Raw genomic sequence first — 62,376 nt, 5'->3', positions numbered from 1 at the left:
ACGTAAGATCGGGACCCACAAGAAGCATTCCTGAGGGAGATGACTTAAGGTGGGCCGAGCATGGTAAATAATGATTAAAAGATTTAATCATCTAACTGCGGTTAGTGTTCATATGCATATGGTTAATAATGGAGTAGTGGAGAGGAAATTGACGGTATGACTTAGAGCACCGTGAAGTAAGCAGGGACGGCACTGATTGGACGGTGATTCGCCAACAATGTCTTGAGGGAGAGTCTGGGTGAGACGAGTCCCTTATATTCTTGGGGAGGTACCCTGTTGGATCGAACAGTTCTCACATGCCAAACTAGGAAATCTCTGACAACCCCTGGATTGCATGCGAGATCAATGAGAGGGATGCCCAGAAAGCGTTTGTACGACCTAGGTCCAGGTAGGACTGTTCCTGAGGGAACCGATCGATCTATTTTTAATTCCTTGCGAGGATATGTTATTTCGGGTGCGTACAAAGTGGCTTGGTATGGGACCTGTACTCTTGATTTGTTTCCGACTAGGTTATTGGGAGGATAATGGTGTAAGGTGGATGATCATGACATACCATGCATATATTGCACTTGTGGAAGTGGTTTCCCACATTTGATTTATAAACATCATGCATCATTAACATTATGCACATAATATTACTTGTGGTTATGATATTTGTTTATGAAATGTATGTTGATACATTATGGTTTATGTTGATAAACGGTGAGTTATGATGTCGGTTATAGATAATATATGCGTGTGTTATTATTTGGGGTTATGATCCCCACTTACGTGTTAATTAATTATAATCATGATATTTTGTTGATAAATGATATATGGATAAATGGGAAATATGATATTGTTTGGAAATAAGTGTATTTACGTTACATAGGTTGATTAGTTAATTGTTTATGAGAACAATTGATGAGTTTGGTTATATGACTCATGTGGTTTAGATAATTGTTTATGAGAATAATTGATGAGTTTGGTTATATTACTCGTGTAAATTGGATAATTGTTTACGAGAACAACGGATGAGTTATAATGTAATATGTTATATATATGAACTGTTTTTCATATCTGAGTGTAATATTCTGAGTAAGTCCACGCCGTCAATGAATTTATGTTCATTAGATGTCTTACTCTCTCTATTGATCTTCTTTTCTATTGTTTGCTTTTCGGACGTGTGCTCGTCAGGTAGACAACTTTGCTCAGATTTGGAGCTACCGTCCGTGATGTTCCAGGAGGGAGCATGAGGAATTGAGGAGAGGCAGTACCCTAGCTTTGGAGTTAGCCACTAGGAGTTACTCATCATTTTGTGACTTTTGAAACACTGATGGCTTCAGTTGTTCCTGTCTTTGTTTAGCGTCTGTGGGCGATGATTAATATTTCGCCCTTTCTTTTTGGATTTGGTATATGTTAATGGCGATGTAGTTTCCGCCTTTGTTGATTTAGTTTGTATGAACTAAAGATGACTTAACCATTTATATGTATTGTGTTATTCAGGAAATTGTGAATCAGGTTAAGTTATCATTCGATAACGATAAGTTGATTTTCCGCATTTGAGTTACTTAAAGTGATGTCCCGGAAAAAGGAAGGTTGTAAAAGGAAACAATTTTGTACAATCTCTTTATTCAAAAAAAAAATTTACCCATTTTTCCGCAATGTTTTTGAGAAGTATTTTTCGGGGCGTTACACAATGAACACTTAGTGTGTCGTCTGAATAAGAGTTTATATAGTCTGAAGCAAGCCCCAAGATAGTGGTACAAGAAGTTTGAATCCTTCATGACCAAATACAGTTTCAAGAAGACAAATGGTGATCATTGTATATTTATTAAAAGGTATGAAGATGGAAACTTTATTATCCTCTTCTTATATGTTGATGATATGTTAATCATTGGACGTGACAGGACCAAGATTGTTGCTATGAAGAATTCTTTAAGCAAGTCTTTTGCTATGAAAGACTTGGATCTTACAAAGCAGATCCTTAGAATAAGGATAATCAGATATCGTTCCAAGAAGTTGTTATGGCTATCACAAGAGAATTACATTGAGAAAGTTCTCAAGAAATTCAACATGGATAAAGCAAAGCTTGTCAGTGTTACACTTGCTAGACATTTCAAGTTAACAACAATGCAATGTCCAACTAGTGATGAGGAAAGGAAAGAAATGAGTTGAATGCCTTATTCCTCTGTGATAAGAAGCCTAATGTATGTCATGATCTGTACAAGACCAGATATTTCCCATGCAGTTGAAGTGTGAGTCAGTTCTTGTCCAATTCCGGTAAAGAGTATTAAAATGCAGTAAAGTGAATATTGAGATATTTGAGGGAATATTTATGTTTTGGTAATGAAGATCTATGTTAGTATGATACATACACGCTAGCATGGTTGGAGATGTAGATTCCAGAAAATCTACATCAGTGTTAAGTGCGAAAATTACCTTAAATAATAAGGATAATTAAACACCTTTTAACCTTGAAAGTATACATAAATGTAATCATAATATATATCGAGTCAAATATTTGCACCAAATTCTATGACATGTGTTTTTATGATATTTCACGTGATTAGATGCTAAAAGGAGCAAAAAATGTCAAATAAGATCCTCATGCTAATCAGAATCTTTGAAGATAATTATTCAACTACTTAATTCTAATCATGATATGCGAAGATAATAGTTCAACTACTTAATTCTTATCAAGATCTTTGAAGATATGATTTAACTACCTAAATATAATCACAATCTTTGAAGATAATGGTTCAACAACCTAATTTTAATCATAATCTTTGAATATAACGAAAAGATATGGAAAACTAGTATAAATATGAGAGTAGCTATGAGTTGAAGGCATCGTTGGCATCATTAATCATCAGGAATCATCATTGATCACCAATTAGAGGAGAAAATATTAGGATTGGAGACAACTAGATGGTTATAGCTTCCATGGGAATGGTAGCTAAATCCTTCTATTTGGGATTAGATGTAATTATTTGAACTCGATGTGTCCAATAATATTATTTAATTGCTTAATATTAGTCTCTTGTTTTTCCTTGATTATTCTTATTCTTAATGCTTGTTTTGATTTGATCACCCAATGCATGATATCAAGTTTAAAGATAAGTAATGTGAATTTCCATGTTTAAACTAGATCAAGAATATATCAACTAGTAACATATTGATGCCTAGGAATAGGGTTGATTGAACTAGTCATTCTAACACCTACATTATTATGATTAGATGATTAATTTGTCAAGGAACTGAGATTTAGTTTATTTAGTCATTTGATCAGTTTAGTCAAGGAACTGATAAATAGCTAAGAACTGGTGGTGGGAAAATCATAGGAATAATCATATATGAATGTAATTATTGGATACTAGAGGAAAAATAGTGAAATCTAATCTCAAGTTCTTCATCTTTGAACTTAATATTTTTAAATCGTTTACTTTTACATTGGTTTAATTTTAATACTTTCACTAAATAAAAACTTTTTTCAACCAAACTTTAATTATTTTCTAATTAAAAGAATATCAAGCAAGTCCTTGTGGATTCGACAATCTTATATAGTTGTTTGCGACAACCCGTTTTATTAAAAATAACAACCAATTTGTCGGTTAGCAAAATGGCGCAGCTGCCGAGAACTTGCGTCTAGTTATTTTATTTTTTTAGCAAAATTTATTTTATTTGGTATTTCTAATTTTTTATTACTATTTATTTTTAATTACTTTTTTATTTCATCTAATTTATTTCTCTTGACTAACTAATTTGTGCTAGTAGTGTTTTTTTCTCTCTTCTTTCCTTTTTATCTCCTACAAGGAGAAGCCCAAAACAACAATAATTGAATCCAAGAAATCATGAGGCACAATGATCGAAGGAACCTCACAAGTCTCAATAGACTCCCAAGAAATGCAAAATATGCTGCAATAAATCCAAATCTTATTCAACTTGTATATATTAACCTATTTGTAGGACTAGATCATGAGGATCCATGTTCTCACTTGTTGACATTTTATGAGTTATGTGGAACTATTGGAGTCTCGAAGGAAGAAGAAGAATCATTGTTGTTGAGGTTGTTCACATTCTCCTTGATCGGGAAAGCCAAGTATTGGTTATTGGACCAACCCTCGCAAGTAAAGACCAATTGGAACTGGTTGGAGGAGAAATGATGAGCAATATATTACACACTATTCATAACCTTAATTTAGCATGATTGATGATTCTTGGTGCCTAATTGACTTTGTTTCACATGGTTTATTGTTTTAGACTTTATTGGACTAATATTCCTAAAATGAGTTAATTTGAGATTATTTGACCTGATTCAATTTATTATCATTTTCAGATCATATTTGACACCAATGACATTTTTATTTGTAAATTTGATTTTAGTTTTGGGTCCATGTTTTAAGCCCATTTTCGTTTTATGTGGTTTGGAGTGGTTAAATTCGGATTTCCCACTCTAAATACACACACTTTACATTTTCCTCACTTTGAAAGACTTACATTTTTATTTTCCTTCTTTTGGCTCTGTTAGGATTTCACTTTTTCTTCATTTTTCATTTTCGGTTAGTTCTTCCATTGCCATGGAAGGCTAAATTTCTGGACTAATTTCCTTTCGTAATGTATCACAACTCTTGAAGTTTTGTTATTAATGTGTTTTCGGTTTCTTTACTATTGATTTACATATCCTATTTCTGAATGTGGTTTGCTTAATTCCGTTATTTTGAAACTGGTTTGTGAGTTTATCTTCATTTAGTTGATTTACTCTCTAGTACATGAACGCTTAGTTTGTGCGAATTTGTTAATGTTTCATGCTTATGCTGCTTTCGCTTAGTCAAAGGCTTAGGTTGTAAAATTATGCAAATTAAGAAGATAATGGTTGGAATCTGAAATTAATCTTTTGAAACTGATGATTGAGTTGTGAACAAACGAACCAAAGGAATTTAGCCGTTTTATTACAATGCTTAACTACTGTTTCTGAATTCGATTTATGTTCATATCATCCAACAACAAAAACTCCCTTGTATGTGTGTGAGTAGAAAGTGTTTGAATCTTTGCTTGAAAGATAATCCTTGTGAAACGAACTAAGAGTCACTTCCTAGTACTGCAGTTTTTAATTGTTATATTATTTGCATCCGGTACGACCTCGATCAAGAAGTTTATGAACCGTTTTTCTCACGTACCAAATTCATGTAGAACCCTCCTTGAAAATCCAAAAAAAGTCTATTTACTATTTCTTTCTTATTTTACAAGTTTTATTTTCCAATTGTTTTGATTTTGTTGTGTTTAGTTAAATTAGTTAGGCTTTAAGTTTTGTCTTGAAACTTTTTGTGGATGTTTCATATGGTATTACCATTTTATTGATGCAAAGTTTTGGTTGATCACTGAAATTTAACATGTATTTCACTTACTGTCCTACATGGTTCTTACTGTTCCATTTAGTGCATGACTATGGAAAATCCCGACTCTTTGCATCCAATAAATCCTGAAATTGATAGAACATTTCGTAGGTTGGTTAGACAAGTTAGGAATTTAAATTTAGGTAGTGAGTCTTTTCATAATAGTGTTAATCAAGCTGATAGTGATATTGATTCTGCTGTTTTTGTGCATTCTATTGTTTCTATGCATTCTGCTACATACTCTGAAAATATGACTGAACCACCTACAATCCCACGTGAGAGAACATTAGGGGAGCTGATTACACCTGATTTCACATATGAAAGCTTGTATATCCAGTATCCCAATGAGGATGTGCTATATATGCTCAAAACTGGACTAATACATTTGTTGCCAAAGTTTCATGGACATGCAGATGAATGTCCTCATAAGCATCTTAAGGAGTTCCACATTCTATGTTCCACCATGAAACCTCGTGATGTCCAAAAGGATCACATTTGTCTAAAGGTCTTCCCACATTCACTTGAGGGCCCTGCAAAAGATTGGTGTTTACTTAGCCCTTGGTTCCATTACTAGCTGGGATGACCTGAAGAGAATCTTCTTTGAAATTTTTTTGCCTGCCTCCAGAACCACTACAATCAGAAAAGATATTTCTGGAATCAACAACTACATGCAGAAGGTTTATATGAATATTGGGAGAGATTCAAGATTCAAGAGGGTGTAAGTGTAACTTACTCTAATTTATAACTTCAAATCCTCATTTTAATTAAATAAATTCAACTTTGCATTTATTTTTGAAAATAACAAATTTGGATTAAATATTTATGAGTTTGAGGCCATCACAAAGTATATTTCATGATTAGTAATTTTTTTATAAAGAGTCTAAAAATCTTTATAATACTCCTAGTGAGTAAAAATAATCATTTGACCCAATAATAAAGTTGTTCGAAATCATTTTCCCTAGATAAGATATTTACTCGATTCTAAATCATCTTAATATTAATGAAATACTCAAAGATAGGTGGAAGTAACCTTTTAAAATCTTATACAAATCGCAAAAGATATTTAATACACAATCTCAATATTATTTTTTCTGATACAATTGTAATCCTTACCTTATTCATATGAGGATGCAATTAACTTGATATGATTTGTTGAATATATAAAGATTTATTTTTGTCAAAGTGATCCACACAACTTAATCAAATGGATATGATGTGATTCAAAATGCATATTTTTAAATCTTTAGTTTATTTGATAATACAATCAAATCTTTAATTCATTCATCTTTTATTTATATTTATTATTATTATTATTTTAGAATAACTTTGAAAAAAACATTTTTTTAGAATTTAGTTAGTTTGAATTTTGGTTAACATAATCACTTAGATTTGAGAACCTTATCATAACATGTTTATTATTATTTTTGAATTTTGGTTAACCTAATCACTTAGATTTAGGAACCTTAACAACATTGATTTGACCTTCTTATTTTTACTTTGTTATTTTGGTTAACCTAATCGCTTACATTTAGGAACCTTAACAATTAATTTAGTTTATTATTTTTATAAAATCATCTTCGGAATTCAATTATTTTTTATTTAAATTTTTTTGAGTTTTTCTTGGCCGAATAAAAATGAATGTTCACACTTGTCCCTTGTGAGAATTTGAGCCTTAATTGTGGATGTATTGTTGTATGTCATCTAATATTCTTTCATATATGATTGCACTCTTGATTGCTTGTACTCTAGAACTTGACTTGTTTCTTGTTGATACTTGATATTCACATGCACACATTGAAGTGATTTAGGCCTTTCTTTTTAATAAGTGATTTAGACATTTCTTTTTAATAAGTCACTTAGCCATATAAGTCTACGTTGAATGAATTTATCCTTTGATAGCCCATTTGAGCCTTTTTATCTCTTTCCTTGTTATTTAGCTAATTACAAGCTTATAAGTGAAAAATCATGATTGTCCTAACCTTAGAGAATTTAGGAGCTTTGGAATTGTTTTGGGAATGAGTATTAAGTAAGAAAGGATGCATTGTTCTTCAAATATTGTGGATTCTTGGTTATGTCTTAATGTTGGTTGATACACTTGTGTACATAAGTGTTAAAAAAAAAGAAAATCAACAAAAAGAGAAACAAAAGTGAATAAAAGGTTTAGTAAGGTAAAGATGATTGAAATTAGAGATTTGGTCTTATTTTGTGGTTGATTTTTACTTACTTTTTACTTATTCCATATTGCTCCTTTATTCCATTTGGTTTTAGCTACATATCCCATATTTATCCTACCTTGTCCTTGGCCCAATTACATCCTTGAAAAGTCCTTTTGATCTTTATGTGCATGTGCTTATGATGTTGATGTTAGAGGCTTGTCAAGCCAATGATTGTGTTTGTTTTCATGAAGTGCTTTGAGTATAAACACTTGCAACCGAAGACACATGAGTGTAAACACTTTAGAGAGCATATCTTGTGAGGTTCTATGATTGTTGTGACTCACCTCTTGGTTTGATTGGTTTCTTGGCATACTTGAATTCATTGGATGATGTTCACGGATATCTTGATTTGATTCTTTTACTCTTGTGTGTTTGATTTTGTCCATTTTATTGCATTTTCTAGATTTCATTGTGAAGTATGTGATTTTCATAGGCGTTTCATTTTCTAGTTTTTGTGATCTTCTTGCATGACTCACTTTGGTACATATCGGTTACCATAGCCTTATTTCTTGATTTTGCCCAGGAGTGCAAAAGGTTAAGTATGAGGGTATTTGATGAGCAACATATTACACATTATTCATAACTTTAATCTAGCACGATTGATGATTCTTAAGCCTATGGTTGTGTTTGTTTTCATGAAGTGTTTTGAGTGTAAACACTTGCAACCTAAGACATATGGGTGTAAACACTTTAGAGAGCATATCTTGTGAGGTTCTATGATTGTTGTGACTCACCTCTTGGTTTGATTGGTTTCTTGGCATACTTGAATTCATTGGATGATGTTCACGGATATCTTGATTTGATTCTTTTACTCTTGTGTGTTTGATTTTGTCCATTTTATTGCATTTTCTAGATTTCATTGTGAAGTATGTGATTTTCATAGGCGTTTCATTTTCTAGTTTTTGTGATCTTCTTGCATGACTCACTTTGGTACATATCGGTTACCATAGCCTTATTTCTTGATTTTGCCCAGGAGTGCAAAAGGTTAAGTATGAGGGTATTTGATGAGCAACATATTACACATTATTCATAACTTTAATCTAGCACGATTGATGATTCTTAGTGCCTAATTGAGTTTGTTTCACATGGTTTAGTGTTTTAGACTTTATTGGACTAATATTCCTAAAATAAGTTAATTTGTGATTATTTGGCCTGATTCAATCTGTTATCATTTTCAGGTCATATTTGACATCGATGACATTTTGGGCATTATGGAAGTTGGGGATGTGTTGAATTGAATATTGTATTTTTATTTTTGGAGTTTTTATTTGTAAATTCAGTTTTAGTTTTGGACTTATGTTTTAAGCCCATTTTCGTTTTACGTGTTTGGGAGGGGTTAAATTCAAATTTCTCACTCCAAACACACACTTTACATTTTCCTCACTTTGAAACACTTACATTTCTGTTTTCCTTCTTTTGCCTCTGCTAGGGTTTCACTCCTTCATTTTTTTCATTTTCGGTTTGTTTTTCCATTACCATTGAAGACTAAATTCCTGGACTAATTTCCTTTGGTAATTTATCACAACTTTTGAGGTTTTATTATTAATATGTTTTCGATTACTTTAATATTGATTTCTCTATCATATTTCTGAATGTGATTTGCTTAATCTCATTGTTTAGAAACTGGTTTGTGAGTTTATCTTTATTTAGTTAATTTACTCTCTAGTGCATGAATGCTTAGTTTGTGTGAATTTGTTAATGTTCCATTCTTATGCTGATTTCGCTTAGTCAAAGGCTTAGGTTGTGAAACTGTGCAAATTAGGAAGATAATGGTTGGAATATGAAATTAATCTTTTGAAACTGAGGATTGAGTTGTCAACAAACGAAGGATTTAGCCGTTTTATTACATTGCTTAACTACTGTTTCTGAATTTGATTTATATTCATATCATCTAACAATAAAAACTCTCTTGTGTGTGTGGGTATAAGGTGTTTGAAGCTTTGCTTGAAAGATAATCCTTGGGAAACGACCTATGAGTCACTTCCTTTATTGCAGTTTTTAATTGTTATATTATTTGCATTGGGTACGACCTCGATCAAGAAACTTATGAACCATTTTTTCTCACATACCAAATTCACGGAGGCTAAATTAGCAATCTCTATTTTCTCTCAAGGAGCAAATGAAGCTTTATGTGATGCATGAGACACGTACAAATCACTGCTAATGAAGTGCCACAATCATGGTTTCAATGGGTTAACACAAATCTATATTTTCCGAAATGGACTGCAACAACAATACAAACTAATCTTGGATGCTACAGCAAGCAATTCATTGATAGAAAAGAGTTATGAAGAAGCCATAAAAATCATAGAAGCAATGGCCACTAGTGATCGACAATACCAACATGGGAGAGGACTATTGGAATTGGGCGCTCATGACGAACCTTCCAAACACCTTAGAGGAATGCAAGAATTAACATTCAATCAATAACTTCTGAGATGTGAAGTTTACTTTGGAGACTACTCCACCAATTATTGTGCTCCTCCAATTTCACATGAGGAGGAAGTACAATACATGGGAAATCAACAAATGTGCGATCAACAATACCAAAGCAATTATCTCATGGGAGGCAACCAACTATACACACAATCATGGAGGCAAGTCATAGAACCTTCAAATAGACAAATGTCAGATCAACAACATCAGACTCCATTAGTAGAAAAGCATTCCAAAATAGAAGATACTATGAACCATTCCATTGAACTCACTATCGCAAATCACAATAATACTGATGCATCTATAAAAAAAACATAGAGATTCAACTTGGACAGTTGGCTAAGAAGATTTTAGAAAATCAAATAGGAACAGTCAATGCCAATAATGAACCAAATCTAAAGGAATATTGCAATATTATCACAACAAGAGGTGGCAAGGTGGTTGAATATGATGTTGATAATCATAAAGAGCATGAGAAATGAATTGTTGAAAACGAAAATTTTAGTGAGGAAAAGGAGGAAATGCTAAGAGTGAATAAATCAATGACTTATGATAATAAAAAGAGGGAAAGAGAAACAATGATAGTTAGTGAAAAAAGAAAAACCAAGAAAAAGAAAGAAAATATGAGCCATAATTCGAGGCCAAAGAGAAGAGAAGAAAATGAGAAGATAGCTCATATTGAATCATGTTTGAAAAAGTTAGATACCATACTGGAGCAGTATATGCAACCAAATATTGTGTTGCTCTGGTTGATCCAACTTTTTGATCATTGAGGTCACATAACACGTCAAACTAATGACGTTAAAGAAGCGCTACATGGGAGACAACCCATCTTTCTAAAACTTTAACAAGTTGACAGACAAGGGAGGAACCTGACAACAACTAGACTGCAGTAACAATCACTATGATATCATTTACATTTCAGTCATTAAATTGCCATTGTTTTAATTATTTTATTTCTTTTGAATAAATGAATGCATGCTTATATTCTACTCAATTTGTGTGCTAAAACTTCTTGTGAATTAATCAACTTGTCAACCTTGTTCTTGTTCTATCAACTAGTATAACCAAACATGAAAAAAATTATGATTCTAAATTGTGAACTTTTAGGTTATAGGTGGTTAAACTTGCTAGTTTGTGCAATCTTTTGTTGTGTGTAATTGTTGTGTGGTGTGTGGGTAAATAGCATGAAGTTGTTTGATATCAAGAGATGCATGAAGGTGAGCATGAGTGGAGAGTGAGTGATACACTGCTAAATAAATATTGTGAGTTTGCACTTTGTTAGCACTATTAGATTTGTTTGAGTCTTTAATCATCTTGGTAGATGTGATGCATGGAAGTGATCAATGCAGTTTTATCATGAAAACACCACTGGGCCAAATATATTAAAAATCCCAACATGATTTAACATTTGCTTCCCATTGAGCCTTAGCCTTTCTTTTGAGAATTATAATGAACCCAAGCTTACATATCCCAAAAAAAAAATATCTTTCCTATTGAGTTAAGAGAGCTATTATTGTGCAATATTCAAGTTGGGTAGAAAGAATCAAAATGGATTGTGGTAGTAAAAATGAGGAAGAAAGTATTCATTCCTTCTTCAAAAAAAAAATTCAAAGCTCCAAAAAAATAATAAGGAGAGCAAAAATGAAGAAGGAAAGGAAAATGATGAAAAATGAATGGTACAAAAATGTTGAAAAATGTTTAATGAGTTCAATTATGGAGAGTAAAATAAATAAAAATCTAGTATGATCTCTTAACTTCTTAGGAACTTTGATATCTGAAAAACTATATTCTTTGTAGCTCAACCTCATTACAACCTAGAGAAAGACCTTAGTGATCCATGCTAAGCATCTACCATTGATTTGATAGGAGACAAATACTAAATTTGATTCCATGCTAACTTAGTGCAATAATATAGAGAATCAATTTCCACTTGATGAGAGAAACACATTCCATCTATAATTGCCTTGATTGTCATATTTGGTGAGCTCTAACTTTCTTGATCGACTAACAATGGATTGCATGTTGAGAACACTTCACTATTACACAACTTATTGATCGCATAGATTAGTATTAGGTACCATACATTTCTTTGAATTGTTTACTCTTAAATATTGTTTTATGAATGTTGGGTAATGAAAGTTGATATTCCTTGAACAATGTTGAACATATTAGGAAGTTTACTATTCTAATTTTTTTTTTGCATGCATACTTGTTGAGTCTTGACTTGTACTTTTGTTTGAGGACAAACAAAGTTTTAAGTTGAGGAGAGTTATCTAACTACCTTTGCAGGGGAGCTGTATCTTCCTCCCCTTCACTATATAAGTTGGAGAGAGTTTATATTTATTTAGTGTAAGATTTGTATTCCTAGCAAGGTACTAGATAGAGTTTGTATTTTCATCATTTTTGGGTGAGATTGAGTGTTATCCTCTTAATAAGAGAGTGTCAAATATTGTAATCCTACTTTCTATAGTGGAGATATTTTCTAGACTAGGTCCCGTATTGTTTCCTTCTCACATTGAAGAAATTTTTCCATGTTAAATTTTTTGGTGTTATTATTAGTTTAAGACTGAAATATCTAATAATAGATCTTTATTCCTCTAGTTTTTGTTCCATTGGTGACTCATATATGGGGAAATGTTCAATATCAATAAGGACTCATGACCTATGTTGTGACTTGTGAGAAAACTGTCTAATTTTGTAGCTTTTAAGAACTTTTAATTTGTGAGCAACTGTGTTTTCTTATCATCTAATTTAGCTGTAGTGGGAAAGCTTCACTTGCTTACTAGGAAAGTATTGAGTAGGTGCAAACTCTTCCAAAATATATTACAAGTTGGTTCTTATTAAGGTGTTATATGTGAAGTTGAAAATATATAGTTTGATATTCAACATGAATGTGAGAGGAAAAAAATGAGCAAGATTTCTTAGTGAGAAAGTTGAATTAAACACTTCAACCTTTCAATTACATGCTACTGTTTGGCTACACACTTGCCTAGCTCTGATTTTGACTGATATCTGAGAAATGAATAAACCAAACTCTATATAAGGTTTTTTTTTTCTCATCCAAAAAATTTATTAGAGGGTCTTATACCATTAGATCAATATTTTATTATATTTCATTCCAATCTCACAAAAAAATAATCATTACAAGTGTTTCAACAAATACTCATGTGTTTACCAACAAATTTTTAATTCAATAAATTTATTGTTATAAACTAATACTGACATTAAAAAAAGTTATATATAATAGCGTGTCAATAATCAACCGTACTTGTTGATCCACATTCTTATTTTCTGTTTTAATTTTTATATATTTTATTTTAGAGAATTATATCACACTTTGTATTAAGTATACATAATATTATAATTTTTGTGATAAAAATATGAATATTAATTGTGGTATTATTAAAAATTACATTAGTGGTTTGATATTTTATGACCATATTTTAAATTCAATTATTTCAAAATTATTTACATCATGTATGTTACAAAATTATTTGTAACTTGTAAGTAACAAAAGCAAACAATAAAAACATTGGATATAATACATATAAATTATTTACAACTTGTTTCTTACAAAGACAAATATAAAAACATTTGGTATAGTAATGAGCAAAATTGAAATATAAAAATTATATATGTTCAATTATATATTTGTCCCTTAATCATGTTTTGATTTTATATATTAATAATATAGATATATACATAACTTTTTTAAAAGTTTATTATATATAACTTATTATTAATAGAATATTATATTTAAATTCAGAGATAATGAGAATAAAATACAAAATCTTAGTAAAATTAAGATAAGGGAAGACAAAATTAGATTGTATAAGTTATAACTATTAATTCTCTTTATAATAGTATGTATATATTATTACTATTATTATTATTATTATTATTATTATTATTATTATTATTATTATTATTATTATTATTATTATTATTTAACACCATAATGATAAATCCATGTCAAACTTGACTAAAAATTATAAATTCTGAAAAGAAATTAAATTAAACTAAATAAAATTGTATATAAATTGAAAGATACTTGAAAATTGGATCATCATTATTTATTTTATTTTTTAGTTGGGATGCAAAATTAGAATTATACTAGTTAGAAATTGTATTTCTAATTCAAATTTCATTTATGTTTGAGGACAACCATTATCGACTTAATGCACATGTGATCTACAACAGATTTTGTATTTAATTGAGGTTTTTTTTGCGATTAGCGAAGGTTTTTAACATCGACAATATAACTAGCAGAAGTTTCAAAAACCTCCACAGTTATGACCGCTTGAAGCGTTTTGCGAAGGTTTTAGAAAACTTTTGATACCTGTACATTTGTAGCGGTTTATTTGTGGAGGTTTTTAACCTCCACTATTTGAGGAGGTTATTGTAATGTTTACCATTGAGGCTTCAAACCTCCACTACTTGAGAAGGTTAATTGTGGAGATTTTCAACCTCAATTTAATTCCATAATTTTCACAACTTTAAACTCATTAATTTATAATTATTATTTAAATATACAATACAAAATACAAATATTCTTAACAATGATAAAATTTTATTGCAAATTAGCAAGGTATGATAACATAATTGAAAGAGTTATAATTCATCATTCATTATAAATCCAAATACACCATAAAATCTCAAAAAATTAAAAGTGGTATGATATGACACTTTAAAAACAAAATACATATCAAAAATCCTAAATGTTGTTGGATCCATATGATCATCTTGCACTCAAAGGTGTATTAAACATTTTTGCATCATCATTTGCCTGAAATAATAAAATGAAAACATTTAGTTGGAACAATAAAAAAACATTGATAATGTCACTCATCTCACGCCTTTTATGAGTGATAATGTATAAGTTTCCACGACCTGGTGGCTTTCTATTCACCATCTAAAATATAGAAAACTTGATTCAAAATTAAGCTTTTCTAAATAAATAAAAAGTAATAAGTGCAAAGTCTAAATAAATAAAAAGTAACATGATAATGTCAGTGTCATCTCACGCATTCTTCTTGAATTAGACTTAGAATCACCATTATGCGGAATTACTTGCTTCTTTCGAATAAATTATACATTCACCAGGCTTTTTTCTACAAAGTTCTTATGAAAAAACAATTATACATTCACGCAGTAATCAAATAAATAGCTATAGGTCATGAACTAACTTCCCCAAGGGTGAAGCACGTAGCACTTTCTATTATGCAAGCATAAGAACCATCTGCTTTCTTAAGCATTACCTGCCAATGACCTCAACAAGATTATGATGTAACAATTTAGTGCAACATCCATATTATTGGTAAATTAAAGTATATTAGTTATAGAATATGAGTCAAATAAAATTAATTTGTATCTGGTATAAACTGTTGGCAAAATATATGATGTCACTCCATTACACGAATGGATATCCTACCCTTAATTACCATATCATATGCGTTAGAAAAGAGCATAGACAACAAAGCTAATTTTTTTATCATTCGTCATGCTTTTTCAAAATTAATTTACTATATTTATCACAAATCAACGGCAAGATAGGACCAGTATAACACATGTTTGGTAATTATGTCTACACTCTCAACATCTTTATAATCAGGATCCTAGAAATGAAGAATAAGAAAACTAAACAAATAAGAGCATCAAAACATGTTTCTTATGAAATGGAAGAATGTAACTACCTCCCCAACTCCTATGGTGATAACATGAGGTGAAAATGCTTGTCGTGTAGAATTGTTCATCCATTCACCTAGAAAGAGAGAAACAAAAAAGCTCGGAGTTCAGTGAGATACTATCAAAACAATAAAAAAATGTAATTGCACCACAAGGTGAAGGGGAAGGGAAACTGTGAAAATATGTCTAATTTTGCAAGGTTTCTAAATCAATTTCTTTTAGGTGAATTTAAACAATAACAAGTAACATAAAACACACCAATAGAAAATAACCATATAATATAGGCATTTAACAACTAACTTGGGCTAAGAACCATAAATAACACAAGAAAGGAAACAATGAGCAAACCTGGGCTAAGAATGTGGCGAGTGAACATCTTAAACAACTTAAAACATTGACTCTCTCATTGATATAATCAGATGCAGATTGGTATAGACTCTTCATGGAAGAACCATGAAATATGCTTTCCTAGCATCTTATCCATGAATAAGGGAAACAAATCAACAATATAATTATTTTCAGAACAAATGGTCTTCAAAAAATTAAATAATTTCACTAGTATGTTGGTTCTTGACTTCTTGGGAAAATTTGAACATCTCTATATTCAACACCAACAATCAAGCATAAGCATTTCCCATTATATGAGGTAAGCTAATTGAACCAAATGACAACATAATGTTTTATCCTAAATCATGTGTTTATTAATGAATCCTTCTAAATTGTTTCACATATTATTTTTCATATTCTAGAATTACCTTTAGTAATGTTTGCTCTCGATTTGATCTGCTCTTCTTACTAGCCATCTCCCGATCTCTTCAATATATCCTCAAACCATATGTTATACCATTCTTTCTACCATGGGTACTAAGATACTGAACAATTAACCGAGTTATTAAGGTTAAGAAAGTTGTAATTAATTCATAGACATTTATGGGAAATTCATAGAACCTTTTGAATATCCTTAAACCAAAAGAGTAATTAAAATAAGTAAAAAATAGTAGAAAATAAAACAAGAAAGAGAAAGAAAGAAAAACCTAAGCTCTAGAGTGTCAAAAGTGAATATTTTTTTGGACGGTATGCAAATTAAGGAAAACATGTTGCAATAAATCTTCCAAAACGCAATTGACACTAGATGGCTTAGTCACAATCCTGAAACAAATGAAACATTATAATCAATACACAAATTGGGAAGTAAAATTGAAAGAATGAGGTAGAAATGGAGGGGATTATAAACGAAAAATGAAAATTGAATTGGCTTACCATGAATGAAGAACGAAAATTCGATGATAGTGAAAGAGAAAGAACAACATGTTGTTGACGAATACACGGAGAAATTGAAGGGTTAGCGTAATATCATAAACCTCTTTTGATGAAGATATAGAGCACGTGAACACAAACACAGAGAAATCGAACACATAAACCTGCGTGGAAGAGAAGCAGCGTAAAAGAGAAGTTGTGCAGAAGAGAAGAAGCGTGGAAGAGAAGTTATGCAGAAGAGAAGTTGTGCAGAAGAGAAGAAGCGTGGAAGAGAAGTTATGCAGAAGAGAAGTTGTGCGAAAAAGAATTAGAAAGAATGAAGGATTTAGGTTTTGTAATGAGATTAAATAAAAACCTTCATTATCTATTTAGTTATTTGTATGACCCGCCTGCTTGGTTTATTTGTGGAGGTTTCAATAACCTCCACAAAATACAAAATTTGTTGCAGTATGAGAACATGTTATAATTATCTATATCTATACTATATATAAAGCCAAAACTTGAAATAACTTCCCTCATGCCTCATGCTGTAATTTTCATTTCCTATATTGCCCTTAATATTATTTAATTTTTACAAAAAAATTATATAATCCTAAGCAACTACCACCAATACATTAATTAACCACATATATCACCTTAAATTAAACATTATCATAATCACAAAAAATAATAATATAAAGTACACCGAACACAACAAATATATTTTAATTCAAGAAAATGAAATATGTAAAAATTGAATATGTAGTATCACACAATATTCGCCGGCAGGCACGTACACACTAGTTATTGATAAAGCTAAAACAAGTGGTAACTACCATGCATGACATAATTTTAATATTTCATTTTTATCTTTTTTAACTTATATCTCCTTAATAACTAATAAAAACTTCTACACAATACAAATATCTAATAATCATATAATAATTTTTATTTTCTTAAATCAACATTTTTTCTTTAAGTTTATATATTGCAATAAGAATGCTGGTCGACAAGCACATAATGCTGGTCGACACGCCAGTAATAATAAAGAAGAAGAGAAGTTACTTGTTTTTGTTTAGTAAACGTATTTCCTCTTCCACGATAGCTATTGAAATTACAATTTAAGATAACAAAAGCTAGAGATTAAAATTTTGGTAATTTAATTGTAAACCTTAGAATTAAACTGTTAAATCGAAATTTCGATATCAGGCCTTCAAATTGTTGGGCAATTCTTCGACACACCAAATGGACCATAAATGATTTTATACTTAAACACCAAAAAAAATATTATAAATAATAAAAATTAAGAGCATGGCTAATATATTTCAAGCAATAATCCAATAGCCCATATTATTCTCACTGAATCTGAACCGTCCAAGTATGCTTTCCTCAAAACCCAATCTCAGCCGTTCACATAACCTTTATAAATGAAGCTCTATCCCAAACCCTAGCGTCCTTACTCTTTTGCTACCACTCTTTGCAGCAGATCTCTGAGGAGTTTGCATTTGCGTGAGGTGAGGTATGAATCTCACACCCTTTTAGATTCTCAGTCAGCCCTCGAATTCTTAACCTTAATCGATGGAAAATGACATGAAAGTTCACATTTTTAGATTCTACTTTATAAACTGTTTCTCTGAGATATGGCTTTTATTTATGCTTTATGGTTGTTTTGTTTTTTGCCATCAATTGATATAGCTCTACATTAAAAAACAATAGTTTTTGTTGTTGTTGTGATCTTTAATTTTCATGGGCTTTTTAATAATCTGTAACCTGATATGTTGACATGAATGGTAATCTATATTGTTTAACTATAAGGTGTTGTTGCTCTGGATGCTTCCTCTGTTACTTTTATCAGTGTTTTATTCACATGTGGATAATGATCTAGTTATTTCATTGTGATACACTTTTTAATTAGGATTAGCTTATTTAATTTGAAGTTTATAACTACTGTTAGAATTTTTAAAATCAGATAATGAACAATGACTCTGTTGAGAAAGTGTGAAGTTTTTTTGTGTCATTAGGGCTGTTATTATCTCAACAATATTGTCACTATTTGATTATCCACCATGTTGGATTGGCATGTACGTTATGTTGGTAATATATGTAATTGACATAACTAGGTGCTGCTGATGTTATAACCTTGTTTTTCTTTCTTGTAATGTCAGTGTCATATTTGTAATGTAGTCTTTACCAAACAATTGTTTTGATGTTTATGTTGTGCCCGTGTTGTATAATGAACAATTGTTTTTATTTGAATCACGAAATACAGCTTTGACCAAATATTGTTATTTGCTTGCAGCTGTGAAGATGTACACATCAAGGAAGAAAATCCACAAGGATAAGGATGCCGAGCCAACTGAATTTGAAGAGTCCGTTGGACAGGTTTAATTTTTATTTATTCCAAATGATGGTGTTGCTTTAGCTGTCTAAACATTCGTAATTGCAACATATAGGTAACTATCTTCATTCATACTGTTGTTGCAGGCATTGTTTGATCTTGAAAACACCAACTCTGACTTGAAAAGTGATCTGAAAGATTTATACATCAATTCAGCACTGTAAGGATGTGTATAACTTGGATGATTGTGTGAAAACATTGGTTTTTTGGCTCTCTTTTAATTAGTATTTTTTCTGATCTACAGCCAAGTTGATGTTTCTGGAAACCGCAAGGCTGTAGTTATCCATGTCCCCTACAGATTAAGGAAAGGTTTCAGGAAGATTCATGTCAAGCTTGTTAGAGAGCTCGAGAAGAAATTTAGTGGAAAGGTAAGCAACTCTAATACCTTGAGTTTTGTATAGAATTCATTAGATTGACAATTACTCATGACCGCTGAGATTTGTTATTGATATATTGCGCCCCTCCTAAAGTATTGCAGCCATTCTTGAATGTTTGCTGAACTTCATAATCATCTCGAACTCCTTGTTCTTTATTTTATTATAAAAAGGTTATTGCCATCTGTTAATGTAATAGCTGAAGTTAAGCAAGTGGCTATTGCAGTTACTATCATGCTATGTTGATATTAGTCTTGTAAAATTATTTATCCCCTTTTCACAGAACTACTCACTTTATGGTGTGATTCATATTGTTGTATTGCTTAAACTTGTAGGATGTCGTTGTTATTGCCACCCGGAGAATAGTAAGGCCCCCAAAGAAAGGCTCTGCTGTTCAGCGTCCCCGCAGCCGTACACTCACTGCTGTGCATGAGGCAATTCTAGAGGATGTTGTATTGCCTGCTGAGATTGTTGGGAAGCGTACTAGGTATCGTCTTGATGGATCCAAGATCACTAAGGTAAACTTTTCATTGCCACTTCTCATGTTCAACCAAGCATCAAACTTTCAAATAAAGTATCTTGTAGTTGTTTAAGCTATAAATAATTTCTTACAGCTGGACTTATGTGCAAGAAAGAATTTTCTTATATTATAAAAAACCAAATGTTGAACATTTTTTTAATCGAAATTTTGTTCTCTGTAGGTTTTCTTGGACCCAAAGGAGCGAAACAACACCGAGTACAAGTTGGAGACTTTTTCTGCAGTATACAGGAAGCTTTCAGGCAAAGATGTAGTGTTTGAGTACCCTATCACTGAGGCTTAGATTCTCCTTTGTCTGCTTTGAATTTGTTAAAGAAATGCAAACGGTGGATGCTGGTTAAAATTTTGTTCAAGTTTATTTCATGTTGGATTTTATTGAGTGAACTTTACAAAGTAATGTGGTCTGGTTCATTAATGTAGGATCTGATTTTCTTTTAAAATACTAGTAATTCCCTTACTTTGAGAAGGTCCAAATGATTTGATTTCTTTAATCCGTTTTTTCAACTATAATGATGTTCAATCTGTGTTGCTTGAAGGTTCACGAATATAAACCACAAAATCACAATCCTGCCATTCTCTGAATGCCCATGTTTAGAAATTGTCATTACTCTCATCCCTAGAGGGCCATCCTTTTCCTATCAGCTACTTGCCAACAGCCTCTGCTCTGAATAGTATGGACGCCTCAATGTATGTGGCTTTCACCTAGTATGTCGGGAAGGGTATATGTACATAGCCATTCCGAAGATACAAGATTTGAATGTGACCTTAAGGTCGCGAACAACTTAAGCATTTTAGCTAAGTCCGGTCTCTATATTCTTTAGCAGAAGTATTATATGAAAAATTTCACTGAAAAACAAATACGAATAAATAACTACATTCCTATTATACGTTTTCTGATAATACTACAACTTTTAAGACATTAATTTTTTTATTTAAATACTGTAAATATATTTATACCCCCTTTATATTAGTGTAAAATTTATGACAGCACTTATGAATGGTGGAACTTACATTGTCATACATCCTTTTCACTTTATATTAAGTCACTGAAGCACTGCCTTGAATGGCACAACACAATCACAGCACGTATTTTCTGAACAAAGTTCCAACTATTTTCAACAGCAAAACATGTTGTGTAAAGTTTACCTCCCTAATCCTTTATGAGGCAACTGGAGTATTTCCTTCTTTCTCTAGATCAACTTCTATAATGGTAAAAAACTTTTGTTTTCCAAATCCAATAGGTCAACCAATGTTACTGTTACAACAATATGACAGAACAAAATGATATCATCTAACTTATGCAATTTGAGTGGAAAAAGACTTTGTTGCTATTCTCATCATTGCAGTTGTTGTTACTGTTACAGTGAATTGTTCATTTATTTATTTGTTCTTGAGCTACATTGGTAATAAGGAACAAAAATTGAGAAGTTTTGAGAAATACCACTCTATATCATAAATCCATCACATGTCATTTATTGCAACTGATGAAGTCAATCACTTCATTGCAACTGATATCATTTATTTCACCATACTTTCTATCAACATAAAGATACACCATTGCATTAATATTCATGTTTTTTAACAGTACATGCTAAGAAAATTTGTATATGCTACGTTTTCTCTATCTTTATACCTGGCAAAATTATTATCATATATAATTTCCTGTATTAACATACTAATAGAGGATTAAATGCATTCTAATCTTGGAGATCTTAGCCTCATGAAGCAGATATAAACTGAATAATGCTTATCACTAACATAATTCGCAATTCTGCTAAAAAAAAATTATTTTGTGATGGATAAACAACTTGATGGCTCCAAATTAGCATTACTAAAATACAGAAAGATCACTTCCTTGAATGAGTGAAACCAGATTAAATACACAATTGAGAAGTTGAAAACTGCTATATCAAGTAGAGCAGGAGTTTACTAATTTTAAGGTGAGTTGAAGATTTTCAAAGTGAAATGAAAGTTGATCTATAGAATCTGCAAGCTACTGCATTCAGATAACCAAATGGAAATTTCCAAAAACTCATGATTATTGAATTGAACTTTTGATTTACATGGATGATTTGGCAATTACCATCATATAAGAAATCAGCAAATATTTCGGACTTCCAGAATCTGATTTTTCTATTCTTTTCAGCCCTGCATAGTATCCAGCAGTCATAAATTCTAATTAGTACTTAAATGAAATTCACAGCAGCAGTACATACAGAGAAAAATAATTGCTAAACTTCACCTCATTCAGGAACATCGGGCACTTTGTATGCTTCGGCAGTAACCTCTGTCAGCCACAACCCCGGAAAAAGTGTCTAAAACAAATTGAGCCAAAAACAATGTAAGATGTGAACTAAGTTTGAGGCATAAACAAGTGCGAATAACTGGAACAAATATTTTCACCATTTGTTTCCCAAAGGTTTGAAAGCAAGAAACAAATCGAAAACAATGTGACATTCTTATAATTAATATCATCTTTAAATTGTGGTCTGGAACCGCAATTGAGACCGCACAATACTGTGATTTTGGTGTTCTATGCAGCTAGATCATGGTCGTAATTGTAATCGCAGCCACATCTCCTCACAATTGTTCTTAGTTTCACTAAACGCAACCTTGACCGTAACCACTATTTATTCATTATTATGATTGTGGTGCATTCATTATTATGATTGTGGTGCATTCATCTGGAAATGAACATAGAAAACAAACCAAACACTTCACAAAGCATTCATTGCAAATAGCAGAAGTTTTCACTAACCTATCAACACTCGATAATCATTTTAGGCCATTTCCCTCACATTTTAAAGCATCATATTGCAAACAAAACCAACAGAACCAAAAACAAGATTTTCATTTCATTCGTAGTGTTACTTACATGAGCTGTACATCCAATATCATCATCAATACTTCATTAATCATTTTATGCCATTTTCTCACAATTTAAACCATTGCAATCAACAAAACCAACAAAAACTAGATTGTGATTTCATTCATTCATATATTGTTACTTACGTCCAATTCCCTTTGCACAATCCTGGGCCTCTTCTTGGGCCTTCTAGGAGGCTTGGTCCCAACCAAAGCCATGAAATCATGTTCCACCTCCTCCTTTGACAGATAAACTCTAAACTCAGCTCTCTTAGTCTCATTCATCATCTTCTTCTTCTTCTTATCCTCCTTCACCAGTGAAGAAGCAATACCCACATCAAAAAATTTGCACTTTTCTTCATGGGGTGTTTTTGATTGTGGTGCTTTACACGCAGCTCTTCTTGTTCTCAAATTCCAAGGCCTTGCATTCACAGCACCACCATCATCCCCTGTATCCTCAAATTTCGAAACTTTGAGCTTCTTAGTGGGAAAAGATTGGATTTTGTTGATATGGGGTTGATTGGATTTGGATTTGATACGTGAAGATCGAGGATCGGTGGAAGAAGAAGAAGGTTGAGATTGATGATTTTCCAATGTGACGTTGACACATTTGAGAAACTTTTGGGAACCCCATTTTAAGCAAGGTAAGTTGAAATTATGAAGTGATTTTGATCTTTCACTTCCCATATAAAAAATGATTGATCAATTTCCTCTTATTGTTGTTGTTGATGTTGATTCTGCTACAGTGTATGTATATGAAACATAGAATTGAATTCGTTGAGTTTCATGTGTAAAGTTTTGATTTTTCTGAGGAAGAGTGGTGTGTTAATGTTTCGTGTGATGAATAGTAATTGTGGGGAAGATGAAGACGGAAGAAGCAAAGAAGGTTGAATATGGAGAGAGTGAGAGAGAAAGGAGAAGGGTGTGTTTTGTTGGTTTATGTGTTGAAGCAAACATGTAATGTAACAATCATAGCCTCAAACCAGTTTAAGTAACATTTTCCTAAACATTGCTTGGTGTTGTACCACGACAGCAATAACATCCCATAATCTTACTATATCATTCATCATTCATATTTTCATTTATTAACAGTTAAAAAAGTAATATAAATAAATAATGGACAATGTCTTAATTGTGCATAGATATTAAACTCATACTAAAATTTTCATCCATATAAATTTACCTTGTACCAATTTCATTGGTGAAAAAGTAAATTTTACACAATGCCAAAGATACTTTCTCACCATATGTATAAAGAATTAATCTCATGATTGTTACTCCAACAACTGTTGCTATTAGAAATCAAACCCTTAAACTTTTGGTCGAGACCTTATCTCACTAGACCAGCACAAGTTATGAATTTGAATTAATATAATTTCTATCATGAAGATAAAAATGCTAAAAGAACTTATTTGTGCCACATTTTATATTTTTGAGAATCATTTTAGGGGAGTTTAATAGGACAAAATTGATATATGAGGGATGGAAGTAATTCCTTATTCTAAAAAATATATGTTGGATATTCCAAGTGTGAATGAAGAAGTCTCACATTGGGCAAAAAATAGATGAGTTAAAGAACATATAAGTGGATGGACCCATAGACCTAATGTCTTAAGGTTTTGGGTTAATATGTGGTATCAAGCCTACTGATATGCTTCTTTCACTTAGCCCATGGAAAAATGTTGTAATCATGGATGAAGATCTCCCAACAAGTGCTATCAGAGCCGATGGTTCGACGACTCAATGGAGTATTGAAGCGACAAGTGGTCGGTAGATCCATGTGAGATCCTTGTGTCGAAAGTAGATAGAGAGCTGAGTTCTGGTGTATCCAATACTCGGATGAGAATTCACACTTGAGGGGAAGATGTTGGGTATTCCAAGTGTGAGTGAAGAAGTCCCACGTTGGGCAAGAATGGATGAGTTAAAGATCATATAAGTGGATGAACACATAGACATAATGTCTTAAGGTTTTGGGTCAAAATGTGGTGTCAAACTCACTTATATGCTTCTTTCACTTAGCCCATAGAAAAATGTTGTAACATATGAATGAAGATCTCTCAACAATATATTCTCAAGCTTTCATAGGCATTTGCTTTTGAAAAATTCAGTTTAATATTTTAATCCAGTCATTTTCTTTTACCCCAACTTAATATAGTTATCACATGATAATGATATCTTCTAAATTATATAATCGAATAATAATGATATGTTTAGTTTACATATAAGAAGATGGAAGGATTTTCATTCCTCCATGTGGGAGAGCCAAATTTAAGAGATAGGCTCCTAACCTCTCACCAGAATGTATGATGTTTATATTAATTTGGATTGATTTTTAGACAAAAATTCATCTGACTCAAACACATAATTAACATCTGATATAGTTTGATTTGTTTATATTTAGACATCAAATTTAATCCAAATATTATATGGATTTTGATTCGGTTTGGATTAAGTTTTATACCATAATAATATTACACATACACTTCAAAAACTCTTAAATATAACTAAAATATTAATTCTAATACACTTTACAATACTAAGTGTAATTCAGAAGAAAAAAACAAATAACAATGACAACAACATGACACATTAAAATAGAATTGCAGTAGAACAATATGATACACTAAAACAGAAGCAATGATAAAATGACAACAAAAAAACATCGCGAATCTTCTAAAACAGAGTCAATAGTAGTTCTAAAACAACAATTGTAAAACAATAGTCAGTTATCAACAACAGCAGTCAACTACAGTTATAAAACAATCAGTGGCCAAGAACAACAAACAATACTTGCAACATGTCACATTAAAATAAAACTGCAGTGGAACAATTTGATACACTAAAACATAAGCAATGATAAAATGATAACAAAAAACATCGCAAATTTTATAAAACAGAGTCAACAATAGTTTTAAAACAATAGTCAACAACAAATGTAAAACAACAGTCAGTTGCCAACAACAATCAACGGTTGTAAAACAACAAACAACATTATATTTGCATTGCTGCAACATCATTTTGATCCATTTGAATCGGTCTAATTCTTAGAATTGGAACAAAAAATCAAACTAGACCAATCAATTTTAAAAAAAAAATCAATCTAATACAATCTAATCATATTCACTTTTTGTAAAAAAAATTATTTATTGCATATAAGTGGATATAGAAAAGCTGGCACCAGATTAAGTTTATAATGAATTTGGGTTTTCAATTTTAATAACCTAATCCCATTGCAATTAACTTTGAATTAAGATGAGTTAGTTAGACGAACAAAATCTTAAAAAATCATTATTACAAGGCTAATTTAAGAACTTTTTATTCTTATATAAATACATATAATTTCTCTAAACTTTGGCGTGTTTTCTATGGAGTTATAGTGAGTAAAACAAGTTCTCTATCATATTTGGGATGATTCATTTTGGACTCGAACCTTGACTAGGTGGAGCCAAAAACCTAAGGTTTTATTCGGGTTGAAATCGCTTCCATAACTAGTAACAAACTCTATTTTTCAAATGTGTTCAAATGGCTTTTTATATGATTCACACAACAATATTAGAGGTAGTTCGGCTTAATTTGTTTTTGATACCCAACTATTCATCAAGTCTTTTTAATAATGTAATTAAGTTGATTCATATTGTCAATTTACTCCTAGCACATTTACATTTTTTAAAATTAGACATATTACATAGAAAGTTGTTTATATAATAATTTATTTAAAAATAATATTTTCTTAATTTAGAAGTTAGTTGTTCTCAATTACTTTTTATATAAATGATATTTATTTATATGAAATTAAATACTTGTATGAAGGTGTTTTAACTAAGGAGAAATTGAGTAAGTTGTATAATATTTTTTTATTAAATTATTACATTCACCATTTCTCCTATTTCAAATATTATATTCACCTCATGTAATGGATGATCAATGTAATTACATCTACCTCCTCTATAGTTAGGGTTAGTAATGAATCGAGTCAACATCTATTCAAAACTTGACTCGTTATTTAGTTTCATAAACTTATTTCATAAATCAAACGAGTTAAATGTGAGCTAAAAATTGAATTCGTTAAATAAAGAAGTTGAATTTAAATCAACTATAGTTCAACTAAGTAGTTTCATAACTAACTTAATCATATATACACACATTTAAACCTATTAAATACATAATCATATATATATATATATATATAATAAATAAATTTAAAAATAATTATAATTACTATATATATACTTTATATATTAATATGTGACTTAATATATTAAAATTTCCATATAATTTGATTTTAAACTCTTATTTCTCTTTATATACATATATAGATTTTATAATTACACACATATATATTTCATTGTCTTTTGAAGTTACTTCCATGCCAAGTGGAAGAACTTACATAGGGAATTAAACATATTTTATGGTAAATACTTATTTTATTCTCATGTTTTTTGACTTTACAAATTTGATCATTCAAAAAACTGAAAAACCTAAAATGTCACCCAAAAATTTAAATGTTGGTCAAATTAATCTTTTTTAGCATATTTTACAATATCTAATAATGACTAGTTTGACCCTAAAAATGACTAATATGACATACATTTAAAAATTTTGGGAACTATTTTGAGTTTTTCAATTTTTAAGGGACCAAAGTAATAAATTCAAAAAATATGAGAAACTGAAATGAATACTTACTCCAAATTTTAATAACACAAAAGGTTGCTTCATATAGAAACTTTGTTGCCAAACAATTCAATTACATATAAACTAAAGTTATGGCATACTTTTGTACTAAAAAATAATTAATTAACAAATACAAGAATGACTTATAGTTTGTTTCCTATGGCAAGGTATGATCATACGTTATGCACATGTGATAGTCTTAAAGATGAGTATGATTCGACTCTATCTGCTCATCTAGTTTGGTCCAATTATAGGATATGGTTTTATTATATCTAGGACAAGTTCATGTTTAAAAATTAGACTCAATCAATATTTAGTGCATAGTAGGGGACTAATATAATTCAGCTCGGACATGGCCCATGGTTACTCACTGATCATGTTTGTACGTGTCTCACTGTCTCAATCAAATCGTATACAGAGTCGTGACATCTCTTTGGTCGAAAATATCATTATTTATTTAATTTTTCATCATATGTACATGATTAATAGTATCTTTATATATATAATTTCATATATCAAATTACATATTCATAATAATAAATAATATAGAGAAGACTTTGTTTAAAAGAAGTATCTATTATATTTAATCAGGTCTAGGATCGGGCCCGAGTTCAAAGATTGTCCCAATTAAAATTTAGAGTCATGTTAGCTTCAGATGTAGGGTCAGATCTGGATTCAAAAAAACGACCTATCAATATTTAAGGTCTAATAAATGACAAACCTTATCTAACCCATGCTCATCTCAATTGCCTTAAGCGGTTATAGTCTTATAGAAGAAAAACATGTAAAAGTTAATTGACCTTATAGTAAAAGTTAAATGAAAGTTATACACATTAATTTCATATCAGCTAGTATTTGACATTATTTTTCTAGGCACCCTTACCCTGCTCCCTCTGGTTTCCATTTTCTCCTGCTTTGCACATTCAGTAACAACAAAACTTTGGTACCAAAATTTGATTTCAACAAACTACGGTGACAAAACAATTTAGTTCTTAAGAGAAGTGAAATAACTCAGTTTCAACATTTAGATGAAAAGTGAAATAAATATCATTTTTCCCAAATATAATAGCCAGAAGTATATTTTCTAAGTTCCTTTTTCCTAAGACTGCGATAGCTAAATATAATAAGCTATTTTATGATATAAGCTATTTTGAATGTAAATATTGAGGGTATATATTTCTGACTTTCTCAAAGAAGAAACAAAACAAAAATAGTCATCCATATTCACCATATTTTTCTTTTATGATAATATCACCAATAAGATATTGGTCTAGTAGTATAAGATCTTGTTAAATCCCTACAAAGATAAAAAAGTCAATATTTCAATTTTTAGAAGTAACATTTGTTAGGAGAAATAATTATACACTATAGAAGAGGTTAATTCTAGGGATGACAAAATGGGCTTGGCCAGACGAGCCAGCATATTCGAATAGGTGTTTTTAGCGGGCCGGGCCGAGGGTTTTAGTCCAAAGGCCCTTATTCAACCCATTTTGGAAGCCCGTTTTTTAGACGAGCCATGGAGGGTTGGGTCAGGCTGGCCTGACGGGCTAACATTAAGATTAAAGTTGATTTGTCTATCATGTTGCTCATTACAATTAAGATTAAACTTTTACAATTTTAACTTATGTTTGGATGCTTAAGCATATAATTCTTATTTCTCTTTGTAAAATGAACATTTAATATCTCATTATGTAGTTATCTATTATCTTCACTCTTATCCAATTATTGTACTTTTTATAATATAAAGGTGGAGTTTCACTGACAATTAGGGGTGTTTGAATCAAATTTAAACATTTAATTAATTGAAATGGAAAATTGGAAACTCAAACAGAAGTACTGATTTTGATTCCTTTTGAAAAATTAATTGAACTCGACTAAGTTTCAATTTATATTTTTAATGTAGTCGTATTCAAATTAAATTGAGTAATATATATACTTTATTGTGATTGATTTATAATTTAATAGTTTTGATTCTTATACACTTTTTAAAACTTAGGAGTTATAAGCTCTATTGTAAACTAGAAGTCTGAAAGTTTAAGACTATGATGATTTATTGTTTAGAATTTACAAGTTTTGTACTAATGTAATATGTATGTTATTATGAGATTGTGTCTTTTGTTTGTGATTTTTTTATTTTAAAAGACATTTATGAATTGTTTGAATTATTTATTTTTGTCTAGAAGTTTTAATGTGTGTTTTGAAAGAAAAAAAAACAGGTCAACCCACTAGCCTTGCCAAATATGAGTCGGGCTGATATTTTGAGCCATTTTAACAATAAGGATCGGGTCAGGCCAACCCATATTCTGACTGGCCAAAGGCGAGCCAGGTCGGGCTGGCCCGTACCCCTAGTTAATTCCTTACCTTCACAGAAGTTAAATATATTTTTGTATTTGAAGAAGTAAGTACTTAAGATAACGTATTTTTTCTTTTGGTAATAACAAATGTATTCCCTTATATTTTGGTAAAAAATAATCATTTTCAACCATTCGGATTGACTATCCTCTCAATGAGTGTCGCTCGTGTAAATCGAATCTTCAACTTTAGTTATTTTAGAATCTAGCATACTTTAACAAACAAAAAAAAAACAGAAAATAAAATACAATGTCAAAAAAGCATTTTTCATAGTTGAAGTATTTGACAGAAAAAACCCATCATCACCACCACCATCATCGCGATCATGATGAACTTCAATTTCTCCCAACTTGAATGAAAATCTCGAACCCCATGAATCCTTAATACCCATTCCATTCTCATTATTCCACAATCCCAATTTCTCCAATGTCTTCTTCATCTTCTTCAATCATGGACAATCTCTTCCAACGAACCCTCGATGATATCATCAAATCCACGCGTCTCACCTTCCTCCCCGAACACGCGTTCATCTCAAACGCCATGGATGAAATTCGCAAAGAAATCAAATCCACCGATTCTCACACCAAATCCACCGCACTTCAAAAACTCTCTTACCTTTCTTCCCTTCACGGAATCGACATGTCTTTCGCTTCTTTCCACGTTGTCGAAGTTATGTCCTCTTCAAGGTTTTCACACAAGAAAATCGGTTACCATTCTGCTTCACAATCCTTCAATGATTCCACACCTGTTCTTCTCTTAATCACAAATCAACTTCGTAAGGATTTGACATGTTCCAACAGTTTTGAGGTTAGTCTTGCACTTCAATGTTTGGCAAATGTTGCAACTTTAGATCTTGCAAGAGATTTGACACCTGAGGTTTTCACTTTGTTGTCTAGTTCTAAGGTTTATGTTAGGAAAAAAGCTATTGGTGTTGTTTTGAGGGTTTTTGAGAAGTACCCTGATGCTGTTAGAGTGTGTTTTAAGCGTTTGGTTGAGAATTTAGAGAGTTTGGATCCACCAATTGTGGTTGCTGTTGTTGGGGTTTTTTGTGAGCTTGCATCGAAGGATCCGCGGGCTTATCTTCCGTTGGCGCCTGAGTTTTATAAGATTTTGGTTGATTGTAAGAACAATTGGGTTCTTATTAAGGTGCTTAAGATTTTTGCTAAGTTGGCGCCTTTGGAACCGAGGTTGGCCAAGAGGATTGTTGAGCCGGTTTGTGAGGTTATGAGGAGGACCGAAGCGAAGTCGTTGATGTTTGAGTGTGTTAGGACTGTGGTTACCAGCTTGAGTGATTATGAGTCTGCAGTTAAACTGGCGATGGAGAAGATTAGGGAGTTGTTGGTTGAGCAGGATCCGAATCTTAGGTATCTTGGACTCCAAGCACTTTCGGCTGTTGTAGGGAAGCACTTGTGGGTGGTGTTGGAGAATAAGGAAGCTGTGATTAAGTCGTTGAGTGATGAGGATCCTAATATTAAGCTTGAGTCTTTGCGTTTGGTAATGGCCATGGTGTCTGATGGCAATGTGGAAGAGATCTGCAGAGTGTTGGTGAATTATGCATTAAAATCTGACCCTGAATTCTGCAATGAGATTTTGGGTTCCATTTTGGAAACATGTGGTAAGAATGTGTATGAGATCATTGTTGACTTTGATTGGTATGTGTCTCTTCTTGGAGAAATGTCAAGGATTCCAAATTGCCAAAAGGGTGAAGAAATTGAGAATCAGCTTATTGATATTGGTTTGAGAGTTAGGGATGCTAGATTGCAGCTTGTTCGGGTTGGGCGCGATCTTTTGATTGACCCTGCATTACTTGGTAACATGTACTTGCATAGGATACTATGTGCTGCTGCTTGGGTTGTAGGAGAGTATGTTGAGTTTGCAAGCAACCCGTTTCAACTTATGGAGGCACTCCTACAACCTCGTACCAATCTCTTGCCGCCATCAATAAGGGCAGTTTATATTCAATCTGCTTTTAAAGTATTAATTTTTTACTTGGATAATTACCTTCTTCAAAATGGAGGTGTAGCATCCTCATATTCAAGTAATTTGGCAGGGGGTGATTCAGAGTTAGTTAATGGAAAAAAGAGCACAGATGCTACTGATTTGTCGAAGTCTGAAAGACCAAATTCTGACCCGGATGAAGGTTTTAACCCAAGGAATATAGCCGAGTCTTCTGAAGATTTTCCAGCTGATAACAATGTGGATAGAAGTGTTCACCATGGTCAGACTTTTACACCAACTTTTCTGGAGAAGAATAATTTCACACATGAGTCCATTGTTAGCCTGTTAGATCTTATTGAATTAGTTTTGGGCCCACAAACAGCAAATGAAGATGTTGAAATACTGGAGAGAGCACGTAATGTTGTTGCCTTTGTAAATTTTGTTAAGGTGGACATACTTGATAGTTCAGTCCAGAATGTGGACATTTTGGAAAAGAAAAATGCTCAAGTCTCAGCTATTATCCAATTGATGTGTGATGCTTTTTCAGTGGAACTCGGTCTGGTCTCAATAAGTGCACAGGGTAGAGTTGCTGTACCAGATGGACTAGTTCTAAAGGAGAATCTTGATGACTTACATTCAATATGTGGTGATATTCAACTTCCTTCTAGTTCATTTGGGCTAGGAGGCCATCATGTTGACACTACTTTTGATGATTCCTCGTCTAATCTTGTGAAAAGTGAAGAGTCAGGGCCAGCAAATGAATCTACATCGTTGCTTGAACACCGTAAGCGGCATGGGTTATATTACCTTGCTTCAGAAAAGAATGATGCTGTTTCAGATGATTATCCTCCTGCCAATGACCTGGAGTTAAACAGTAATATAAATGATGAAGCTGAAAATCTAGCCAGGTTAACTGAGCAATCACTTCTATTGAAGAAAAAACCGAACCAAATGAAGCCCAGGCCTGTAGTGGTGAAACTCGATGATGGAGATGTGGCACCAATTTTGGTCAAGAGGCCAGAGCCAAGGGCTGATTCACTTTCTGGTGCTGTCAGAGATGTCCTCCTAGGAAATGACGCCAAGCCAAGTTCTTCACGAAGTAACCCTTCTGATAAGTCATCGGGCAAGGCAAAAGAAAAGAAGAAACTAAGCACGGATCTTGCGTCTGAAAGGGAAGAACAATTGGGTGATGCAGAAAAGCCAGACCTTGAAAATCGAAATTCAAGGAGCAAACACCACAGTCATAATAAAGAGAGAAGACGAAGAAGCCCAGGGAAAACTGTTGAAGAAGGGGAAGAACATGATCAGAAGGGGAAGAAAAAGAGTAGTCACTGCCATGGTAGGCATAAAACTCGTCAAAGAGCCAATTCACCCTTGAATTCACAAACACCAGTAATTCCAGATTTTCTGTTGTAGCATTAAAGGATTTTTATATTTTTGATTTATCATAACCTGCTGGCATTGTCTTTCTGGTATTCTTTGTGCTCTGTCCTTGGATCAGTTCTGTAGATTATATCAAAAAATACAGTTCTAATTTCTTGTTTGTTTTTGGTTGTACTAGCTGATCTCACCTAGTGGGACTGAGGCAGGTCGTTGTTGTTTGTTTGTTTTTGGTTGTACACATCGCGCAGAATCAGCACATTTTAAGGTGTAAAGTTTCAATTTGATTTGCGCAGCTCTCTCCCCCTCTCTAATACATGAGGGGATTACTGTATTGAAACTCTTGCCCTGACATTTTAGCCTTGGCTCTTGAACTTGTCATGCTTTCATCATAAGTTGTTGGCGAAATCTCTGTTAGATAGGTGCTTTTTGTTGTAATACTGAATCACAATGTTATTTGTTGAGGATGATTTTTGGACCCTTCTAATATAAGAATGTTTACATGAGGTATTTCATTTGTTATTAGTAATTGCTAAAGTTGCACAGAATTGTTAATGTTGATTAGATAAGTTCGGTAAGTGGTATATCATATATGGACTAGCACAACACAGAAATTACAGTTTTGCGATTAAAGGTCTTGAAGATGCTTCAGTGTAGTAACAATGTGATCAGTTACTCACTTACCAGACTCTTTGTGAGTTAAGTTTTGAAAGGAAAGTAAAGAAAATGGAAGATTTCAGAGTTATCTTACTGATGTATTTTATGGGTTTCAAATCTTCCATTTCTCTTCCTTCCTCTCCAAAACTCAACTCGCAAACAAACCCTAAGGAGAGATACTCGTTAGTCATTGGTCATGGTCAGAATATTAGATGCCTTAGGGTTAGTTTGGGGGTTGGATTTTGGAGGGGAATGAAGGGAAATGGAAGGTTGGGAGCCATAAAATACACTTGTGAGATGACTCCCAAATCTTCAATTTCCTTTATTTCCACACCAAAATCCAACTCCCAAACAAACCCTTAGACTCCAAGCATGACCACGGTGTGTGTGAGAGCATGCGTTAAAATCTGAGATTGAATTTTTTAGTTAAAGTAAGGAGAATGTTAAGAACATTAGTTAAGGAATCTCAAATAGGAATGTGTCTTGGAAAATATTGTATTCAATATATTGAAAATTGTAAGTTGTGATTTCCAAGACCAACTATCTATCTTTTGATTCCTTAACATGACCTTTAAAGTAATTAAGGTGGAATGAAATTTGATCAGCGATAGAAGACATTTGGGTTGGTGTTTCCCCCAGCAATGTTGTACTAATAAGATCTCAATGTTTAACATTGGATTTGTGAATAGTCCTTAGACCCATCTAGGTTTGAGAGTGCTTACATTAGATATTGTCATTCCTTTAGGTAATTGATCATGACAATACTTCTTCTTTGTCCCCATTTCTAGCTTCCTGTCCTTGACTTGTATTAGTAGGGTGTTCTACCATTGCTAAAGCTTTCTCTTTAAGGCTTTCCACTTTGATTATACACATTTTAGGGAGAATCAGCTAGCTCTAGGCTCGAGTGACATTTCACTCATCACTACAACTCATTCGTTGATTCTTCAACATCAGTCGGTTATGCTTCATTTAGTTTCAGCCGAGCTTCATCGTAGTCATGGATATATCACCCAAGTTCGAATCTATAACAATGACAATTATCCATTGAAGATTTACTTTCACTATGATTTTGGTTGTTTCCCTTAACTAAGCTACCCCAATGAATCCACAAGCTAGAAGTAATAAAATAATTATACTATATAAATATTTAATTAAAAATAAATATATAAATGTATGAGTACCTATTGCAACTAGTTTTATGAATATCTATGGGTGCATATATTATTTTGTCTTCTGTAAGGATATGACTACAATAGAAGCAATCAGTGTCTAAAATCAATGGAAGGGAAGTTGTTAAACTTTTGGGTGAGAAAATTAATTAAGCCAGCTTTTTTAGTTTAGCAACTTCTTTTATTAACAAGGTTATTTTCCTTCTTTTATAGAAAAGAAGCTGTCCACTTTATTAACATATAAAAAGTGCTTTAAGAAAACGTTTTGTAAACATTGATTCAATACATCCATTCATTTACCAGAAATTTACAATAAAAAACTCAATACCTCCATTCCAAAATACCTAGTGCAAAATTTTTAATACATAATTATAAAATAGGTAATAACAATGTTATAAAAACCGGTTTGTGCCGGACCGGTTTCAATATCAGTCATGCAATCATTCTGGTCAAAACTGGCCAAAATCGGTCATACCGGTTGATTTTCAATTGAACTGTACCGGTCATACCAACCAGTTTTTATTTAAAATTAATTATTTTTTAATGAAATTGAAAAATATTGATTTTTTATTGATTTTTTAACATTAATAATAATATATTATATTTTTATATTTAATTTCGCCGGTATGCAGTTTAATTAGTGAACCACCGTTTAAATTACTATACTAGTACCTAACTGATTTGATGACTGATACAATATTAACATCTGATAATAACACAGTTTTAAAAACAATCAAAAACTTACACCCCTAATTATTACCCACAAATGGATGTAGTAATTAATTACTCATATTCCTACTAAGTGTGATTATTATTTTATGGATATACTCATATACATAAGATTAATAATGAATTTAATCAATTCGACATTAATTCAAAGCTAGATTTATTATTTAGCTTTATAAATTTGGTTAAAAAATTTAAACTTCAACTAAAAATTGAGTTTCTTAAATAAACACATCGAACTTGAATCAAATAGTTTCTGAGTTAATTTGATTATATATAATTAATTTTAAAATATTTTATATTAATATATGAAAATATAATATATTTTTATATTAATATATGAATATAATATATTAAAATTAATATTTGTATACAATTTGATTCAACCGTCGCTTTCAAGTAAAGTTCCTGAACTGAGTTGGAAAATAGTTGGGATTGAAGTGTATTCATAGTGTCTATTCTATTTATTTGTGTTCACACTTACACACTTACCATAACTATACATTTTAGTATATATGGAGAAAGAGAAAATAACAATTACTATGATAGAACCAAAATGGAAAGAGAAATGACAATGATACAAAATGTAAGCATTAATAATTTTGTTAAAGTAGTTTTTTTAACCTTTTCCTTAAATAATATAGTCAATCATGTAAAAATGAACCGAGGAGTACAAAGATATGTAAAGCAAAAGTAATTGCTTTACTTAATACACGTTTCATAATAATTCTTTGATTCAACAAAAGAAAACCATTCATATTTTAGGAGGAAAAAAATGTATGTAAATTTTATACACTTTTATTTTATTATGCACTATTTATATTTATTTATTATTGATTTTTAAAAAAAGTAATCCAAATAAATAATATATAATATAATAACTGTATATTTATATTGAAAGTATATAAATATTACACTCTTTATTTTTATGTATTTATTAATTAATTTCAGCCTTTTATTATTCCATTTACGTGGTTGATACTTCAAAATCATTGAACCTTAAAGTGTAAAGTAATATATACTTTTTTTCAGTCCCACCTTAGGATAGGTGCAGGTACAAGTAGTGTAATATATACCTTATAAGTACAAATATATATGTAGTTTTAAAGTTTAATTACACATATATTTTATAATAGTTAATATATAAGAATAATTATTACACAAATATTAAAATACAAATTACAAATTTGTTGGTAGTTCAATAATTGAATTTTATTATAAAATAATAAGAAAAAGATTACTTATAATTCCAAATTAATAAAAAATATAATATACATAGAATATTCTTTATATATGAGTATTTATGAATATTTTTATCCTTCCTGTTCCTAAAAACACATATATAAATGATTATTTTCTTTGTGATGAATTCAAGTATAGTTTGTTTGAGTCTAGTTTCTACTTTCAATGGATTCTCTCCATTAATTACTCACCATCCAAAAAATTTCTCTGCAAAACTCATTCTTCTAATCTCATTCTTTGTCATAATAATATCACTATGAAGCATAAGGATCATGAACGTTTCATTACATCATCATTTCTCAACTTCTTCACTCATATTATAGGCTTTGGTTTTGGTTTACTCATTGGTATTTCACTCACTTCATATCTCAGCAAAACTTTCTCTCTAAACTTTCAAATCCAACAATTTTTACTCCCTTCTCTTGGAGCCAAACCACAACTTTCACCACCTTTGTCACCACCACCTCCTTCTATTATTCCAATAACCTCAACCAATGTTAGTGTTTTAGTGTCCAATAACAAAACAAAAGTTGCATCAAATACCAATGAAAAAAGGGTCATCAAAAAGTCCAAAACCAGAAAAGGGTTGAGTGATTTTTTGGAGCCTCCAATAGCCATGCATGATATGAGTGAAGAGGAATTGCTTTGGAGGGCTTCTATGGTTCCAAAGATTCAAAAAACACCATTCAAACAAACACCAAAAGTTGCATTCATGTTCTTAACAAAAGGTGCTGTGTTATTGGCTCCATTGTGGGAGAGATTTTTCAAAGGACATGAAGGTTTTTATTCAATATATGTCCATTCTGAACCTTCATTCAGTGAAACAGTGCCTCAAAGTTCAGTTTTTCATGATCGCAGAATCCCAAGCAAGGTTAGTATACACATGCCACTTAATTTTTTATGTTCACATTTCATTTAGTTGATCATAATTATAGTGTTTTTCCAATTATTAGATAATATGTCAGCCTCAGATCATCACAGTTATTCATATCCATAATGTATATATAATTATATCTTATGCATTGCCACTATAAAGTTTTTTTACCCATCATTAGTTTGTATTACTTTGATTTAGAGGACAATGATAATTAACATATAAATCATGTTGGATAATATAGAAATGGTTATAATATCTGTTTATACATGTTAAATATTTATATATTATATTTTTGCTGTTAGTCAATATACTCACAGGAGAATTATAAGTGATTATATTTTGCCACAAAACTAACATTATGACATAACTTATGTTATTAACAATTTTCTACCTTAATTTATCTTTAGGATTCCACCAATTCAATTAATTAACTTTAATACTTTGGTTGTCCATTTCCCCAAAATTCAAATGTGGAAAGTAATATGTTTAATATATAATTTTTCTATTCTATTAGTAGTCAATGATTATTAAGTAGATGATATGCTAATATTGTATTAAACTCATGTATTTTTTTTATATTTTTAAAGAATAAATAAATAATGGAAATATAATTTGTTTCATTTAAAATATATAGTTGAGTCAATAATTCAAAATCAGCATAATATTCTATAGCATAAAATCTCCCCCATTGATAGTTTAGGTAAAGAATCTGTTGAATCTCTTTTATATTCTATATTGACTATGTATTTAATATTTTATTTAAAACTCCTTCTAAATATATATTAAACCCCTCATTTTTAATATAAAATTACCTTTTTTTTCTTTTCATTTTTTACATATTGACTAACATTTTTTATATAATTCTGGCCTCTGTAAAATCTTCATCTTACCAATGTTTTTAACATTAGATGCATAACAATAGTACAGAAGCTAAAAACTTATAGTTCCCAATTCCTAAAATAAAACATTTCAGAAAGTAGGTTCTGATTATGCCTTTGATGTCAAATATTAAGTTTACCTGAACTTTTTAGAAAAAAGTTCACCTGAATATAAGCATTATTTAATGGTTATTACATGTTTGTTCATATCTTATTTGATTTGTGTGACAACCCAGCCATTACATTGCTGTATTATTTAATATACATGGATTTCTTTTTAAATATAAGTTATATAAATGAGTGGTAGATAATATATTATCTATGTATAAATTTTTAGGCTGATAATATATAGATATTATATTCATCAAACTTTTCAAGTTATGTATAAATATGAGTCTTCTTATCTCCAATGGACCTTGTTCCTCTATGTTATATCATATTTTTTGGTATGACTAAGGGTATTTTCTTATATTTTTTGGGTAAGAAACTCTAATCATATTTGGGGTTCTTGGTTGTCTTTCTCAACAAGTGTCGTTTATAGGAATCAAACCATCAATCTTAGGGATCTAGTATAGTCTTACATCACTAAACCAACATCTTATTGGTACAATATATCATATATTTTTATATTAAAAATAGCAAATTGCTAAGTTGAGAAACACATGTCTGCATGAACTTGAAACATCAAAATTTGTAGTAATGAATAAACTTTCTACAAATGATATAGTTTTATCATTACAATGAATCTTCGGAATCATGAACTGCCTTATTTTAGTGTTATATGTACTCTAGTCTTTATGGTTGCTTGTAAAATGAGGTGGCTTTGACTAGTGAGATTTTTCATTTTTTCTTTTCCAAAATTGATATCTCATTGTCTAATGAGACTAACATTATTAACATACCATATATAGAAGGTAAGTGAAAATTTAAAGAAAAACTAAGAGATCCACTGAATCTATATAAGCATATATAGAATATTAGAATGTTTCACATTATTTTTGGTTGCTTCCAGAATTGGGCTGTTAGTGCAAACTGTTCCATACTTTCCTTTCATTCTACTCCTTTTACACTTTCCAGATCCAAGAAAAAATTCTATTCATCTCCATTTCATAAAAACTCACTTTTCTTCACCTTCTCAAATTAACCTTTCATATTTCTTTTCTTCTGATACTTTATCTCTCTCATTCAAAAACGAATATATATATATACTATATACTTTAGAAGAAATTTTTTGATAATTTCTTTTTTACAGTGCAATAATGTCAATTAAAGAATTGTTCATACATCAGCAGCAAATAATTGAAGTCTAATCTTATGTACCCAAAAAATGACTCTTGTCTTTGTGCTGTAGAATGTAGTAAAACAAATTGTATATGTCATATTTCCTAACAAGTGTCTTTCACATATTTATGTGCTTGTACTTGAACCATTTTATATTAATGGTCCAGTAATCTCAAATTTTTGTCCCATGAAAATAAATCGATCTTTCATGTAAATGATCTATATGCATGCATTGGTTGGTGTAAGTGATTTTTTATTTTCACTAGTACTTCTAGTTCTTGGTCTTATTTTCACCCAATTGCATTAATTAATATTTCAAATTTTACCATACCATCTAAATTGATTATAATATTGTTGTTTAGCGAGTATCCGTAATAGCAATGCAACTGTAGTTGCGATAGTATCGACTATATTTTCTCGCAATTGCAGTAAGCTTAACGTATTTTCTTCACAACCATATCTAAAAACACTGATTTAAAGTTACATTCAATATTAACATAAATAATATCAACTACTAAACTTTGATATATTTGATCTTCATTTGAATCAGTCTAAACATAAACTCCTCCTAAATTATGATTAATGAGTTTGATTTGATTTGTTAACATGCAGGAGGTAAAGTGGGGAGAGAATAGCATGATAGAAGCAGAAAGACGTTTATTAGCCAATGCACTTCTTGATTTCTCAAACCAACGCTTTGTTTTGCTCTCAGAATCATGCATACCCTTATTTAATTTCTCGACAATATACACTTACCTTATAAACTCAACCAAGGTCTATGTTGAAACCTTAGATGTAAAAACTAATGTAGGGCGTGGTAGGTACAACTCTAACATGATGCCTCAAATTGATCTTTCCCAATGGAGGAAGGGCTCCCAATGGTTCCAAATCGACCGTGAACTCGCCATCGAAATCGTCTCCGATGAGCTATATTTCCCCGTGTTCAAGAATCATTGCAACCCTCCTTGCTATAGTGATGAACACTACATACCAACAATGGTTAATATTAAGTTTTTGATGAGGACTGCAAGCAGGACTTTAACATGGGTTGATTGGTCAAAGGGTGGTCCTCATCCATCAAAGTTTATAAGACCAGATGTTACAATTGATTTTTTGAAGCAACTTAGGCATGGAAGTTCATGTGACTATAATGGACAAACCACTAATATTTGTCATTTGTTTGCAAGAAAGTTCACACCACATGCTTTGGATAGATTGCTAAGGTTTGCTCCAAAGTTAATGCAATTCAATTGATTTTTTGCTTATGCACATACTTATTTCTTTTTGATTGAGTATATTCATTTTTTATATTAATAAATTTTGGTACCAAACATTTGGCCCTTCATCAACATTTTATTATAGGTTCATTTTTTACGATATTATTTTTGATTCGTTATGATTCATTACGATGTATTTATTTTTAAGTTTGTTAACTATGTTTGTAATTTGACATCGATAAAAAAAATACATGTCAATATTGGTGGGGGTGTTTGCAAGGAGGACAATATATTGTAGGCCTTCATCTCTTCCTCATACATGTATTTTAATATTTCTTCTAGGTTTTATATGTTGTGGAAATTATATTGACTCTTGCTTGAAATCCTCAAGCATAAATAACTTTTGTAATCCATAAATATATATGAGTTATTTTTGTGTGTTGTGGTTTACCATTCTTATTTTAAGAGTAATTTTCAATATTCATATTTTGTATATTATTTTCTTTCACCAATAAGAAACTAGTAGTATACCTATGTATTTGTATAGGCCATTTGGAACTAGTTTTAAAAATATATTTAATATTTATGGTTAAGTAAAAGACCTAAGTTGTTAGTTAAATAGAGACATGTATTAGTTTAATAATATAATATAAATATTGAAGTTGTATTTCGTATGAGTGAAAACAACAAATAATCATGTAGATTAAAATAAGTATAATATAAAAACAAAAAATAGATATAAACGAAAAATTTAAAGTGATAAATTTTAATGACATAACTAACATTGTTCATATTGAATCGGAATGAATTAAACTTCAGTTCAAAATCTTTGTTTCTACATAATTGTTTGTAATTCATTACATGTGAGGACATTGGATAATAAACAGATTAGTGCGAAAGTTTCTAGCAACTAAAAATGTGAAAAACAACAAAATTCAAGGAACATAAATGAATGCACAAACTAAGTTTACAATATACATAACGACAAAATCTATAAAATCTACCATAATTTGTAAATCTTGATGGCAAATTAGTTGTTGTATTTTGGATTCTAGACTCTACTACACCATCATTACATTTCAAGATGTACATTTATGTGATTTTTTATATGGGTGGGTAGTTTTATATGGATCAATTAACTTTGTGGAGGGAAGTGCGGAGAATTTGGAAAAATACTTGAAGGAAGTTATTTTGTGTGAAGAAACTTATTTTGTAATTTATCATATGCATGAAAATATTTTTGAAAATAATTAAAGGAAGTTATTATGTCTGAAAAATCTTATATGATCTTAAAACTATTAAAATAACACTTTCAAACATCAATATCTTAAGCATATGTCTCATACTTGTTTTCTTTCTTCACGAGTTCCATTTTAGTTCCAAATATTATTGAATAACTTTACGTGGTTATTTAATAGTCTAAAATATAATGATTTCATTGTTACCTTGTTAGTGGAAACTTGGAAGATAATTTATTCTCCTTAATATGATAATGATTTAATGTAGTCTAGATGGTTACAATTGTCCAATATCAAAATAGTTGATGAGCTTTAGACATAACATTTTAGTCATTAAAAAGCAAATTATTAAAAAAATTAATGAGACAAGGCTTTTCATTTGTGACAAATGAAATAATAATAAGTAATTATATGTTCAACAACTAACATTCAATCTCACCTATATATATGTGTATAGTTACATTATAAGGCTAGACTCAGATTTATTTATTGTTCTTCTGTTTTTATATAATAACTATTCTTATTTAAATCACTCAATCAAATCTTCATAAATATTAACTAGAATTTTTTGTATTGGAATATTCTTTTTCTCTCGTGTGATTTCTATTACTACCCTATGCACAAAGCAAATTTAATTTGGACCCTCTCCATATATAATTTCAAAGGCTCCCATTTATTTTAATAATAATTTTAAGTATTTCGTTAACTTATTCCTATTTTATACTTGTACAGTTGGTTCCATATCCCTTTTCTCTTATATTATTATTATAATTCAGTCTGATTGAGATTCTTTTAATTTTTTGGCTACATTAAATGAATAAACATATATCCTCTTATTGATAATGCTTGGTCTCTTTTTACTTTTTAGAGCATTTCTTCCATGGTAACCACTAACCAGTGGCTTTTTAATAACAGTATATTGTTTGCTAATAATAAAAATGTATTAATTTTCAAGTTCTCAAATAGATGTCACTTCTTAATTTTCTTTGGAATAAAAAATATTAGATCTCTTTGACTCATGGGAGGCCTTTTGAATTTTGAATAAAAACATAAAATAATTTTAATTATTTCAATATAATAATATTTTAAGAAATATTTTTTCTGATTAAACTAAATTATTCTTAATTTTTAGAGTCAGTGTACAAGTATATTTCCAATAAATATCCTTAGTCAAGTATTTATTACTCGGTAAAAAAATTACAGATTAATATCCTCAGTATTATTTTTTAGATAACATTATATTACTTTTGATTTTTGGCTTGAAATATATAATTATCATAAAAATTGTTAGTTAATTAGATAATGTTTGTTTTATCTTATACGTTTCGGTCTTTCAAGATTTTCGTGCCTATTAAATTTGTATCTAAAAAAATAATTACCAACTTACTTCCTAATTTTCTTCTCTGTGACCAACAGACTCCCTCTACCCACTGTCTCTTAACAATACTTTTTGTGAAATTTGTTTTTCATTTGATGGGACTACTTGTATTATTACGTGTAATTTTTCCAAATTTGTCCGAGTCAATAAAAGGTGCAAAAATAATTTTTCAAACAGTTGTTTCAAAATAATTAAAAATGAAAAATAAAATTAAGGATCTTAATTTTTTTTGTTTCCTACCTGTATCCTCGCAATGGAGGCAATCCTGGCTAAGCTGCGAACATACGTGGGGCTAAGTCTTCCAGCAGACATTTTTCAATCCACAAGACTCAAATCTGAGACCTTGCTTAAGAGGAATCAAACATGTACCACTTGAACCAACGTTCGTTGATTAAAGATCTTAATTTGAGAAATTATAACTTTCGTTTCAATTTAAACGTGAGTGTTTTAAATATAATAAATGGTTTTTTTTTAAGTAATTGCTTCCTCAATTTTAGTTTTTTTATTTATACATTTCTATTGGTCTGATTGCTAATTTGATTTAAAGGCTACTCTTGAAACTGAATGAATGAGAGTCTGAACAGGTGGAAAAAAATATAACACTATTCCAATATTTTATTTTATTTTCTAATCCAAAAAAAAATGGATAGACATTATATTGATATCTTTCATATAGATAATTATTAATTATATGAAATTATTCGATCTAACCGTTTAATTGATTTAAACATAATACAAATTATATTCAGGTTTCATGTCTGAGGTTGGGGAAGAGTGATATATATGTTAGAAGGCAGCATGAATTGCATGGAAATGCCACCAAAACCTGTTATGTCCTCTCCAACTAGATCAATGCCTGCCTCTATTCCATTAGTTACAACAAATGGACAAGTGAAAATGCACAGTTATAATGATTCATCTATTTTGTGATTGTACAATTGTAGTTTACTTCATTCCTGATTTTTGGTTTTGGTTTGAATATCTTCTACTTGCAGAACCTTCCATGATTTGAATAATATCATTTGAAATTTAAAAATAATGCAAAGGCAATCATAAATAATATGAATGCTTGAAATTAAAAGGAAATGTAAGAATAAGAAGGACAACCCTTCCTTTACTTCTATCCTCAACTGTGCTCTTTTTCTTACAAAGATGCTACCTAACCTCTGTTAATTAACATGATGACAACAAAGTAAAGGGTTCAATTCCTGGGAGCGATACTTGTTGGAATAGTCAGCCACGAACCGAAAATGATTAGTTGAAGTTCCCCAATTTCTTCTTTGATTCTTCAAGAGTGTCTTCCTTTTCTAGCCAACTTATTTTTCCTAACTCATTCTTGTTGCTCTATATTTGCACCAAAATGTCTTCTATAAACACTCCACTCAGTACTCTTTAAGTCTTAACAAACCACCCAATATAAAAATCAATCACTAGTGGAACCATGAAGTTATTAAAAAAACAATTTAAGCACTGTTGAAACAAAAAATCAGAAGAAAGAAATTAAGTCATCTTATCTGAACTTGAAACTGATAGAAAAGAATTAATAATACAATGATCATATAACTATTAAAAGGTTGATATTTCATAACCAATGTACCTTTATCATCTATGTACATCTCATTCTTAAAGTCATCAGCATCAGTACATAACAGAACTTAGGCTATAACTGGGTATATGCTACCTATTTGATTCTATCAATGCTATAAACTAAGAATCTCAGATATGGTAAGGTACTGAAATGTGAAAGGACCACTTATCCACTAGCATTTGGTGTTGTCGATTTACTCGCGGCATTCGAATCCGGCGATGGAGGAGGTGGATCATCCTTGAGCAACACAACATCATCATTTGCTGAGATATCCAACACCTCAGGTTGGCTTTTTTTATGCTGGCCATAACTTTGTATATCCAAGAGAATTTCCACTACTTCTTCCATAGAAGGTCTCATATCTTTGGAACTCTGCAAGCACCTAAATGCTAACTCAGATACACCATTTACCATTTTCCTTACTTTGAAATCTGATTCAAACCCAAGTTTTGGATCCACTAGTTCATGCAGTGCTTGATTTTGAATCTTGTTCATAGCCATGTTTGATAAATTGATTTCATGCCTATGCCTTGTGATATCAACAGCAGGCAAGGATGATATAAGTTCAATCAACACTACCCCAAAGCTATATACATCACTTTTATTAGTAAGTTGGTAACACTCATGGTACTCAGGGTCCACATAACCCGGAGTCCCTTGTGGAGCTGTTGAAATATGAGTAACATGGATCGGGAAAAGGCGCGATAGGCCAAAATCAGCTACTTTGACACAAAAGTGATCATCAAGAAGAATGTTATTGGTTTTCACATCTCTGTGGATGATGTCAGAAGCATGAAGATATTTCAATGCACTTGCAGTGTCAATAGCAATTTGCATTCTAATATGCCAGGGTAGTGCACCAGGTTTGGTTTTTCTACCATGGAGATGATCGGCAACTGTTCCATTAGAAATGTATTCATATACAAGAAGAAGTTCACGGCTGCGGTGAGAAGTGCATCCGAATAGAGACACGAGATTTGGATGGTGAAGGCGAGTTAAGATCTCAACTTCGTTCATGAATTGCGCAACTCTCCTGTAATTGTTCTCATACAACCTCTTCACTGCAACACAACGCCCATCACGGAGTTGGCCTATGGGAGAAACACAAAGAATACAGGAATCTCTGTTAGTAATCAAAGAAATCAAGTTAGATCAAACAATTATCATTGGGTAAAACGTTCTATATATTCAAGTGTGAAGTCTCACATTAGATATGAGGGGATAAGTGAAAGAGTTTATAAGCAGAAAAGGTCCATGAAACTATTGTCTTTAAGGTTTTGGTTCATGACGTAGAATCTGACATAATAAAACTAACAAATCACACATGATATAACATGCTAATTGATACAGCAAAGGATGCTTGTGTTTACCATAATACACTGTCCCAAAGCCCCCATCTCCTAATTCTCTGGCCGAGTCGAAGTTGTTTGTGGCTTCTTCAAGTTCATCATAGGTGAAAACATGGACTCCAAAGTACTGACTTCCCTTATTCTCAGGGTCTTTTACTAAAGATGGATCAGAAGTAGAGAAACTCTGAGATTGTATATGTGACACAGTGTAATCATTCTTCTTTCGGAGTTGATAGAAATAAATGGCTATAATCACTACAAATACTCCAAACACAACAGCACCAACACCTAAAGAAGAAGCATAGGAAATTTTTCAAGTAACATATTATACTAATGAAGTATGTTGCATCACAAAATAATGAAAAATGGAGTTAGTACCTATAGCAATTTTCCTTTTCAAATTCAATGGATTGCCTGCAATAGTTAGCATTGAAAGAAAATATGAGTTATTGCATTTATGAGGCACTCTTGCTGAATGTTTATGTCAAGTCAAAGAGGATATGCTACTTGAAGCAAACAAACATAAACATTTACTGAACTATATATACACTGAAATCATACAAACTAACAAAAGTTAACTATACCATGTAAACTTTAAACATGAAGAACACTCGATTTAAGCGAATAATTGTGTAATTAGGAAGCTCGAACACCTTTGAGTGTCAGACACATACCAATTCTGACACTCTTCCGAATCGTATCTAACACCCTCTTCAGGTGTCTGAATTAAGAAAACAACATTTTTCTATTGGCTCAGATATCTACTGAACAAAACTTAGACACTTAATTGACACATCAAAACCGCTATACACCTTCAAAGACATTGTCAAAGAGACAAGACAAGTATCATAGGAAACTAATCTTAAACAAGAGACAGTTGATGATTGCATCAAAGAACAGCAAATGTCATTATCAGAATATTTTCAAATATGTTACCATGTCCACAACTTTTAAGGTAAGTCTTATCCTTGCAGAAGCAGAGGAACATATCACCATCAAATCCACACCTTCCACCACTTTTCTCACAATACTTGCAATCAGGTGCAGTCCAGTTCAAAAGAAACCCCATCTTCAAAATCTCAGTGTAATTCATTCTCAACAAACTTGTGAAGTTAACATTAGCATTCATGTTCAATGGCACATTAACCATAAACTGACACTCATTCAAGGAGTAGTTTTTATGCTCCAATGCCTCCTTATGAAAAACAGCAAAAGAATAATGTGTAGCATTTTTAGCACAGTCTAAATCATATGTTGGATAATCTATAGGTTCTGTTGTACAGTTATAGAAGAAAGAGAGATTAGAATTCTCAGAACTAAAGGTAAATGGAGAATGATCAAGGGTATAGTTATACATAGGAGTAGGACACTTATCTTCATAGATAGCAATATTGGTCACAGAAACTGAAGAGTTAGGATAAAAAATATCATTTACTATAAAGTCATAACTAGAAGTTGTGAGAATTGGATTATAGTTCTTGCAAGTGATTTCAAAGTTAGGATAGCCACAAAAAGGATCTTGTTGATAAGGAATCCAAAAGGGGTAACTTATGTTTGGGCCATTACCACAACTTTGAGGTGTGCATGCCTTATATTTAGGATTATCAGATTGAACAATGGTAGCCATGAATAAGAGAATGAATAAGGTAATGGTTATAATGTATGGTTGATGTTTATTGTAGTGCATGGAGATTTGAAGGATCATTTTGGTGCTTGAGATTTGAGAAGGTTGAAGAGAGGAAAAGAGTGTTTGGAAGGGGTGGGTATGGGAGAAGCTTTTAGACCTTAGAGAAAAGTTCCTATATGTTGGTAGGTATCTACAACATCCTTCACAAAATCATCCATTACAAAATACGTCATAATACTCTATCACCAAAAATGTTGATTTTAAATCTTTTCTAATGTCGATAATTTTTTCTTGACATCCCTCTTTATATAGAAATTGAACTAACTTCCGTTCGATCTGAGTTTCTAACGATTTTTTCTATATATTTCTTAACATTTATCATTTTTTTTTGTAATAGGACCTATTCAAAAGGTTGGTAGGTATGTATTGTGGAAAAATGTTATGTTACTTTATTTATAATGGGGTTGATGATTGGTGTTTGAAAAGATAGAGTAAGAGAAAGCAAAAGTTCATGCAACAAATATGGAAATATGAGAAGTAGGCCAACTCCCCATCTTTGTTTGCTAACTATGGAGTTTTGTTTAAACTTATTTGAGAATTTGTTTAATATCAATTAGTTGTAATTAGATTTATAGCTCAAACTTTTTTCACTACTTCCTTATTACTCTACTCATAATACACTCATAAAATTGGTTAATAGTATCATCTTTTTTCAAAGTTTATATCACCAATGGGATAATTATCTCCTATTCAAATAATAATATGTATTTTACCAAAAAAAACTTTTCACTATTCAATTATAAATTAATTACAACAATATCTACTAAATCAAGTTTATAAAACTCAGGTGTAAAAAACAAAATAAATAATCACTTTCATCCTAGATAGCTCTTCACTTTAGTCACGAGAAATAAAAAAATAATATTTAATCTTTAAAAGTATAACGTATAAATTATTTATTCATCCACTAGAGACTAAATTGATTTTCATGAGATTCACTTGCATAAATTAAAATAGTTAAATATTTAGTTTTTATCTCTTAAAGAACTAAAGTAAAGGGTATATCAACTTAGAACCAAACTTATTATTTACTTAAAAAGGATCCCAAACCTTAATATCCATAATGGAAAGTAGGTGTTTTTGTAGTCTTATAGCAAGTGACCATTATAAGAAGTCAAAAGTTGATATCCACAATGGAAAGTAGGTGAAGTACCTTGAAATAAAAGTCTCCTAACTCCAATTCTTGCTGTTATATTATATTATATATACAAAAACAAATACTATTGAGAATAATGATACCATCATCCCCAGTAATGCTGACATCTCAATGATACTGCGTATATATGCTTCTATACCATGCATGATGGTGTAATAAATTAGAAATCAAATAGGGAACAATTTCTATGTTGGTGCTTCTCTAGTTTAAAATCCAAATCAGCATCCATGAAATATTTTTATCCTATGGTGAACCCATTACTCCTATTCCTACACAATATGAGTAGGAGTTAAATCTACATCAATGGCTCAGTTATAACCTCATGAAGCAATTTAGTGTTTTAAATTATGGTCTATAATGATAATTAAAATTTTCATTGCTAAAGTGCTTAGCGCTTGATCCTTGATACTGTTTTTAGTCCTTGAACTTCTTGATGCACTATAAGCTTGCAAGGATCTCTTCTCGAGTTTTCCAAAAGCTTACCATCTTGATATTGTTCTTCTTAGGTCGAGTATATTTAAGTCTTTCTCTTATCTTAATCACATATTGACTACTCTACAAAATATAATTTGCTTCTACCCAAAGTTAGTCCAATATCTCAATATAACATCATTATGCATGATGATATATATGTATGCATATATATATATATATATAATATTCGGATGTGACATAAATAAACTTGTACTCCATATATTAACACAAATTGCATTCTTTTATAAACACCATACAATCCAATGGGATTAGTTTACTAGAGAATGTTTTTTGCCCAAACAATCATTTAGAATTGAGTAAAAGCTCCAAAGTTAATTTCCATCTACAAGATTCTAATGTTACTAAATTTACAATCATAAAGTTTATTACAAATTAAGCAAATTTGTGATGGGATTCCAACCCATTAACCATGGCCTCTTATCAGATGGAAGCACAAAATTCAACTCAAACATCTCCTTTGACATGTTTCCTCCTGTACAGAAACCAACAAGCTTTGCAACTATTTCAGCACTCTCCTGCACATGCCTAGGATCATGAGGATCTGTCCAGAGCTTGTTCACAAATTGCAGCCTCCTCTGCTTACCATCAAGAGGGACATCCCATTTGATATATAATGCATCCCTCTCTTCCGGAGTCAAACGTGATGTCAATCTCTTTGCAAGGAATTCTCTTTCTCGTTTCAAGGCTCGCATACTGCACGTAAAATTTACATTCAAAAGGCGTTTGGAAGAGCTTATATAGAGTTATTTAAGCTTATGAGAATAGTTATGAATCAACTTATAAGAAAAGCTTATGACAATTTTTGTTTTACCCAAATATGCACTCTAAAAATTTTCATTCAGTGATATAGGAAAATGTATATAGGAGAGAACCTTGATGACAGCGAGACGGTAGGTTCATCACCGACATGAGGAGCTGGGCTTGCATTCCCGATTTCTGCTAGGTGTTGTTGCAGCCATGTCAAACGCCTTAGTTCAACTTCCATGTATATTTCATCTGCTTGGTCTCCCTTGAATAGCAAGTAAAACTGGGTCCTGTGAATAATGGAGACATAACATACATCCCATAATTCGATGATCTGCTGCCGCTGCTCTTTAAATGTTATTTGCCATGAAACCTGGGATTCCTCCGGTTCACCAGAGTACTCTTCACTTCCTATGTCTTGGCCATTTGCCTCATTTGCTTCAAGCTCAAGCACCTACATGAAAGGACATAAATAAAAGCTAACGAAAATACACGATCTGAAAAAACTGCATTGGCAATTGCAAGCAGAAAGATTTTATATATATATACCTGGCAAACAAGCAACTGCTTTTGGTACTGCAGCTTGGCAACTCGTTCTTTCAATTCTGTGACATATGCTCGTATGCTTCTTACATTCTCCTCTGCTGCATTCTGGAACATTTTCTGCATTTTCTTCATATTAACTGAACTACAGCGTCTATGGCCTGGAGTATTTTCCTTTGATGATACATCTCCACCATCCTCACTCTTTGATGGAGTGTCCTTCTCAGACTCTGGCAGAGTCTCAATTGAAACAGTATCATCATTCACCTCGGGGGCTTTATTTTCAATCTCGGATTCCAAAACTTGCTGTGTAGTTGATAATGGAGAGCAGGGAGATCTCAGAAAGTTTGGTCGATTGACTGCATTACTTGAAGACAAAGGAAGCAACTTCTTCCTTTTGTGTTCCTTTTTATGCTTGGGGGATGCTTCACTGGTTATCTGTTGAAAATTGTTCGGCAGAGACATCACTAACTTGTCTATCGACCTCTGAACATTTTCAAGCTGCTGTTCAAGATTTGCGATGGTGCTTCCCTGTGAATGAAGTCTCGTAATCTCTTCCTTGAGATTAGCACTCACACTCTTGTGTACAGAAACCATGTTTCCAACTTCAACTTCCTTTGGTGCCGGCCTAACAAAACGCATTTCCCTTATTTCAGCTTGCAGCTTTGCAATTGTCTCAGCTGCATCTTGGTTACCCAGTCTATGACATGCCACTTCCTTTTGTAATACTTCCAAAGCTCGATTGGCTTCTTCACCGAGCTGCTCTTGGAGGTGCTCAAGTTTACGAATTTCATGCATAAGGGTAAAAGGAGCAGTAGATGACTGCCTCATAGATTGTCTTAATGTGGTGTTTCTTACTCTCTCAGAGCCTAGCTTGGGTTTTGGCAATGCTGCACCAGCGAATGAGAGGCACTTCTTGACTGGCAGATGTTGTGATTCAAGTTGGTTTGAGACCTGAAGTACAAAAATATCGTCAAGTCATTTGAAATGAATCAGGAAGAGAGAAAGCAAGAGAGAGGAAAGAAATGAGAGACCTGCTGCTGGTCATCCTGAAGCTTTCTGCGTAACTCATCAACCTGAGCCTGTGCAAGATCTCTCTGGCGTCTCAGTTCTTCTATTTCCATTTCCATCTGAGCACGATTAGGTAACAACATTTAGTATTATACAAAAATACTTGTTCCTAACTGTCGGTTTTTTAGTTCAAACTTACCTGCTGAATTTTCCAATCCTTTTCTTTAGATGGATCAGGAGTGCACAGCTCTGCTTCCAGCCTCGCTACTTCCTTTTGCAAATGTTTAACTAGCTGCTTTTCTGAAACGACCTACACAGAGAATTTAAAAAGAAAGAAATCATGTTTTTTTGTTCTAATGATTTTTGGGAAGCATGCATTTTTTTAAAATTGTCAAAGTGATTATTATGAACCAGTAGTAGTTACCATGTTAACTTGAGCATTATTTGTTACTTCCTTTGCCCGGGTAGCAAAGAAGAGAGTGTTACGCGATTGCTCTACATGGCTTAGGGCTGGACTTAACGTACATATGATGGCAGTGCGTGCATTCCCACCAAGGGAGTGTTGTAATATACGTGTGAGCTTTGAGTCTCTGTAGGGTATATGACCGCTTCTTTTTCCAACACTGCATATGATGATATGAAAACAAGCTATTAGAAGAGGGGACACTCAATTATATCAGAAGAGGTGATTTCTGCCATTATAACAATCCAATCTATCTAATCTACAATGTTATAATTTATAAATTACATATACAATGAACTACGTGAAGGTAATTTAAGCTGAGTCATAACGTAAATTGTATCATAAAAAGGTAAACATTAGATTCTGACCTGAGCTTCCTGATTACGGTTGTAAGAGTCATCAAGCTAAGGTTAATATGACAACCTTCTCTAAGCCTAGTGCCATCTGCCTGTGTCTGTGCAGCCCTCTCGCTTCCGGCCAGATCAACAAAGTTCTGCATATTCACATGCGTTTGTTATAGTCAATGAGAACTAAACTATCCAGTTAAAAGTAGATAAGTAAGAGGTTTTATTTACCAGGGTTGCAACAAAAGATCTCACACAATCGGCATTTTCACGCTGAGCACTTTGAATTGTCTGCAATATACATGTTTCCCTACCATATTAGTTATGAGAGGGGAAGAGATAAAAATTCATTTTCTGTGAGTTCTAGCGAGTAATTGTACTATCACTAACCAGTCTTATTATCTGGTGAGAACGTGAGCTGTTATCATTTAGTGCAGTTTCGCCGACCTGCCTTTGAGCTGCCCAAAAAAATGGAAGTTCTTAAAAATTTCGGAACAAGGAAACAGATATATACTTCATGCAAGCTAGGAGATCTTCCTACCTTCACAAATAGAAATCAAATGTCTCAAATGTTTGTCATCTTTTGCTGTTTCTTCCACCAATTTCTCCACCACAGTACCTTTCTACATTATACGCATGATAATAAATATGAAATTCCAAATTACTCAATAGCGAAATACCGAATTGCATGGTAGAAAACTTTAAATGAAAAACATTTTGATAAATTACCTCAGGATCATCTAGAAGCTTCAAATTGCGACCAGATTCTGAATTTAACAAGTCCCTAACATTCTCATTGTATATTTCTAGTCCAGATATTTTTATTGTGAAATTTCTTTCCGGAGTCTGCAATGATGTTGATTGAAATGATTATAGTAATTACAAAATTGAAACCCAATATAATACTTTATAGCATAAACTAAACTAAAGTAGGTATCAGAAAAACTTACATTCATTATATGTTCATAGATATCGTTGACCGCCTTTTCCGTTATTCCTCTCATTGTGTATGTCTTTCCACTACTAGTTTGTCCATAAGCAAAAATAGTTGCTGCAATAAAAGAAGCATACAATCATTATGTAATTCAGAGAGTTACTAACAAAAGCACAAATCATAAGATACATCAGGGAATAAAAATATAAAAACGTTTACAATTAATGCCCATCAATGCAGATAATGCAACATTCTTCACTCCTTCTTCATATACTGACTCAGTTAAACAAGCAGGGCCAAAAACTTTATCTGCAAGGCGAAAGAAAACCAATGTTAGCAAACATTAAAATATGATGCCATAAATCTTATAAAATGTAAAAAAGGTGAACAATTCTTTATGATACCAAAAGTAAATGATGCCGGTTGAGCTGCACGTTCATGCGAGGGTGATTTATACACGATTGTATAATCGTCGACGCAATCCCATGCCACCTGATCTTTAGCCAATTGCTCCCTTCTGTTTAAAGGCCTTAGCCTTACTGTAACCACAATTTTCTCCTCCCTAACTCTAGGCCCTCCGGGGGTTGATACCGGTGTCCTATCAATCTTTGAAGCTGGTGTTCCAGGTGTACTTCTCACAGTCATATTCTAGAGAAATCATAGTGAGGGAAATTATTAATAGTGGAACAAATTTTATGAAATGGAAATTCTTCCAACAATTTGGTTCACTGCGCTTTAATTTGTACAAGATCAAGTGAAATTGATTTCAATTGTGACATGACTCAAATAAAATACTAAGCATAAAATTTCAGCTTTTGTAAATAAACTTCTAAAGGATCATATTGTGAAGATTTTATTAAAATAAATGAAATTGATAGATTCAACAATTTCACATGCTTTAGGTGATAACATGGTATTAGTTTACTTCAAAATGACCAAATGCAAAGATAAATTAAGAAAAAATCCAAACCCAAAATGCACAAAATCAAAATAATAGTAACAATAAACAATGGGTCAGGAAAAATAGTAAAAAACGAACATGATTCAATTTTTAAGACAAAAAATCTCCAGAAAGGAAAGATTTTTATCACACTATTGGGTGTTAACTTAACTTTGAGCCTAATTTTAAGCATTATATTAAACTGGGCAACACCATAAAATAAGAGAATAAATTATAAATATAAAAGAACATATATAAGACATTCTAAATCCCTAAATGGAAACCTCATTAACAGATCAAAAAGTCCAAAACTAAAATCAACAAAAATAAGGAAATGGAATCAGCTATTCATTTCAATGTTGGGTTCAATCACAAGTTGAGTAATTTCATTAAACTCAGATCAAATCAAAGAAACAAAAGCGATGTACCTGCAATTAGGGCAAAAATCTAGAGTGTGAAAATGGGAAGAAGAAAAAAAATATTTTGAAGCGTAATTGGTGATTGAATAGTAAAGATGATTGAAAATGAATGAATGGGTATTATTGGAGTGTGTGTGAAACGCGACTACTTCATTTGAAATTTTGAGGAAGAGATATTCTAACGGCTAGTTTTATGTTTGTCTTTTTTTGGTTACTTTAATTATTTTAATAATTCTTTTGTCGAACGTTTCCATTTGCCAGTTAATCATTGACAGAGACTTAAGTGGAGTGGGACCCAGGTTTTGAATTATAACGTTTTTTGTTTCTTTTTCCTGTCACATTTTTTATTTTACTTTATCTAATTTAAGCTCTATTTTTCTCCTGCCACTAGAAAGACAGAAAGGGGATGAGATTATTGTTTTGTTTTTTTTATTTCCTCAATTTCATAATATATGTTTTCTAGACAAGATAATAATTTATTTACAAGAGTTTATAAACAATTTAGTTTAGTGGCGTAGGGTACCATTTGATCCGTTCAAGCACCTAAAAGAAATTTGGTCTATTTCTATTCAGTGGTGGATCATCATAAAATAAGAGCACCTCGCTGTGCCCGTTCACAACATAGGTATTCCAGATATTGTGTCTTGAGAGGTGGATAAATATATCTATTAGTTAAACCAAAAGATTAAAAATTCAATTCCTAGAAGTTTATTGAGGAGATCAATTACATACCCAAAATGATTAGTTGTTTAGTAGGAGATATCTTTATTATATAAAAAATTATTATTAAAATGGTGGAATTGCTCATTATATGATTTAGACATGGAAGATGTGGTTAAAAGTTCAATAAAAATAGTACATAAAAACAATTAGGAAATACTCATATATCAATATTTTATTGATAAATATGTTTAATAATATCATGACATCAAAATTTGATTGTTGTTACTTTGTCATATTTTCTTACCCCTTTGTAGGAGACTAAAAGTTTGTCAATTGTAATGGAATGTAAGCATTCTATTAACTCATCTATACAGTACTTCTTTATATTTCAATTATATTAAGCATTAAAACTATTGGAGTTTTTTTAATGTTGAAACATTACTGAAATTCCAATTTTTTCCTTCATAATATTCAATAAATTAGAAGACAAAACTAGATTTTTAATTAGCAAGATAATATTAAAAAATATAAGTTATATTTCACCATCGCTTACTATATTTTATATTAGGGATTAAATATCACTCTTAAAAAAGCTCATCTAAGTTAATTAGATCATTTTTTGGTAATACATCAAAAGATTAAAAACAACTAAGGCCTTAAAAATGAGGTTCCTACAACAGTATGTGCCTAAGCTCATGAGGAAGTGATTCAATTACTATAAAATTAGAAAGAAAATCAACTCTCTTCTTTGTTAGATAATCATAATTGTTCCTACCCGGCGATTCCAGGGCCCACATGCTTGGTCACTGAGGTAGATCTCGTGTGGTTGGCCAACAAGAGTTGACCCTGGAGACACTCCCTGGCACGCCATCCGTACCTCACCAACTCACCTGCCAACACTGCAAAACGGCTACCAAACCGGCCACAGGCTAAAAGACAAGGTAGGGCAGAGTACGGTCCTGGCAGACCGCCTGACACGGAAAAAGCAGCCCCCGACAATACTCTTGGTCGGCTACGTACTACGCTACCTGCCAAAAGCCTAAAGTCAACTCTCCCCCTATAAATAGAAGTCTCTACCAACAGGAAGTATTTTAATCACTCTACTCTCTAGCATTACTTACTTTATTGCTCTCTCCCTTCATATTCTGATATTCTCATATACTTCACCCAAGTTCATATATTGACTTGATCGTCGGAGAACCTTTTCAGGTACCTCCCCCGGCGGGTCCAGCTCTTCCACATCATCCTGCTACACTCACGCTCTTCCTCCTCTTCACCATCTGCAACCGATCAGCTACCGTTCCATACCTTTGTGTTCTAGGAAAGAACATTGGCGCCGTCTGTGGGGACTCACACCATGGTGACTACCAGAAGCCGAGCTCTATCTACCAGCCAAGTCGACCCTGCCCCAAGTACCCTTCCCCCACCAAGACAACCATCCCATCAAGCCAGCCGAAGTCATCATACCACACCAGAACAACAACCAACCACCCAACACCTCCTCCAGATGCTGGAACGCCAAGAGCGGCTCATCTAGCAACAGGCCGACATAATACAAGAACTTCGCCAATCTAAGGCAAACCCTAGCGATCACTCGGAGCGCCCAATTCACAAAAGTAACCCTGAAGAGTCAGCGAGCGAATCCCACCTACTATCCCAACCAATCCCGCACCACTCCTGCGGTGCTAGACATCCATTTACACATACCATTATGGCCTACCCATTACCCTCACACTTCACCCACCCCACAAATATGGACCAATACGATGGTACGGCGGACCCCTAGGATCACCTTGACGCTTTCGAGGCTTCCATGTTATTTCACGGGGCGACCGACCCAATCATGTGCAGAGCCTTCCCCCTGACTCTTAAAAATGCGGCTCTACAATGGTTCACTCGTTTGGCTCCAAACAACATCAGCACATGGGAGACTCTAGCTTTAGCCTTCAACACAAGATTCACGGCAAGCAAAGAGCAACCCAAGTCGTCATACACGCTGTCTGGCATTCGCCAAGGACCTAATGAATCCATCCGGGCGTATCTAGATCAGTTTAATACCGAGGCCATGAAGGTACGTACTTTGAGCCCTGAGGTCGCGGTGCACGTCCTCGTTATGGGACTTCAAGAAGGTCTCTTCCGCACAGAGCTAGCCAAGTACACCGACCTTACAATGGAAGACCTCCGCTCCAAGGCCCAACAATTTATCAATTTAGAAGAAACCCACCATATCCACACCTACACCGAACCCCAAATACATCACCCCTCACGGGAAGCCAAACGGCCAAGACTCCACGACCTACCCTCACAACCTAAAAAGGCCAAATACTCCACATATACCCCTATGAACGCCAGCCGCTCAAGAATTCTACAGGAGGTCCTCTCCACCCACCTCGTCCAACTTCCCCGCCCACGCCCTACCAAGCTAGGCCCACAAGACCGCTCCAAATACTGTGATTATCACAGTATGTTTGGCCACCTGACCAATGATTGCTCACAACTCCGTGACACCATCGAGGATCTCATCCAGGCCAGTCATTTACAGCGGTTCATCGCGGGCTTGGAACAACGTCGGTGATCGCCACAGCATCGTCGACCCGAATCGTCGAAAAGGCGATCCCCTCCACAATTTCAGCAACGACGCCCTACCCCACAACCTCAAGCGGATAGGCACCATGCAGACAACCAAAGGCCGAGGAGCCCAGTTGACATTAACACTATTTCAGGAGACTTTGCCGTCGGAGGCACCTCCAGGGCCGCCTAGAAGAAGTATGTGCGGGAGGTAATGCATGTCGCCGCCAGGAGCTCCCAGCAGGGATAGAGCTACAAATCTGCACCCCCGATTACATTCGACGACCGTGATTATGAAGGTGTCGTCCGAGGGCACGATGACCCCCTCGTTATCACTGCCAAGCTCAATAACAAGAAGGTTAGCCGCCTATTCATTGATCAGGGTAGCTCAACTGACATTATCTTCCAGGATTTGTTTGAGAAGATGGAACTCCATGACCGCGATCTCCTGCCATATGATGGGCAATTGGTCAAATTTTCCGGTCAAGGAATCACCCCCAGGGGGTATGTGGAGATTTGGCTAACGATCGGCGACCACCCTTTGAGTAGGACGATCCAGACAAAGTTCTTGGTAGTCCAGTGCGATTCAGCGTACAACGCCATTATTGGCCGACCAACTTTGAATAGGATTGAAGCAATCGTCTCTGCGCCCCACCTATGCATGAAGTTCCTCTCAATTAGCCTCCAAGTCTGCACAGTGAAAGGGGATCAACACTCAGCTCGCAGTTGCTATCAGATGAGCCTCCGCCCCCACTTCAGCAAACAGCACGCACCCCCCTCCAAAAGACCTCGGGGCGTGCATATGGTAGAACTGGATGTCCGGGCGGACGAAGGAGACTTTCGACCACAGCCAGAGGGGAAAAAACAACTTTACAGTTGGGCCAATCCTCAGGACAGGTAGTCTATCTTGGCAGCACCCTTCCGCCAAGCCAAAGGTTGAAGCTAGAGGCATCTTTGAAGATGAACCAGGACCTCTTCGCCTGGTCAGCAGCAGACATGCCTGGTATAGACCCTTCCTTTGTTTGCCACCGGCTAACGACAAAACAAGGTGCTAAGCCTGTGGCGCAAAGAAGGCGAAAAATGGGGACCGACAGGACCAAAGAGGTCGCCTTGAAGGTTGCTGAGTTGCTAGAGGCAGGTTTCATCCGCGAGATCACCTACACCACTTGGTTGGCGAATGTTGTGTTAGTAAAGAAGCCTTCTGGGAAGTGGTGGATGTGCGTGGATTACACGGATCTCAATAAGGTATGCCCTAAAGACCCTTATCATCTTCCCAATATTGACCATTTGGTGGATAATTCTTCAGGCTATCAATACCTATCCTTCATGGACGCATATTCCGGGTACAATCAGATTCCGATGTACCCTTCCGCCTACTGATCAGGCCGCCTACTGCTACACCGTCATGCCTTTTGGGTTGAAAAATGCTAGGGCGACTTATCATAGAATGATGAGCAAGGTGTTCCTGGCAGATTGGAGACCACTTGGAAGTTTACATGGATGATATGATCGCCAAAAGCCTCCCCGGTGAAGATCATATATCCATTCTGGAAAATATTTTTCAACAACTCCGCAAGTACAACATGAGGCTCAATCCAGAAAAATGTACCTTCGGGGTGGAAGCTGACAAGTTCCTTGGTTTTCTTCTGACTAGTCGAGGGATTGAGGCGAATTCGTGAAAGTGTCAAGCGATCATCGACATGAGGAGCCCCCGCACAGTCAAAGAAGTTCAACAATTGAATGGGCGACTAGCTGCGTTGTCCAGGTTTCTCCCGTCCGCCGCCAAACACTCACTTCCCTTATTCCAGTTGTTGAAGAAGAGCAAGAGGTTTGAATGGTCTGACATCTGCGAAGTGGCGTTCAACATTTTCAAACAATATTTGGCCGCCCCTATTCTCTCCAAGCTAGTGCCTAATGAGGTTTTATACGTGTACTTGGTCGTGTCCGATGAGGCAGTCGCAGCCGTGTTGATCCGAGAAGCGGCAGAAGGACAAAACCCTGTCTATTTCACAAGCAAAGCCCTGCAAGGCCCAGAACTGAGGTATCAGAAGCTGGAAAATGTGGCTTATGCATTGTTGACAGCCACACGAAGGTTACACCAATACTTCCAATCTCATTTAACCGTTGTCAGAACCAACCAACCAATCAGGCAAATCTTGCATAAACCAGAGTTGGCTGGGCGGATGATCACGTGGTCAATAGAACTCTCACAATTTGACATCCGTTTCGAACCTCGCACGGTCGTCAAGAGCCAGGTCCTGTCTGATTTCGTGGCCGAACTTACTGCACCAGAGGGCGACCGAGAGCAAGTATGGACTATCTTTGTCGATGGGTCTTCTAACCCAAGAGGCAGCGGGGCTGGAATTCTGCTGGAGGATGGGCAAGGGATAACCATCGAGCATTCCCTCACCTTCACATTTCCAACCTCCAATAACCAGGCAGAATATGAGGCTTGCATCGCCGGATTACAGCTAGCAAAAGAGGTGGGCGCCCATAAGGTATTGATTTGCAGTGATTCCCAATTAGCTGTTTCCCAAATTACAGGTGCATACCAGACCAATGATACCCTCCTTGGGAAATATCTGCTCAAAGTAAAAGAACTCATGGCCGACTTCGATGAAGCAACCATTCAGCATGTGCCCCGTGAAAGCAATGTCCGGGCAGATATCTTGTCCAAACTCGCCAGTACCAAATACCCCGGAAACAATCGGTCCGTCGTCCAGGGCACAGTCTACCACCCAAGTGTCATGGCAGTGGAACAAGTGGAGATCCCAGACAATTGGACATGCCCATTCATCCGATACATCCTCCATGGTAACCTGCCCTCTGATTTAAAAGAGAAACAACGGTTCCTCAGATGTTGCTCCTAATACACTCTTGTCTGGGGGACACTGTATCGGCGGGGATTCACCGCCCCTTGTTTAAATGTCTTGGTCCAGAACGGGCGGATTATGTCTTTAGAGAAATCCATGAAGGAAGTTGTGGGCATCACTTAGGCGCCGCTTCACTCGCCAAGAAGGTATTACGTGCTGGATACTACTGGCCCACAATGGAAAAGGACGTCGCAGACCTCACTCGAAAATGCACTCGTTGCCAACTTTTCGCTGACTTCCACAAAGCCTCGCCAGAGGAATTAACCACAACACAAGCGCCTTGACCTTTCTGCATATAGGGTATGGACATTCTGGGACCTTTCCCTCAAGCAACGGGGCAATTGAAGTTTTTGATAGTCGTCATAGATTATTTCACCAAGTGGATAGAGGCAAAAGCTTTGGCTACCATCACCTCAGCGAATATCCAAAAATTCACTTGGCGAAACATAATCACTCGTTTCGGTATCCC

General features: G+C 33.1%; 8 protein-coding genes across 10 annotated transcripts; 5 read left to right on the top strand and 3 right to left on the bottom strand.

Moving 5' to 3' along the window:
- Positions 18,356-20,752, top strand: LOC109347728 (40S ribosomal protein S7). 2 transcript variants are annotated; one of them, XM_019587748.1, is made up of 6 exons: positions 18,356-18,470; positions 19,251-19,333; positions 19,436-19,509; positions 19,594-19,717; positions 20,059-20,241; positions 20,425-20,752. In XM_019587748.1, exons 2-6 carry the CDS (start codon positions 19,259-19,261, stop codon positions 20,542-20,544), a joined length of 576 nt encoding a protein of 191 aa, XP_019443293.1. In that variant the 5' UTR covers positions 18,356-18,470; positions 19,251-19,258; the 3' UTR covers positions 20,545-20,752. The 2 variants fall into 2 exon arrangements, with proteins under 2 accessions (XP_019443293.1, XP_019443294.1); XM_019587749.1 differs by having other exon boundaries at positions 18,398-18,465.
- On the bottom strand, positions 22,190-24,090 carry LOC109347726. 2 transcript variants are annotated; one of them, XM_019587746.1, is made up of 3 exons: positions 23,274-24,090; positions 22,504-22,576; positions 22,190-22,409 (listed from the first exon to the last, which is right to left on the bottom strand). In XM_019587746.1, the coding sequence occupies exons 1-2, from the start codon at positions 23,811-23,813 to the stop codon at positions 22,505-22,507; spliced, it is 612 nt and encodes a 203-aa protein (XP_019443291.1). In that variant the 5' UTR covers positions 23,814-24,090; the 3' UTR covers positions 22,190-22,409; position 22,504. The 2 variants fall into 2 exon arrangements, with proteins under 2 accessions (XP_019443291.1, XP_019443292.1); XM_019587747.1 differs by having other exon boundaries at positions 22,190-22,576.
- Positions 30,426-33,992, top strand: LOC109347725 (AP-3 complex subunit delta-like). Its single transcript, XM_019587745.1, has one exon. It carries the CDS (start codon positions 30,576-30,578, stop codon positions 33,501-33,503), a length of 2,928 nt encoding a protein of 975 aa, XP_019443290.1. The 5' UTR covers positions 30,426-30,575; the 3' UTR covers positions 33,504-33,992.
- LOC109347724 lies at positions 37,479-41,636 on the top strand. Its single transcript, XM_019587744.1, has 2 exons — positions 37,479-38,132; positions 40,910-41,636. The coding sequence occupies exons 1-2, from the start codon at positions 37,518-37,520 to the stop codon at positions 41,549-41,551; spliced, it is 1,257 nt and encodes a 418-aa protein (XP_019443289.1). The 5' UTR covers positions 37,479-37,517; the 3' UTR covers positions 41,552-41,636.
- On the bottom strand, positions 45,658-48,853 carry LOC109347723 (LEAF RUST 10 DISEASE-RESISTANCE LOCUS RECEPTOR-LIKE PROTEIN KINASE-like 1.2). Its single transcript, XM_019587743.1, has 4 exons — positions 48,004-48,853; positions 47,446-47,481; positions 47,089-47,355; positions 45,658-46,809 (listed from the first exon to the last, which is right to left on the bottom strand). Exons 1-4 carry the CDS (start codon positions 48,770-48,772, stop codon positions 45,884-45,886), a joined length of 1,998 nt encoding a protein of 665 aa, XP_019443288.1. The 5' UTR covers positions 48,773-48,853; the 3' UTR covers positions 45,658-45,883.
- On the bottom strand, positions 50,654-55,943 carry LOC109347722 (kinesin-like protein NACK1). Its single transcript, XM_019587742.1, has 15 exons — positions 55,813-55,943; positions 54,849-55,092; positions 54,664-54,753; positions 54,461-54,561; positions 54,240-54,356; positions 54,052-54,133; positions 53,901-53,968; positions 53,742-53,801; positions 53,535-53,659; positions 53,128-53,326; positions 52,903-53,013; positions 52,727-52,822; positions 51,699-52,646; positions 51,278-51,603; positions 50,654-51,098 (listed from the first exon to the last, which is right to left on the bottom strand). Exons 2-15 carry the CDS (start codon positions 55,087-55,089, stop codon positions 50,771-50,773), a joined length of 2,892 nt encoding a protein of 963 aa, XP_019443287.1. The 5' UTR covers positions 55,090-55,092; positions 55,813-55,943; the 3' UTR covers positions 50,654-50,770.
- Positions 58,310-59,041, top strand: LOC109346978. Its single transcript, XM_019586717.1, has one exon. The coding sequence runs from the start codon at positions 58,310-58,312 to the stop codon at positions 59,039-59,041; it is 732 nt and encodes a 243-aa protein (XP_019442262.1).
- Positions 60,735-62,191, top strand: LOC109346977. The gene is made up of 2 exons (XM_019586716.1): positions 60,735-61,848; positions 61,974-62,191. The coding sequence occupies exons 1-2, from the start codon at positions 60,735-60,737 to the stop codon at positions 62,189-62,191; spliced, it is 1,332 nt and encodes a 443-aa protein (XP_019442261.1).

Source organism: Lupinus angustifolius, chromosome LG05 (genome assembly GCF_001865875.1).
Source record: "Lupinus angustifolius cultivar Tanjil chromosome LG05, LupAngTanjil_v1.0, whole genome shotgun sequence".
NCBI classification, from domain to species: Eukaryota; Viridiplantae; Streptophyta; class Magnoliopsida; order Fabales; family Fabaceae; genus Lupinus; species Lupinus angustifolius.
The sequence above is the reverse complement of the archived record's forward strand: the minus strand, read 5'-3'. Positions and strand labels throughout refer to the sequence as shown.

What these genes read in the sequence shown, in the direction of transcription:
- LOC109347728 (XM_019587748.1), top strand. Translation starts at nt 19,259, where the DNA reads ATGTACACATCAAGGAAGAAAATCCACAAGGATAAGGATGCCGAGCCA. An exon ending in TTATACATCAATTCAGCACT is followed by an intron (nt 19,510 to 19,593) that starts GTAAGGATGTGT and finishes TCTGATCTACAG; the next exon opens with CCAAGTTGATGTTTCTGGAA. An exon ending in ATGGATCCAAGATCACTAAG is followed by an intron (nt 20,242 to 20,424) that starts GTAAACTTTTCA and finishes TGTTCTCTGTAG; the next exon opens with GTTTTCTTGGACCCAAAGGA.
- LOC109347726 (XM_019587747.1), bottom strand. Translation starts at nt 23,813, where the DNA reads ATGGGAAGTGAAAGATCAAAATCACTTCATAATTTCAACTTACCTTGC. An exon ending in TTGTGCAAAGGGAATTGGAC is followed by an intron (nt 22,577 to 23,273) that starts GTAAGTAACAAT and finishes AATTTGTTTTAG; the next exon opens with ACACTTTTTCCGGGGTTGTG.
- LOC109347725 (XM_019587745.1), top strand. Translation starts at nt 30,576, where the DNA reads ATGTCTTCTTCATCTTCTTCAATCATGGACAATCTCTTCCAACGAACC.
- LOC109347724 (XM_019587744.1), top strand. Translation starts at nt 37,518, where the DNA reads ATGAAGCATAAGGATCATGAACGTTTCATTACATCATCATTTCTCAAC. An exon ending in ATCGCAGAATCCCAAGCAAG is followed by an intron (nt 38,133 to 40,909) that starts GTTAGTATACAC and finishes GTTAACATGCAG; the next exon opens with GAGGTAAAGTGGGGAGAGAA.
- LOC109347723 (XM_019587743.1), bottom strand. Translation starts at nt 48,772, where the DNA reads ATGATCCTTCAAATCTCCATGCACTACAATAAACATCAACCATACATT. An exon ending in CCTTAAAAGTTGTGGACATG is followed by an intron (nt 47,482 to 48,003) that starts GTAACATATTTG and finishes TAACTATTGCAG; the next exon opens with GCAATCCATTGAATTTGAAA. An exon ending in GAAAAGGAAAATTGCTATAG is followed by an intron (nt 47,356 to 47,445) that starts GTACTAACTCCA and finishes CTTCTTCTTTAG; the next exon opens with GTGTTGGTGCTGTTGTGTTT.
- LOC109347722 (XM_019587742.1), bottom strand. Translation starts at nt 55,089, where the DNA reads ATGACTGTGAGAAGTACACCTGGAACACCAGCTTCAAAGATTGATAGG. An exon ending in ACCGGCATCATTTACTTTTG is followed by an intron (nt 54,754 to 54,848) that starts GTATCATAAAGA and finishes TTCGCCTTGCAG; the next exon opens with ATAAAGTTTTTGGCCCTGCT. An exon ending in TCTATGAACATATAATGAAT is followed by an intron (nt 54,357 to 54,460) that starts GTAAGTTTTTCT and finishes ACATCATTGCAG; the next exon opens with ACTCCGGAAAGAAATTTCAC.
- LOC109346978 (XM_019586717.1), top strand. Translation starts at nt 58,310, where the DNA reads ATGTGCAGAGCCTTCCCCCTGACTCTTAAAAATGCGGCTCTACAATGG.
- LOC109346977 (XM_019586716.1), top strand. Translation starts at nt 60,735, where the DNA reads ATGAGGAGCCCCCGCACAGTCAAAGAAGTTCAACAATTGAATGGGCGA. An exon ending in CATCCGATACATCCTCCATG is followed by an intron (nt 61,849 to 61,973) that starts GTAACCTGCCCT and finishes GTCTTGGTCCAG; the next exon opens with AACGGGCGGATTATGTCTTT.